The following is a 69,604-nucleotide window of genomic DNA, read 5'->3' as shown; positions in this document are numbered from 1 at the left end:
TGAGCAACAGCTTTCCAGGATAGCCCCTTCTGGCTGCCAGCTATCTGCAGACGTTCGCACTTTCGGAGCAGGGCTGTGATAGGAGCCTGGCTGGGACACCAACTTTCCCAGGCTACGTTTGAAGTTTGAGGTGGCAAGACAAGCAAGGAGCCGCATTCTCTATGCCTCCGTGCGAGCAGTGCCATGGGCAGATGAGGCTGACCAACAGCTTTCCAGGCTAGCACCTTCTGGCTGCCAGCTATCTGCAGACGTTCGCATTTCAAGAGCAGGGCTGCGAAAGGAGCCTGGCTGGGACACCAACTTTCCCAGGCTACGTTTGAAGTTTGAGGTGGCAAGACAAGCAAGCAGCCCCATTCTCTGTGCCTCTGTGCGAGCACTGCCATGGGCAGATCAGGCTGAGCAACAGCTTTCCAGGATAGCCCCTTCTGCCTGCCAGCTATCTGCAGACGTTCGCACTTTCGGAGCAGGGCTGTGATAGGAGCCTGGCAGGGACACCACCATTCCCAGCATGCGTTTGAAGTTTCAAGTGGCAAGATAAGCAAGCAGCCCCATTCTCTGTGCCTCTATGCGAACAGTGCCATGGGCAGATGAGGCTGAGCAACAGCTTTCCAGGCTAGCCCCTTCTGGCTGCCAGCTATCTGCAGACGTTCGCACTTTCGCAGCAGGGCTGTGATAGGAGCCTGGCAGGGACACCACCATTCCCAGCATGCGTTTGAAGTTTGAGGTGGCAAGACAAGCAAGCAGCCCCATTCTCTGTGCCTCTGTGCGAGCACTGCCATGGGCAGATGAGGCTGAGCAACAGCTTTCCAAGCTAGCCCCTTCTGCCTGCCAGCCATCTGCAGACGTTCGCATTTCAAGAGCAGGGCTGTGATAGGAGCCTACATGGGACACCATCTTTCCCAGGCTACGTTTGAAGTTTGAGATGGCAAGATAAGCAAGCAGCCCCATTCTCTGTGCCTCTGTGCGAGCAGTGCCATGGGCAGATGAGGCTGAGCAACAGCTTTCCAGGCTAGCACCTTCTGGCTGCCAGCTATCTGCAGACGTTCGCATTTCAAGAGCAGGGCTGCGAAAGGAGCCTAGCAGGTACACCAAATTTCCAAGGCTACGTTTGAAGTTTGAGGTGGCAAGACAAGCAAGCAGCCCCATTCTCTGTGCCTCTATGCGAACAGTGCCATGGGCAGATGAGGCTGAGCAACAGCTTTCCAGGCTAGCCCCTTCTGCCTGCCAGCTATCTGCAGACGTTCGCACTTTCGGAGCAGGGCTGTGATAGGAGCCTGGCAGGGACACCACCATTCCCAGCATGCGTTTGAAGTTTCAAGTCGCAAGATAAGCAAGCAGCCCCATTCTCTGTGCCTCTGTGCGAGCACTGCCATGGGCAGATGAGGCTGAGCAACAGCTTTCCAGGCTAGCCCCTTCTGGCTGCCAGCTATCTGCAGACGTTCGCACTTTCGGAGCAGGGCTGTGATAGGAGCCTGGCTGGGACACCAACTTTCCCAGGCTACGTTTGAAGTTTGAGGTTGCAAGACAAGCAAGGAGCCGCATTCTCTATGCCTCTGTGCGAGCAGTGCCATGGGCAGATGAGGCTGACCAACAGCTTTCCAGGCTAGCACCTTCTGGCTGCCAGCTATCTGCAGACGTTCGCATTTCAAGAGCAGGGCTGCGAAAGGAGCCTGGCTGGGACACCAACTTTCCCAGGCTACGTTTGAAGTTTGAGGTGGCAAGACAAGCAAGCAGCCCCATTCTCTGTGCCTCTGTGCGAGCACTGCCATGGGCAGATCAGGCTGAGCAACAGCTTTCCAGGCTAGCCCCTTCTGGCTGCCAGCTATCTGCAGACGTTCGCACTTTCGGAGCAGGGCTGCGAAAGGAGCCTGGCAGGGACACCACCATTCCCAGCATGCGTTTGAAGTTTCAAGTGGCAAGATAAGCAAGCAGCCCCATTCTCTGTGCCTCTATGCGAACAGTGCCATGGGCAGATGAGGCTGAGCAACAGCTTTCCAGGCTAGCCCCTTCTGCCTGCCAGCTATCTGCAGACGTTCGCACTTTCGGAGCAGGGCTGTGATAGGAGCCTGGCAGGGACACCACCATTACCAGCATGCGTTTGAAGTTTCAAGTCGCAAGATAAGCAAGCAGCCCCATTCTCTGTGCCTCTGTGCGAGCACTGCCATGGGCAGATGAGGCTGAGCAACAGCTTTCCAGGATAGCCCCTTCTGGCTGCCAGCTATCTGCAGACGTTCGCACTTTCGGAGCAGGGCTGTGATAGGAGCCTGGCTGGGACACCAACTTTCCCAGGCTACGTTTGAAGTTTGAGGTGGCAAGACAAGCAAGGAGCCGCATTCTCTATGCCTCTATGCGAACAGTGCCATGGGCAGATGAGGCTGAGCAACAGCTTTCCAGGCTAGCCCCTTCTGCCTGCCAGCTATCTGCAGACGTTCGCATTTCAAGAGCAGGGCTGCGAAAGGAGCCTGGCTGGGACACCATCTTTCCCAGTCTACGTTTGAAGTTTGAGGTGGCAAGACAAGCAAGCAGCCCCATTCTCTGTGCCTCTGTGCAAGCACTGCCATGGGCAGATCAGGCTGAGCAACAGCTTTCCAGGCTAGCCCCTTCTGCCTGCCAGCTATCTGCAGACGTTCGCACTATCGGAGCAGGGCTGTGATAGGACCCTGGCAGGGACACCACCATTCCCAGCATGCGTTTGAAGTTTGAGGTGGCAAGATAAGCAAGCAGCCCCATTCTCTGTGCCTCTGTGCGAGCACTGCCATGGGCAGATGAGGCTGAGCAACAGCTTTCCAGGCTAGCCCCTTCTGCCTGCCAGCTATCTGCAGACGTTCGCATTTCAAGAACAGGGCTGCGAAAGGAGCCTAGCAGGTACACCAACTTTCCCAGGCTACGTTTGAAGTTTGAGGTGGCAAGACAAGCAAGCAGCCCCATTCTCTGTGCCTCTGTGCGAGCACTGCCATGGGCAGATGAGGCTGAGCAACAGCTTTCCAGGCTAGCCCCTTCTGGCTGCCAGCTATCTGCAGACGTTCGCACTTTCGGAGCAGGGCTGTGATAGGAGCCTGGCTGGGACACCAACTTTCCCAGGCTACGTTTGAAGTTTGAGGTGGCAAGACAAGCAAGGAGCCGCATTCTCTATGCCTCTGTTCGAGCAGTGCCATGGGCAGATGAGGCTGACCAACAGCTTTCCAGGCTAGCACCTTCTGGCTGCCAGCTATCTGCAGACGTTCGCATTTCAAGAGCAGGGCTGCGAAAGGAGCCTGGCTGGGACACCAACTTTCCCAGGCTATGTTTGAAGTTTGAGGTGGCAAGACAAGCAAGCAGCCCCATTCTCTGTGCCTCTGTGCGAGCACTGCCATGGGCAGATGAGGCTGAGCAACAGCTTTCCAGGCTAGCCCCTTCTGCCTGCCAGCTATCTGCAGACGTTCGCACTTTCGGAGCAGGGCTGCGAAAGGAGCCTGGCAGGGACACCACCATTCCCAGCATGCGTTTGAAGTTTGAGGTGGCAAGACAAGCAAGCAGCCCCATTCTCTGTGCCTCTGTGCGAGCACTGCCATGGGCAGATGAGGCTGAGCAACAGCTTTCCAAGCTAGCCCCTTCTGCCTGCCAGCCATCTGCAGACGTTCGCATTTCAAGAGCAGGGCTGTGATAGGAGCCTAGATGGGACACCATCTTTCCCAGGCTACGTTTGAAGTTTGAGATGGCAAGATAAGCAAGCAGCCCCATTCTCTGTGCCTCTGTGCGAGCAGTGCCATGGGCAGATGAGGCTGAGCAACAGCTTTCCAGGCTAGCACCTTCTGGCTGCCAGCTATCTGCAGACGTTCGCATTTCAAGAGCAGGGCTGCGAAAGGAGCCTAGCAGGTACACCAAATTTCCAAGGCTACGTTTGAAGTTTGAGGTGGCAAGACAAGCAAGCAGCCCCATTCTCTGTGCCTCTATGCGAACAGTGCCATGGGCAGATGAGGCTGAGCAACAGCTTTCCAGGCTAGCCCCTTCTGCCTGCCAGCTATCTGCAGACGTTCGCACTTTCGGAGCAGGGCTGTGATAGGAGCCTGGCAGGGACACCACCATTACCAGCATGCGTTTGAAGTTTCAAGTCGCAAGATAAGCAAGCAGCCCCATTCTCTGTGCCTCTGTGCGAGCACTGCCATGGGCAGATGAGGCTGAGCAACAGCTTTCCAGGCTAGCCCCTTCTGGCTGCCAGCTATCTGCAGACGTTCGCACTTTCGGAGCAGGGCTGTGATAGGAGCCTGGCTGGGACACCAACTTTCCCAGGCTACGTTTGAAGTTTGAGGTTGCAAGACAAGCAAGGAGCCGCATTCTCTATGCCTCTGTGCGAGCAGTGCCATGGGCAGATGAGGCTGACCAACAGCTTTCCAGGCTAGCACCTTCTGGCTGCCAGCTATCTGCAGACGTTCGCATTTCAAGAGCAGGGCTGCGAAAGGAGCCTGGCTGGGACACCAACTTTCCCAGGCTACGTTTGAAGTTTGAGGTGGCAAGACAAGCAAGCAGCCCCATTCTCTGTGCCTCTGTGCGAGCACTGCCATGGGCAGATCAGGCTGAGCAACAGCTTTCCAGGCTAGCCCCTTCTGGCTGCCAGCTATCTGCAGACGTTCGCACTTTCGGAACAGGGCTGCGAAAGGAGCCTGGCAGGGACACCACCATTCCCAGCATGCGTTTGAAGTTTCAAGTGGCAAGATAAGCAAGCAGCCCCATTCTCTGTGCCTCTATGCGAACAGTGCCATGGGCAGATGAGGCTGAGCAACAGCTTTCCAGGCTAGCCCCTTCTGCCTGCCAGCTATCTGCAGACGTTCGCACTTTCGGAGCAGGGCTGTGATAGGAGCCTGGCAGGGACACCACCATTACCAGCATGCGTTTGAAGTTTCAAGTCGCAAGATAAGCAAGCAGCCCCATTCTCTGTGCCTCTGTGCGAGCACTGCCATGGGCAGATGAGGCTGAGCAACAGCTTTCCAGGCTAGCCCCTTCTGCCTGCCAGCTATCTGCAGACGTTCGCACTTTCGGAGCAGGGCTGTGATAGGAGCCTGGCTGGGACACCAACTTTCCCAGGCTACGTTTGAAGTTTGAGGTGGCAAGACAAGCAAGGAGCCGCATTCTCTATGCCTCTATGCGAACAGTGCCATGGGCAGATGAGGCTGAGCAACAGCTTTCCAGGCTAGCCCCTTCTGCCTGCCAGCTATCTGCAGACGTTCGCATTTCAAGAGCAGGGCTGCGAAAGGAGCCTGGCTGGGACACCATCTTTCCCAGTCTACGTTTGAAGTTTGAGGTGGCAAGACAAGCAAGCAGCCCCATTCTCTGTGCCTCTGTGCAAGCACTGCCATGGGCAGATCAGGCTGAGCAACAGCTTTCCAGGCTAGCCCCTTCTGCCTGCCAGCTATCTGCAGACGTTCGCACTATAGGAGCAGGGCTGTGATAGGACCCTGGCAGGGACACCACCATTCCCAGGCTACGTTTGAAGTTTGAGGTGGCAAGACAAGCAAGCAGCCCCATTCTCTGTGCCTCTGTGCAAGCACTGCCATGGGCAGATGAGGCTGAGCAACAGCTTTCCAAGCTAGCCCCTTCTGCCTGCCAGCCATCTGCAGACGTTCGCATTTCAAGAGCAGGGCTGTGATAGGAGCCTAGATGGGACACCATCATTCCCAGGCTACGTTTGAAGTTTGAGATGGCAAGATAAGCAAGCAGCCCCATTCTCTGTGCCTCTGTGCGAGCAGTGCCATGGGCAGATGAGGCTGAGCAACAGCTTTCCAGGCTAGCACCTTCTGGCTGCCAGCTATCTGCAGACGTTCGCATTTCAAGAGCAGGGCTGCGAAAGGAGCCTAGCAGGTACACCAAATTTCCAAGGCTACGTTTGAAGTTTGAGGTGGCAAGACAAGCAAGCAGCCCCATTCTCTGTGCCTCTACGCGAACAGTGCCATGGGCAGATGAGGCTGAGCAACAGCTTTCCAGGCTAGCCCCTTCTGCCTGCCAGCTATCTGCAGACGTTCGCACTTTCGGAGCAGGGCTGTGATAGGAGCCTGGCAGGGACACCACCATTCCCAGCATGCGTTTGAAGTTTCAAGTCGCAAGATAAGCAAGCAGCCCCATTCTCTGTGCCTCTGTGCGAGCACTGCCATGGGCAGATGAGGCTGAGCAACAGCTTTCCAGGCTAGCCCCTTCTGGCTGCCAGCTATCTGCAGACGTTCGCACTTTCGGAGCAGGGCTGTGATAGGAGCCTGGCTGGGACACCAACTTTCCCAGGCTACGTTTGAAGTTTGAGGTTGCAAGACAAGCAAGGAGCCGCATTCTCTATGCCTCTGTGCGAGCAGTGCCATGGGCAGATGAGGCTGAGCAACAGCTTTCCAGGCTAGCACCTTCTGGCTGCCAGCTATCTGCAGACGTTCGCATTTCAAGAGCAGGGCTGCGAAAGGAGCCTGGCTGGGACACCAACTTTCCCAGCATGCATTTGAAGTTTGAGGTGGCAAGACAAGCAAGCAGCCCCATTCTCTGTGCCTCTGTGCGAGCACTGCCATGGGCAGATCAGGCTGAGCAACAGCTTTCCAGGCTAGCCCCTTCTGGCTGCCAGCTATCTGCAGACGTTCGCACTTTCGGAGCAGGGCTGCGAAAGGAGCCTGGCAGGGACACCACCATTCCCAGCATGCGTTTGAAGTTTCAAGTGGCAAGATAAGCAAGCAGCCCCATTCTCTGTGCCTCTATGCGAACAGTGCCATGGGCAGATGAGGCTGAGCAACAGCTTTCCAGGATAGCCCCTTCTGCCTGCCAGCTATCTGCAGACGTTCGCACTTTCGGAGCAGGGCTGTGATAGGAGCCTGGCAGGGACACCACCTTTCCCAGCATGCGTTTGAAGTTTCAAGTGGCAAGATAAGCAAGCAGCCCCATTCTCTGTGCCTCTATGCGAGCACTGCCATGGGCAGATGAGGCTGAGCAACAGCTTTCCAGGCTAGCCCCTTCTGCCTGCCAGCTATCTGCAGACGTTCGCATTTCAAGAGAAGGGCTGCGAAAGGAGCCTAGCAGGTACACCAAATTTCCCAGGCTACGTTTGAAGTTTGAGGTGGCAAGACAAGCAAGCAGCCCCATTCTCTGTTCCTCTGTGCAAGCACTGCCATGGGCAGATGAGGCTGAGCAACAGCTTTCCAGGCTAGCCCCTTCTGCCTGCCAGCTATCTGCAGACGTTCGCACTATCGGAGCAGGGCTGTGATAGGACCCTGGCAGGGACACCACCATTCCCAGCATGCGTTTGAAGTTTGAGGTGGCAAGATAAGCAAGCAGCCCCATTCTCTGTGCCTCTGTGCGAGCACTGCCATGGGCAGATGAGGCTGAGCAACAGTTTTCCAGGCTAGCCCCTTCTGCCTGCCAGCTATCTGCAGACGTTCGCATTTCAAGAACAGGGCTGCGAAAGGAGCCTAGCAGGTACACCAACTTTCCCAGGCTACGTTTGAAGTTTGAGGTGGCAAGACAAGCAAGCAGCCCCATTCTCTGTGCCTCTGTGCGAGCACTGCCATGGGCAGATGAGGCTGAGCAACAGCTTTCCAGGATAGCCCCTTCTGGCTGCCAGCTATCTGCAGACGTTCGCACTTCCGGAGCAGGGCTGTGATAGGAGCCTGGCTGGGACACCAACTTTCCCAGGCTACGTTTGAAGTTTGAGGTGGCAAGACAAGCAAGGAGCCGCATTCTCTATGCCTCTGTGCGAGCAGTGCCATGGGCAGATGAGGCTGACCAACAGCTTTCCAGGCTAGCACCTTCTGGCTGCCAGCTATCTGCAGACGTTCGCACTTTCGGAGCAGGGCTGCGAAAGGAGCCTGGCTGGGAAACCACCATTCCCAGGCTACGTTTGAAGTTTCAAGTGGCAAGATAAGCAAGCAGCCCCATTCTCTGTGCCTCTGTGCGAGCACTGCCATGGGCAGATGAGGCTGAGCAACAGCTTTCCAGGCTAGCCCCTTCTGGCTGCCAGCTATCTGCAGACGTTCGCACTTTCGGAGCAGGGCTGTGATAGGAGCCTGGCAGGGACACCACCATTCCCAGCATGCGTTTGAAGTTTCAAGTTTCAACATAAGCAAGCAGCCCCATTCTCTGTGCCTCTGTGCGAGCACTGCCATGGGCAGATCAGGCTGAGCAACAGCTTTCCAGGCTAGCCCCTTCTGGCTGCCAGCTATCTGCAGACGTTCGCACTTTCGGAGCAGGGCTGTGATAGGAGCCTGGCAGGGACACCACCATTCCCAGCATGCGTTTGAAGTTTCAAGTGGCAAGATAAGCAAGCAGCCCCATTCTCTGTGCCTCTGTGCGAGCACTGCCATGGGCAGATGAGGCTGAGCAACGCTTTGCAAGCTAGCCCCTTCTGCCTGCCAGCTATCTGCAGACGTTCGCATTTCAAGAGCAGGGCTGCGAAAGGAGCCTAGCAGGTACACCAAATTTCCCAGGCTACGTTTGAAGTTTGAGGTGGCAAGACAAGCAAGCAGCCCCATTCTCTGTGCCTCTGTGCAAGCACTGCCATGGGCAGATCAGGCTGAGCAACAGCTTTCCAGGCTAGCCCCTTCTGCCTGCCAGCTATCTGCAGACGTTCGCACTTTCGGAGCAGGGCTGTGATAGGAGCCTGGCAGTGACACCACCAATCCCAGCATGCGTTTGAAGTTTGAGGTGGCAAGACAAGCAAGCAGCCCTATTCTCTGTGCCTCTGTGCGAGCACTGCCATGGGCAGATGAGGCTGAGCAACAGCTTTCCAAGCTAGCCCCTTCTGCCTGCCAGCTATCTGCAGACGTTCGCATTTCAAGAACAGGGCTGCGAAAGGAGCCTAGCAGGTACACCATTTTTCCCAGTCTACGTTTGAAGTTTGAGGTGGCAAGATAAGCAAGCAGCCCCATTCTCTGTGCCTCTGTGCGAGCACTGCCATGGGCAGATGAGGCTGAGCAACAGCTTTCCAGGCTAGCCCCTTCTGCCTGCCAACTATCTGCAGACGTTCGCATTTCAAGAACAGGGCTGCGAAAGGAGCCTAGCAGGTACACCAACTTTCCCAGGCTACGTTTGAAGTTTGAGGTGGCAAGACAAGCAAGCAGCCCCATTCTCTGTGCCTCTGTGCGAGCACTGCCATGGGCAGATGAGGCTGAGCAACAGCTTTCCAGGCTAGCCCCTTCTGCCTGCCAGCTATCTGCAGACGTTCGCACTTTCGGAGCAGGGCTGCGAAAGGAGCCTGGCTGGGAAACCACCATTCCCAGGCTACGTTTGAAGTTTCAAGTGGCAAGATAAGCAAGCAGCCCCATTCTCTGTGCCTCTGTGCGAGCACTGCCATGGGCAGATGAGGCTGAGCAACAGCTTTCCAGGCTAGCCCCTTCTGGCTGCCAGCTATCTGCAGACGTTCGCACTTTCGGAGCAGGGCTGTGATAGGAGCCTGGCAGGGACACCACCATTCCCAGCATGCGTTTGAAGTTTCAAGTTTCAACATAAGCAAGCAGCCCCATTCTCTGTGCCTCTGTGCGAGCACTGCCATGGGCAGATCAGGCTGAGCAACAGCTTTCCAGGCTAGCCCCTTCTGGCTGCCAGCTATCTGCAGACGTTCGCACTTTCGGAGCAGGGCTGTGATAGGAGCCTGGCAGGGACACCACCATTCCCAGCATGCGTTTGAAGTTTCAAGTGGCAAGATAAGCAAGCAGCCCCATTCTCTGTGCCTCTGTGCGAGCACTGCCATGGGCAGATGAGGCTGAGCAACGCTTTGCAAGCTAGCCCCTTCTGCCTGCCAGCTATCTGCAGACGTTCGCATTTCAAGAGCAGGGCTGCGAAAGGAGCCTAGCAGGTACACCAAATTTCCCAGGCTACGTTTGAAGTTTGAGGTGGCAAGACAAGCAAGCAGCCCCATTCTCTGTGCCTCTGTGCAAGCACTGCCATGGGCAGATCAGGCTGAGCAACAGCTTTCCAGGCTAGCCCCTTCTGCCTGCCAGCTATCTGCAGACGTTCGCACTTTCGGAGCAGGGCTGTGATAGGAGCCTGGCAGTGACACCACCAATCCCAGCATGCGTTTGAAGTTTGAGGTGGCAAGACAAGCAAGCAGCCCTATTCTCTGTGCCTCTGTGCGAGCACTGCCATGGGCAGATGAGGCTGAGCAACAGCTTTCCAAGCTAGCCCCTTCTGCCTGCCAGCTATCTGCAGACGTTCGCATTTCAAGAACAGGGCTGCGAAAGGAGCCTAGCAGGTACACCATTTTTCCCAGTCTACGTTTGAAGTTTGAGGTGGCAAGATAAGCAAGCAGCCCCATTCTCTGTGCCTCTGTGCGAGCACTGCCATGGGCAGATGAGGCTGAGCAACAGCTTTCCAGGCTAGCCCCTTCTGCCTGCCAGCTATCTGCAGACGTTCGCATTTCAAGAACAGGGCTGCGAAAGGAGCCTAGCAGGTACACCAACTTTCCCAGGCTACGTTTGAAGTTTGAGGTGGCAAGACAAGCAAGCAGCCCCATTCTCTGTGCCTCTGTGCGAGCACTGCCATGGGCAGATGAGGCTGAGCAACAGCTTTCCAGGCTAGCCCCTTCTGCCTGCCAGCTATCTGCAGACGTTCGCATTTCAAGAACAGGGCTGCGAAAGGAGCCTAGCAGGTACACCAACTTTCCCAGGCTACGTTTGAAGTTTGAGGTGGCAAGACAAGCAAGCAGCCCCATTCTCTGTGCCTCTGTGCGAGCACTGCCATGGGCAGATGAGGCTGAGCAACAGCTTTCCAAGCTAGCCCCTTCTGCCTGCCAGCTATCTGCAGACGTTCGCATTTCAAGAGCAGGGCTGCGAAAGGAGCCTAGCAGGTACACCAACTTTCCCAGGCTACGTTTGAAGTTTGAGGTGGCAAGACAAGCAAGCAGCCCCATTCTCTGTGCCTCTGTGCGAGCACTGCCATGGGCAGATCAGGCTGAGCAACAGCTTTCCAGGCTAGCCCCTTCTGCCTGCCAGCTATCTGCAGACGTTCGCACTTTCGGAGCAGGGCTGTGATAGGAGCCTGGCAGGGACACCACCATTCCCAGCATGCGTTTGAAGTTTCAAGTGCCAAGATAAGCAAGCAGCCCCATTCTCTGTGCCTCTATGCGAACAGTGCCATGGGCAGATGAGGCTGAGCAACAGCTTTCCAGGCTAGCCCCTTCTGCCTGCCAGCTATCTGCAGAAGTTCGCACTTTCGGAGCAGGGCTGTGATAGGAGCCTGGCAGGGACACCACCATTCCCAGCATGCGTTTGAAGTTTGAGGTGGCAAGACAAGCAAGCAGCCCCATTCTCTGTGCCTCTGTGCGAGCACTGCCATGGGCAGATGAGGCTGACCAACAGCTTTCCAGGCTAGCCCCTTCTGCCTGCCAGCTATCTGCAGACGTTCGCACTTTCGGAGCAGGGCTGCGAAAGGAGCCTGGTTGGGACACCAACTTTCCCAGGTTACGTTTGAAGTTAGAGGTGGCAAGACAAGCAAGCAGCCCCATTCTCTGTGCCTCTGTGCGAGCAGTGCCATGGGCAGATGAGGCTGAGCAACAGCTTTCCAGACTAGCCCCTTCTGGCTGCCAGCTATCTGCAGACGTTCGCACTTTCGGAGCAGGGCTGTGATAGGAGCCTGGCAGGGACACCACCATTCCCAGCATGCGTTTGAAGTTTCAAGTTTCAACATAAGCAAGCAGCCCCATTCTCTGTGCCTCTATGCGAACAGTGCCATGGGCAGATCAGGCTGAGCAACAGCTTTCCAGGCTAGCCCCTTCTGGCTGCCATCTATCTGCAGACGTTCGCACTTTCGGAGCAGGGCTGTGATAGGAGCCTGGCAGGGACACCACCATTCCCAGCATGCGTTTGAAGTTTCAAGTTTCAACATAAGCAAGCAGCCCCATTCTCTGTGCCTCTATGCGAACAGTGCCATGGGCAGATGAGGCTGAGCAACAGCTTTCCAGGCTAGCCCCTTCTGCCTGCCAGCTATCTGCAGACGTTCTCACTTTCGGAGCAGGGCTGTGATAGGAGCCTGGCAGGGAAACCACCATTCCCAGCATGCGTTTGAAGTTTCAAGTGGCAAGATAAGCAAGCAGCCCCATTCTCTGTGCCTCTGTGCGAGCACTGCCATGGGCAGATGAGGCTGAGCAACAGCTTTCCAAGCTAGCCCCTTCTGCCTGCCAGCTATCTGCAGACGTTCGCATTTCAAGAGCAGGGCTGCGAAAGGAGCCTAGCAGGTACACCATCTTTCCCAGGCTACGTTTGAAGTTTGAGGTGGCAAGATAAGCAAGCAGCCCCATTCTCTGTGCCTCTGTGCGAGCACTGCCATGGGCAGATGAGGCTGAGCAACAGCTTTCCAGGCTAGCCCCTTCTGCCTGCCAGCTATCTGCAGACGTTCGCACTTTCGGAGCAGGGCTGTGATAGGAGCCTGGCAGGGACACCACCATTCCCAGCATGCGTTTGAAGTTTCAAGTGGCAAGATAAGCAAGCAGCCCCATTCTCTGTGCCTCTGTGCGAGCACTGCCATGGGCAGATGAGGCTGAGCAACAGCTTTCCAAGCTAGCCCCTTCTGCCGGCCAGCTATCTGCAGACGTTCGCATTTCAAGAGCAGGGCTGCGAAAGGAGCCTAGCAGGTACACCATCTTTCCCAGGCTACGTTTGAAGTTTGAGGTGGCAAGATAAGCAAGCAGCCCCATTCTCTGTGCCTCTGTGCGAGCACTGCCATGGGCAGATGAGGCTGAGCAACAGCTTTCCAGGCTAGCCCCTTCTGCCTGCCAGCTATCTGCAGACGTTCGCACTTTCGGGGCAAGGCTGTGATAGGAGCCTGGCAGGGACACCACCATTCCCAGCATGCGTTTGAAGTTTCAAGTGGCAAGATAAGCAAGCAGCCCCATTCTCTGTGCCTCTGTGCGAGCACTGCCATGGGCAGATGAGGCTGAGCAACAGCTTTCCAGGCTAGCCCCTTCTGCCTGCCAGCTATCTGCAGACGTTCGCACTTTCGGGGCAAGGCTGTGATAGGAGCCTGGCAGGGACACAACCATTCCCAGCATGCTTTTGAAGTTTCAAGTTTCAACATAAGCAAGCAGCCCCATTCTCTGTGCCTCTATGCGAACAGTGCCATGGGCAGATGAGGCTGAGCAACAGCTTTCCAGGCTAGCCCCTTCTGGCTGCCAGCTATCTGCAGACGTTCGCACTTTCGGAGCAAGGCTGTGATAGGAGCCTGGCAGGGACACCACCATTCCCAGCATGCGTTTGAAGTTTCAAGTGGCAAGATAAGCAAGCAGCCCCATTCTCTGTGCCTCTGTGCGAGCACTGCCATGGGCAGATGAGGCTGAGCAACAGCTTTCCAAGCTAGCCCCTTCTGCCTGCCAGCTATCTGCAGACGTTCGCATTGCAAGAGCAGGGCTGCGAAAGGAGCCTAGCAGGTACACCATCTGTCCCAGGCTACGTTTGAAGTTTGAGGTGGCAAGATAAGCAAGCAGCCCCATTCTCTGTGCCTCTGTGCGAGCACTGCCATGGGCAGATGAGGCTGAGCAACAGCTTTCCAGGCTAGCCCCTTCTGCCTGCCAGCTATCTGCAGACGTTCGCACTTTCGGGGCAAGGCTGTGATAGGAGCCTGGCAGGGACACCACCATTCCCAGCATGCGTTTGAAGTTTCAAGTCGCAAGATAAGCAAGCAGCCCCATTCTCTGTGCCTCTATGCGAACAGTGCCATGGGCAGATGAGGCTGAGCAACAGCTTTCCAGGCTAGCCCCTTCTGGCTGCCAGCTATCTGCAGACGTTCGCACTTTCGGAGCAGGGCTGCGAAAGGAGCCTGGTTGGGACACCAACTTTCCCAGGCTACGTTTGAAGTGTGAGGTGGCAAGACAAGCAAGGAGCCGCATTCTCTGTGCCTCTGTGCGAGCACTGCCATGGGCAGATGAGGCTGAGCAACAGCTTTCCAGGCTAGCCCCTTCTGGCTGCCAGCTATCTGCAGACGTTCGCACTTTTGGATCAGGGCTGCGAAAGGAGCCTGGCTGGGACACCACCTTTCCCAGGCTACGTTTGAAGTTTGAGGTGGCAAGACAAGCAAGCACCCCCATTCTCTGTGCCTCTGTGCGAGCACTGCCATGGGCAGATCAGGCTGAGCAACAGCTTTCCAGGCTAGCCCCTTCTGCCTGCCAGCTATCTGCAGATGTTCGCACTTTCGGAGCAGGGCTGTGATAGGAGCCTGGCAAGGACACCACCATTCCCAGCATGCGTTTGAAGTTTGAGGTGGCAAGACAAGCAAGCAGCCCCATTCTCTGTGCCTCTGTGCGAGCACTGCCATGGGCAGATGAGGCTGAGCAACAGCTTTCCAGGCTAGCCCCTTCTGCCTGCCAGCTATCTGCAGACGTTCGCACTTTCGGAGCAGGGCTGCGAAAGGAGCCTGGTTGGGACACCAACTTTCCCAGGCTACGTTTGAAGTTTGAGGTGGCAAGACAAGCAAGCAGCCCCATTCTCTGTGCCTCTGTGCGAGCACTGCCATGGGCAGATGAGGCTGAGCAACAGCTTTCCAGGATAGCCCCTTCTGGCTGCCAGCTATCTGCAGACGTTCGCACTTTCGGAGCAGGGCTGTGATAGGAGCCTGGCTGGGACACCAACTTTCCCAGTCTACGTTTGAAGTTTGAGGTGGCAAGACAAGCAAGCAGCCCCATTCTCTGTGCCTCTGTGCGAGCACTGCCATGGGCAGATGAGGCTGAGCAACAGCTTTCCAGGCTAGCCCCTTCTGCCTGCCAGCTATCTGCAGACGTTCGCACTTTCGGAGCAGGGCTGTGATAGGAGCCTGGCAGGGACACCACCATTCCCAGCATGCGTTTGAAGTTTCAAGTTTCAACATAAGCAAGCAGCCCCATTCTCTGTGCCTCTATGCGAACAGTGCCATGGGCAGATCAGGCTGAGCAACAGCTTTCCAGGCTAGCCCCTTCTGGCTGCCAGCTATCTGCAGACGTTCGCACTTTCGGAGCAGGGCTGTGATAGGAGCCTGGCAGGGACACCACCGTTCCCAGGCTACGTTTGAAGTTTGAGGTGGCAAGACAAGCAAGCAGCCCCATTCTCTGTGCCTCTGTGCGAGCACTGCCATGGGCAGATGAGGCTGAGCAACAGCTTTCCAGGCTAGCCCCTTCTGCCTGCCAGCTATCTGCAGACGTTCGCATTTCAAGAACAGGGCTGCGAAAGGAGCCTAGCAGGTACACCAACTTTCCCAGGCTACGTTTGAAGTTTGAGGTGGCAAGACAAGCAAGCAGCCCCATTCTCTGTGCCTCTGTGCGAGCACTGCCATGGGCAGATGAGGCTGAGCAACAGCTTTCCAGGCTAGCCCCTTCTGCCTGCCAGCTATCTGCAGACGTTCGCATTTCAAGAACAGGGCTGCGAAAGGAGCCTAGCAGGTACACCAACTTTCCCAGGCTACGTTTGAAGTTTGAGGTGGCAAGACAAGCAAGCAGCCCCATTCTCTGTGCCTCTGTGCGAGCACTGCCATGGGCAGATGAGGCTGAGCAACAGCTTTCCAAGCTAGCCCCTTCTGCCTGCCAGCTATCTGCAGACGTTCGCATTTCAAGAGCAGGGCTGCGAAAGGAGCCTAGCAGGTACACCAACTTTCCCAGGCTACGTTTGAAGTTTGAGGTGGCAAGACAAGCAAGCAGCCCCATTCTCTGTGCCTCTGTGCGAGCACTGCCATGGGCAGATCAGGCTGAGCAACAGCTTTCCAGGCTAGCCCCTTCTGCCTGCCAGCTATCTGCAGACGTTCGCACTTTCGGAGCAGGGCTGTGATAGGAGCCTGGCAGGGACACCACCATTCCCAGCATGCGTTTGAAGTTTCAAGTGCCAAGATAAGCAAGCAGCCCCATTCTCTGTGCCTCTATGCGAACAGTGCCATGGGCAGATGAGGCTGAGCAACAGCTTTCCAGGCTAGCCCCTTCTGCCTGCCAGCTATCTGCAGAAGTTCGCACTTTCGGAGCAGGGCTGTGATAGGAGCCTGGCAGGGACACCACCATTCCCAGCATGCGTTTGAAGTTTGAGGTGGCAAGACAAGCAAGCAGCCCCATTCTCTGTGCCTCTGTGCGAGCACTGCCATGGGCAGATGAGGCTGACCAACAGCTTTCCAGGCTAGCCCCTTCTGCCTGCCAGCTATCTGCAGACGTTCGCACTTTCGGAGCAGGGCTGCGAAAGGAGCCTGGTTGGGACACCAACTTTCCCAGGTTACGTTTGAAGTTAGAGGTGGCAAGACAAGCAAGCAGCCCCATTCTCTGTGCCTCTGTGCGAGCAGTGCCATGGGCAGATGAGGCTGAGCAACAGCTTTCCAGACTAGCCCCTTCTGGCTGCCAGCTATCTGCAGACGTTCGCACTTTCGGAGCAGGGCTGTGATAGGAGCCTGGCAGGGACACCACCATTCCCAGCATGCGTTTGAAGTTTCAAGTTTCAACATAAGCAAGCAGCCCCATTCTCTGTGCCTCTATGCGAACAGTGCCATGGGCAGATCAGGCTGAGCAACAGCTTTCCAGGCTAGCCCCTTCTGGCTGCCAGCTATCTGCAGACGTTCGCACTTTCGGAGCAGGGCTGTGATAGGAGCCTGGCAGGGACACCACCATTCCCAGCATGCGTTTGAAGTTTCAAGTTTCAACATAAGCAAGCAGCCCCATTCTCTGTGCCTCTATGCGAACAGTGCCATGGGCAGATCAGGCTGAGCAACAGCTTTCCAGGCTAGCCCCTTCTGCCTGCCAGCTATCTGCAGACGTTCTCACTTTCGGAGCAGGGCTGTGATAGGAGCCTGGCAGGGAAACCACCATTCCCAGCATGCGTTTGAAGTTTCAAGTGGCAAGATAAGCAAGCAGCCCCATTCTCTGTGCCTCTGTGCGAGCACTGCCATGGGCAGATGAGGCTGAGCAACAGCTTTCCAAGCTAGCCCCTTCTGCCTGCCAGCTATCTGCAGACGTTCGCATTTCAAGAGCAGGGCTGCGAAAGGAGCCTAGCAGGTACACCATCTTTCCCAGGCTACGTTTGAAGTTTGAGGTGGCAAGATAAGCAAGCAGCCCCATTCTCTGTGCCTCTGTGCGAGCACTGCCATGGGCAGATGAGGCTGAGCAACAGCTTTCCAGGCTAGCCCCTTCTGCCTGCCAGCTATCTGCAGACGTTCGCACTTTCGGAGCAGGGCTGTGATAGGAGCCTGGCAGGGACACCACCATTCCCAGCATGCGTTTGAAGTTTCAAGTGGCAAGATAAGCAAGCAGCCCCATTCTCTGTGCCTCTGTGCGAGCACTGCCATGGGCAGATGAGGCTGAGCAACAGCTTTCCAAGCTAGCCCCTTCTGCCGGCCAGCTATCTGCAGACGTTCGCATTTCAAGAGCAGGGCTGCGAAAGGAGCCTAGCAGGTACACCATCTTTCCCAGGCTACGTTTGAAGTTTGAGGTGGCAAGATAAGCAAGCAGCCCCATTCTCTGTGCCTCTGTGCGAGCACTGCCATGGGCAGATGAGGCTGAGCAACAGCTTTCCAGGCTAGCCCCTTCTGCCTGCCAGCTATCTGCAGACGTTCGCACTTTCGGGGCAAGGCTGTGATAGGAGCCTGGCAGGGACACCACCATTCCCAGCATGCGTTTGAAGTTTCAAGTGGCAAGATAAGCAAGCAGCCCCATTCTCTGTGCCTCTGTGCGAGCACTGCCATGGGCAGATGAGGCTGAGCAACAGCTTTCCAGGCTAGCCCCTTCTGCCTGCCAGCTATCTGCAGACGTTCGCACTTTCGGGGCAAGGCTGTGATAGGAGCCTGGCAGGGACACCACCATTCCCAGCATGCGTTTGAAGTTTCAAGTGGCAAGATAAGCAAGCAGCCCCATTCTCTGTGCCTCTGTGCGAGCACTGCCATGGGCAGATGAGGCTGAGCAACAGCTTTCCAAGCTAGCCCCTTCTGCCGGCCAGCTATCTGCAGACGTTCGCATTTCAAGAGCAGGGCTGCGAAAGGAGCCTAGCAGGTACACCATCTTTCCCAGGCTACGTTTGAAGTTTGAGGTGGCAAGATAAGCAAGCAGCCCCATTCTCTGTGCCTCTGTGCGAGCACTGCCATGGGCAGATGAGGCTGAGCAACAGCTTTCCAGGCTAGCCCCTTCTGCCTGCCAGCTATCTGCAGACGTTCGCACTTTCGGGGCAAGGCTGTGATAGGAGCCTGGCAGGGACACCACCATTCCCAGCATGCGTTTGAAGTTTCAAGTGGCAAGATAAGCAAGCAGCCCCATTCTCTGTGCCTCTGTGCGAGCACTGCCATGGGCAGATGAGGCTGAGCAACAGCTTTCCAGGCTAGCCCCTTCTGCCTGCCAGCTATCTGCAGACGTTCGCACTTTCGGGGCAAGGCTGTGATAGGAGCCTGGCAGGGACACAACCATTCCCAGCATGCTTTTGAAGTTTCAAGTTTCAACATAAGCAAGCAGCCCCATTCTCTGTGCCTCTATGCGAACAGTGCCATGGGCAGATGAGGCTGAGCAACAGCTTTCCAGGCTAGCCCCTTCTGGCTGCCAGCTATCTGCAGACGTTCGCACTTTCGGAGCAGGGCTGCGAAAGGAGCCTGGTTGGGACACCAACTTTCCCAGGCTACGTTTGAAGTTTGAGGTGGCAAGACAAGCAAGGAGCCGCATTCTCTGTGCCTCTGTGCGAGCACTGCCATGGGCAGATGAGGCTGAGCAACAGCTTTCCAGGCTAGCCCCTTCTGGCTGCCAGCTATCTGCAGACGTTCGCACTTTTGGATCAGGGCTGCGAAAGGAGCCTGGCTGGGACACCACCTTTCCCAGGCTACGTTTGAAGTTTGAGGTGGCAAGACAAGCAAGCACCCCCATTCTCTGTGCCTCTGTGCGAGCACTGCCATGGGCAGATCAGGCTGAGCAACAGCTTTCCAGGCTAGCCCCTTCTGCCTGCCAGCTATCTGCAGATGTTCGCACTTTCGGAGCAGGGCTGTGATAGGAGCCTGGCAAGGACACCACCATTCCCAGCATGCGTTTGAAGTTTGAGGTGGCAAGACAAGCAAGCAGCCCCATTCTCTGTGCCTCTGTGCGAGCACTGCCATGGGCAGATGAGGCTGAGCAACAGCTTTCCAGGCTAGCCCCTTCTGCCTGCCAGCTATCTGCAGACGTTCGCACTTTCGGAGCAGGGCTGCGAAAGGAGCCTGGTTGGGACACCAACTTTCCCAGGCTACGTTTGAAGTTTGAGGTGGCAAGACAAGCAAGCAGCCCCATTCTCTGTGCCTCTGTGCGAGCACTGCCATGGGCAGATGAGGCTGAGCAACAGCTTTCCAGGATAGCCCCTTCTGGCTGCCAGCTATCTGCAGACGTTCGCACTTTCGGAGCAGGGCTGTGATAGGAGCCTGGCTGGGACACCAACTTTCCCAGTCTACGTTTGAAGTTTGAGGTGGCAAGACAAGCAAGCAGCCCCATTCTCTGTGCCTCTGTGCGAGCACTGCCATGGGCAGATGAGGCTGAGCAACAGCTTTCCAGGCTAGCCCCTTCTGCCTGCCAGCTATCTGCAGACGTTCGCACTTTCGGAGCAGGGCTGTGATAGGAGCCTGGCAGGGACACCACCATTCCCAGCATGCGTTTGAAGTTTCAAGTTTCAACATAAGCAAGCAGCCCCATTCTCTGTGCCTCTATGCGAACAGTGCCATGGGCAGATCAGGCTGAGCAACAGCTTTCCAGGCTAGCCCCTTCTGGCTGCCAGCTATCTGCAGACGTTCGCACTTTCGGAGCAGGGCTGTGATAGGAGCCTGGCAGGGACACCACCGTTCCCCGCATGCGTTTGAAGTTTCAAGTTTCAACATAAGCAAGCAGCCCCATTCTCTGTGCCTCTATGCGAACAGTGCCATGGGCAGATCAGGCTGAGCAACAGCTTTCCAGGCTAGCCCCTTCTGGCTGCCAGCTATCTGCAGACGTTCGCACTTTCGGAGCAGGGCTGTGATAGGAGCCTGGCAGGGACACCACCATTCCCAGCATGCGTTTGAAGTTTCAAGTTTCAACATAAGCAAGCAGCCCCATTCTCTGTGCCTCTGTGCGAGCACTGCCATGGGCAGATGAGGCTGAGCAACAGCTTTCCAAGCTAGCCCCTTCTGCCTGCCAGCTATCTGCAGACGTTCGCATTTCAAGAGCAGGGCTGCGAAAGGAGCCTAGCAGGTGCACCATCTTTCCCAGGCTACGTTTGAAGTTTGAGGTGGCCAAGATAAGCAAGCAGCCCCATTCTCTGTGCCTCTGTGCGAGCACTGCCATGGGCAGATGAGGCTGAGCAACAGCTTTCCAGGCTAGCCCCTTCTGACTGCCAGCTATCTGCAGACGTTCGCACTTTCGGGGCAAGGCTGTGATAGGAGCCTGGCAGGGACACCACCATTCCCAGCATGCGTTTGAAGTGTCAAGTGGCAAGATAAGCAAGCAGCCCCATTCTCTGTGCCTCTATGCGAACAGTGCCATGGGCAGATGAGGCTGAGCAACAGCTTTCCAGGCTAGCCCCTTCTGGCTGCCAGCTATCTGCAGACGTTCGCACTTTCGGAGCAGGGCTGCGAAAGGAGCCTTGTTGGGACACCAACTTTCCCAGGCTACGTTTGAAGTTTCAAGTGGCAAGATAAGCAAGCAGCCCCATTCTCTGTGCCTCTGTGCGAGCACTGCCATGGGCAGATGAGGCTGAGCAACAGCTTTCCAGGCTAGCCCCTTCTGCCTGCCAGCTATCTGCAGACGTTCACACTTTCGGGGCAAGGCTGTGATAGGAGCGTGGCAGGTACACAACCATTCCCAGCATGCGTTTGAAGTTTCAAGTTTCAACATAAGCAAGCAGCCCCATTCTCTGTGCCTCTATGCGAACAGTGCCATGGGCAGATGAGGCTGAGCAACAGCTTTCCAGGCTAGCCCCTTCTGCCTGCCAGCTATCTGCAGACGTTCGCACTTTCGGAGCAGGGCTGTGATAGGAGCCTGGCAGGGACACCACCATTCCCAGCAGGCGTTTGAAGTTTCAAGTGGCAAGATAAGCAAGCAGCCCCATTCTCTGTGCCTCTGTGCGAGCACTGCCATGGGCAGATGAGGCTGAGCAACAGCTTTCCAAGCTAGCCCCTTCTGCCGGCCAGCTATCTGCAGACGTTCGCATTTCAAGAGCAGGGCTGCGAAAGGAGCCTAGCAGGTACACCATCTTTCCCATGCTACGTTTGAAGTTTGAGGTGGCAAGATAAGCAAGCAGCCCCATTCTCTGTTCCTCTGTGCAAGCACTGCCATGGGCAGATGAGGCTGAGCAACAGCTTTCCAGGCTAGCCCCTTCTGCCTGCCAGCTATCTGCAGACGTTCGCACTATCGGAGCAGGGCTGTGATAGGACCCTGGCAGGGACACCACCATTCCCAGCATGCGTTTGAAGTTTGAGGTGGCAAGATAAGCAAGCAGCCCCATTCTCTGTGCCTCTGTGCGAGCACTGCCATGGGCAGATGAGGCTGAGCAACAGCTTTCCAGGCTAGCCCCTTCTGCCTGCCAGCTATCTGCAGACGTTCGCATTTCAAGAACAGGGCTGCGAAAGGAGCCTAGCAGGTACACCAACTTTCCCAGGCTACGTTTGAAGTTTGAGGTGGCAAGACAAGCAAGCAGCCCCATTCTCTGTGCCTCTGTGCGAGCACTGCCATGGGCAGATGAGGCTGAGCAACAGCTTTCCAGGATAGCCCCTTCTGGCTGCCAGCTATCTGCAGACGTTCGCACTTCCGGAGCAGGGCTGTGATAGGAGCCTGGCTGGGACACCAACTTTCCCAGGCTACGTTTGAAGTTTGAGGTGGCAAGACAAGCAAGGAGCCGCATTCTCTATGCCTCTGTGCGAGCAGTGCCATGGGCAGATGAGGCTGACCAACAGCTTTCCAGGCTAGCACCTTCTGGCTGCCAGCTATCTGCAGACATTCGCACTTTCGGAGCAGGGCTGCGAAAGGAGCCTGGCTGGGAAACCACCATTCCCAGGCTACGTTTGAAGTTTCAAGTGGCAAGATAAGCAAGCAGCCCCATTCTCTGTGCCTCTGTGCGAGCACTGCCATGGGCAGATGAGGCTGAGCAACAGCTTTCCAGGCTAGCCCCTTCTGCCTGCCAGCTATCTGCAGACGTTCGCACTTTCGGAGCAGGGCTGTGATAGGAGCCTGGCAGGGACACCACCATTCCCAGCATGCGTTTGAAGTTTCAAGTTTCAACATAAGCAAGCAGCCCCATTCTCTGTGCCTCTGTGCGAGCACTGCCATGGGCAGATCAGGCTGAGCAACAGCTTTCCAGGCTAGCCCCTTCTGGCTGCCAGCTATCTGCAGACGTTCGCACTTTCGGAGCAGGGCTGTGATAGGAGCCTGGCAGGGACACCACCATTCCCAGCATGCGTTTGAAGTTTCAAGTGGCAAGATAAGCAAGTAGCCCCATTCTCTGTGCCTCTGTGCGAGCACTGCCATGGGCAGATGAGGCTGAGCAACGCTTTGCAAGCTAGCCCCTTCTGCCTGCCAGCTATCTGCAGACGTTCGCATTTCAAGAGCAGGGCTGCGAAAGGAGCCTAGCAGGTACACCAAATTTCCCAGGCTACGTTTGAAGTTTGAGGTGGCAAGACAAGCAAGCACCCCCATTCTCTGTGCCTCTGTGCGAGCACTGCCATGGGCAGATGAGGCTGAGCAACAGCTTTCCAGGCTAGCCCCTTCTGCCTGCCAGCTATCTGCAGACGTTCGCACTTTCGGAGCAGGGCTGTGATAGGAGCCTGGCAGTGACACCACCAATCCCAGCATGCGTTTGAAGTTTGAGGTGGCAAGACAAGCAAGCAGCCCCATTCTCTGTGCCTCTGTGCGAGCACTGCCATGGGCAGATGAGGCTGAGCAACAGCTTTCCAAGCTAGCCCCTTCTGCCTGCCAGCTATCTGCAGACGTTCGCATTTCAAGAACAGGGCTGCGAAAGGAGCCTAGCAGGTACACCATTTTTCCCAGTCTACGTTTGAAGTTTGAGGTGGCAAGATAAGCAAGCAGCCCCATTCTCTGTGCCTCTGTGCGAGCACTGCCATGGGCAGATGAGGCTGACCAACAGCTTTCCAGGCTAGCACCTTCTGCCTGCCAGCTATCTGCAGACGTTCGCATTTCAAGAACAGGGCTGCGAAAGGAGCCTAGCAGGTACACCAACTTTCCCAGGCTACGTTTGAAGTTTGAGGTGGCAAGACAAGCAAGCAGCCCCATTCTCTGTGCCTCTGTGCGAGCACTGCCATGGGCAGATGAGGCTGAGCAACAGCTTTCCAGGCTAGCCCCTTCTGCCTGCCAGCTATCTGCAGACGTTCGCATTTCAAGAACAGGGCTGCGAAAGGAGCCTAGCAGGTACACCAACTTTCCCAGGCTACGTTTGAAGTTTGAGGTGGCAAGACAAGCAAGCAGCCCCATTCTCTGTGCCTCTGTGCGAGCACTGCCATGGGCAGATGAGGCTGAGCAACAGCTTTCCAGGCTAGCCCCTTCTGCCTGCCAGCTATCTGCAGACGTTCGCACTTTCGGAGCAGGGCTGTGATAGGAGCCTGGCAGTGACACCACCAATCCCAGCATGCGTTTGAAGTTTGAGGTGGCAAGACAAGCAAGCAGCCCCATTCTCTGTGCCTCTGTGCGAGCACTGCCATGGGCAGATGAGGCTGAGCAACAGCTTTCCAAGCTAGCCCCTTCTGCCTGCCAGCTATCTGCAGACGTTCGCATTTCAAGAACAGGGCTGCGAAAGGAGCCTAGCAGGTACACCATTTTTCCCAGTCTACGTTTGAAGTTTGAGGTGGCAAGATAAGCAAGCAGCCCCATTCTCTGTGCCTCTGTGCGAGCACTGCCATGGGCAGATGAGGCTGACCAACAGCTTTCCAGGCTAGCACCTTCTGCCTGCCAGCTATCTGCAGACGTTCGCATTTCAAGAACAGGGCTGCGAAAGGAGCCTAGCAGGTACACCAACTTTCCCAGGCTACGTTTGAAGTTTGAGGTGGCAAGACAAGCAAGCAGCCCCATTCTCTGTGCCTCTGTGCGAGCACTGCCATGGGCAGATGAGGCTGAGCAACAGCTTTCCAAGCTAGCCCCTTCTGCCTGCCAGCTATCTGCAGACGTTCGCATTTCAAGAGCAGGGCTGCGAAAGGAGCCTAGCAGGTACACCAACTTTCCCAGGCTACGTTTGAAGTTTGAGGTGGCAAGACAAGCAAGCAGCCCCATTCTCTGTGCCTCTGTGCGAGCAGTGCCATGGGCAGATGAGGCTGAGCAACAGCTTTCCAGGCTAGCCCCTTCTGCCTGCCAGCTATCTGCAGACGTTCGCACTTTCGGAGCAGGGCTGTGATAGGAGCCTGGCAGGGACACCACCATTCCCAGCATGCGTTTGAAGTTTCAAGTGCCAAGATAAGCAAGCAGCCCCATTCTCTGTGCCTCTATGCGAACAGTGCCATGGGCAGATGAGGCTGAGCAACAGCTTTCCAGGCTAGCCCCTTCTGCCTGCCAGCTATCTGCAGAAGTTCGCACTTTCGGAGCAGGGCTGTGATAGGAGCCTGGCAGAGACACCACCATTCCCAGCATGCGTTTGAAGTTTGAGGTGGCAAGACAAGCAAGCAGCCCCATTCTCTGTGCCTCTGTGCGAGCACTGCCATGGGCAGATGAGGCTGACCAACAGCTTTCCAGGCTAGCCCCTTCTGCCTGCCAGCTATCTGCAGACGTTCGCACTTTCGGAGCAGGGCTGCGAAAGGAGCCTGGCTGGGACACCAACTTTCCCAGGCTACGTTTGAAGTTTGAGGTGGCAAGACAAGCAAGCAGCCCCATTCTCTGTGCCTCTGTGCGAGCAGTGCCATGGGCAGATGAGGCTGAGCAACAGCTTTCCAGACTAGCCCCTTCTGGCTGCCAGCTATCTGCAGACGTTCGCACTTTCGGAGCAGGGCTGTGATAGGAGCCTGGCAGGGACACCACCATTCCCAGCATGCGTTTGAAGTTTCAAGTTTCAACATAAGCAAGCAGCCCCATTCTCTGTGCCTCTATGCGAACAGTGCCATGGGCAGATCAGGCTGAGCAACAGCTTTCCAGGCTAGCCCCTTCTGGCTGCCAGCTATCTGCAGACGTTCGCACTTTCGGAGCAGGGCTGTGATAGGAGCCTGGCAGGGACACCACCATTCCCAGCATGCGTTTGAAGTTTCAAGTTTCAACATAAGCAAGCAGCCCCATTCTCTGTGCCTCTATGCGAACAGTGCCATGGGCAGATCAGGCTGAGCAACAGCTTTCCAGGCTAGCCCCTTCTGCCTGCCAGCTATCTGCAGACGTTCTCACTTTCGGAGCAGGGCTGTGATAGGAGCCTGGCAGGGAAACCACCATTCCCAGCATGCGTTTGAAGTTTCAAGTGGCAAGATAAGCAAGCAGCCCCATTCTCTGTGCCTCTGTGCGAGCACTGCCATGGGCAGATGAGGCTGAGCAACAGCTTTCCAAGCTAGCCCCTTCTGCCTGCCAGCTATCTGCAGACGTTCGCATTTCAAGAGCAGGGCTGCGAAAGGAGCCTAGCAGGTACACCATCTTTCCCAGGCTACGTTTGAAGTTTGAGGTGGCAAGATAAGCAAGCAGCCCCATTCTCTGTGCCTCTGTGCGAGCACTGCCATGGGCAGATGAGGCTGAGCAACAGCTTTCCAGGCTAGCCCCTTCTGCCTGCCAGCTATCTGCAGACGTTCGCACTTTCGGAGCAGGGCTGTGATAGGAGCCTGGCAGGGACACCACCATTCCCAGCATGCGTTTGAAGTTTCAAGTGGCAAGATAAGCAAGCAGCCCCATTCTCTGTGCCTCTGTGCGAGCACTGCCATGGGCAGATGAGGCTGAGCAACAGCTTTCCAGGCTAGCCCCTTCTGCCTGCCAGCTATCTGCAGACGTTCGCACTTTCGGGGCAAGGCTGTGATAGGAGCCTGGCAAGGACACAACCATTCCCAGCATGCGTTTGAAGTTTCAAGTTTCAACATAAGCAAGCAGCCCCATTCTCTGTGCCTCTATGCGAACAGTGCCATGGGCAGATCAGGCTGAGCAACAGCTTTCCAGGCTAGCCCCTTCTGCCTGCCAGCTATCTGCAGACGTTCGCACTTTCGGAGCAGGGCTGTGATAGGAGCCTGGCAGGGACACCACCATTCCCAGCATGCGTTTGAAGTTTCAAGTGGCAAGATAAGCAAGCAGCCCCATTCTCTGTGCCTCTGTGCGAGCACTGCCATGGGCAGATGAGGCTGAGCAACAGCTTTCCAAGCTAGCCCCTTCTGCCTGCCAGCTATCTGCAGACGTTCGCATTGCAAGAGCAGGGCTGCGAAAGGAGCCTAGCAGGTACACCATCTGTCCCAGGCTACGTTTGAAGTTTGAGGTGGCAAGATAAGCAAGCAGCCCCATTCTCTGTGCCTCTGTGCGAGCACTGCCATGGGCAGATGAGGCTGAGCAACAGCTTTCCAGGCTAGCCCCTTCTGCCTGCCAGCTATCTGCAGACGTTCGCACTTTCGGGGCAAGGCTGTGATAGGAGCCTGGCAGGGACACCACCATTCCCAGCATGCGTTTGAAGTTTCAAGTCGCAAGATAAGCAAGCAGCCCCATTCTCTGTGCCTCTATGCGAACAGTGCCATGGGCAGATGAGGCTGAGCAACAGCTTTCCAGGCTAGCCCCTTCTGGCTGCCAGCTATCTGCAGACGTTCGCACTTTCGGAGCAGGGCTGCGAAAGGAGCCTGGCTGGGACACCAACTTTCCCAGGCTACGTTTGAAGTTTGAGGTGGCAAGACAAGCAAGCACCCCCATTCTCTGTGCCTCTGTGCGAGCACTGCCATGGGCAGATCAGGCTGAGCAACAGCTTTCCAGGCTAGCCCCTTCTGCCTGCCAGCTATCTGCAGATGTTCGCACTTTCGGAGCAGGGCTGTGATAGGAGCCTGGCAAGGACACCACCATTCCCAGCATGCGTTTGAAGTTTGAGGTGGCAAGACAAGCAAGCAGCCCCATTCTCTGTGCCTCTGTGCGAGCACTGCCATGGGCAGATGAGGCTGAGCAACAGCTTTCCAGGCTAGCCCCTTCTGCCTGCCAGCTATCTGCAGACGTTCGCACTTTCGGAGCAGGGCTGCGAAAGGAGCCTGGTTGGGACACCAACTTTCCCAGGCTACGTTTGAAGTTTGTGGTGGCAAGACAAGCAAGCAGCCCCATTCTCTGTGCCTCTGTGCGAGCACTGCCATGGGCAGATGAGGCTGAGCAACAGCTTTCCAGACTAGCCCCTTCTGGCTGCCAGCTATCTGCAGACGTTCGCACTTTCGGAGCAGGGCTGCGAAAGGAGCCTGGCTGGGACACCATCTTTCCCAGTCTACGTTTGAAGTTTGAGGTGGCAAGACAAGCAAGCAGCCCCATTCTCTGTGCCTCTGTGCGAGCACTGCCATGGGCAGATGAGGCTGAGCAACAGCTTTCCAGGCTAGCCCCTTCTGCCTGCCAGCTATCTGCAGACGTTCGCACTTTCGGAGCAGGGCTGTGATAGGAGCCTGGCAGGGACACCACCATTCCCAGCATGCGTTTGAAGTTTCAAGTTTCAACATAAGCAAGCAGCCCCATTCTCTGTGCCTCTATGCGAACAGTGCCATGGGCAGATCAGGCTGAGCAACAGCTTTCCAGGCTAGCCCCTTCTGGCTGCCAGCTATCTGCAGACGTTCGCACTTTCGGAGCAGGGCTGTGATAGGAGCCTGGCAGGGACACCACCGTTCCCCGCATGCGTTTGAAGTTTCAAGTTTCAACATAAGCAAGCAGCCCCATTCTCTGTGCCTCTATGCGAACAGTGCCATGGGCAGATGAGGCTGAGCAACAGCTTTCCAGGCTAGCCCCTTCTGCCTGCCAGCTATCTGCAGACGTTCGCACTTTCGGAGCAGGGCTGTGATAGGAGCCTGGCAGGGACACCACCATTCCCAGCATGCGTTTGAAGTTTCAAGTTTCAACATAAGCAAGCAGCCCCATTCTCTGTGCCTCTATGCGAACAGTGCCATGGGCAGATCAGGCTGAGCAACAGCTTTCCAGGCTAGCCCCTTCTGCCTGCCAGCTATCTGCAGACGTTCGCACTTTCGGAGCAGGGCTGTGATAGGAGCCTGGCAGGGACACCACCATTCCCAGCATGCGTTTGAAGTTTCAAGTTTCAACATAAGCAAGCAGCCCCATTCTCTGTGCCTCTGTGCGAGCACTGCCATGGGCAGATGAGGCTGAGCAACAGCTTTCCAAGCTAGCCCCTTCTGCCTGCCAGCTATCTGCAGACGTTCGCATTTCAAGAGCAGGGCTGCGAAAGGAGCCTAGCAGGTGCACCATCTTTCCCAGGCTACGTTTGAAGTTTGAGGTGGCCAAGATAAGCAAGCAGCCCCATTATCTGTGCCTCTGTGCGAGCACTGCCATGGGCAGATGAGGCTGAGCAACAGCTTTCCAGGCTAGCCCCTTCTGACTGCCAGCTATCTGCAGACGTTCGCACTTTCGGGGCAAGGCTGTGATAGGAGCCTGGCAGGGACACCACCATTCCCAGCATGCGTTTGAAGTGTCAAGTGGCAAGATAAGCAAGCAGCCCCATTCTCTGTGCCTCTATGCGAACAGTGCCATGGGCAGATGAGGCTGAGCAACAGCTTTCCAGGCTAGCCCCTTCTGGCTGCCAGCTATCTGCAGACGTTCGCACTTTCGGAGCAGGGCTGCGAAAGGAGCCTTGTTGGGACACCAACTTTCCCAGGCTACGTTTGAAGTTTCAAGTGGCAAGATAAGCAAGCAGCCCCATTCTCTGTGCCTCTGTGCGAGCACTGCCATGGGCAGATGAGGCTGAGCAACAGCTTTCCAGGCTAGCCCCTTCTGCCTGCCAGCTATCTGCAGACGTTCACACTTTCGGGGCAAGGCTGTGATAGGAGCGTGGCAGGTACACAACCACTCCCAGCATGCGTTTGAAGTTTCAAGTTTCAACATAAGCAAGCAGCCCCATTCTCTGTGCCTCTATGCGAACAGTGCCATGGGCAGATGAGGCTGAGCAACAGCTTTCCAGGCTAGCCCCTTCTGGCTGTCAGCTATCTGCAGACGTTCGCACTTTCGGAGCAGGGCTGTGATAGGAGCCTGGCAGGGACACCACCATTCCCAGCAGGCGTTTGAAGTTTCAAGTGGCAAGATAAGCAAGCAGCCCCATTCTCTGTGCCTCTGTGCGAGCACTGCCATGGGCAGATGAGGCTGAGCAACAGCTTTCCAAGCTAGCCCCTTCTGCCGGCCAGCTATCTACAGACGTTCGCATTTCAAGAGCAGGGCTGCGAAAGGAGCCTAGCAGGTACACCATCTTTCCCATGCTACGTTTGAAGTTTGAGGTGGCAAGATAAGCAAGCAGCCCCATTCTCTGTGCCTCTGTGCGAGCACTGCCATGGGCAGATGAGGCTGAGCAACAGCTTTCCAGGCTAGCCCCTTCTGCCTGCCAGCTATCTGCAGACGTTCGCACTTTCGGGGCAAGGCTGTGATAGGAGCCTGGCAGGGACACCACCATTCCCAGCATGCGTTTGAAGTTTCAAGTCGCAAGATAAGCAAGCAGCCCCATTCTCTGTGCCTCTGTGCGAGCACTGCCATGGGCAGATGAGGCTGAGCAACAGCTTTCCAGGCTAGCCCCTTCTGCCTGCCAGCTATCTGCAGACGTTCGCACTTTCGGGGCAAGGCTGTGATAGGAGCCTGGCAGGGACACAACCATTCCCAGCATGCGTTTGAAGTTTCAAGTTTCAACATAAGCAAGCAGCCCCATTCTCTGTGCCTCTATGCGAACAGTGCCATGGGCAGATGAGGCTGAGCAACAGCTTTCCAGGCTAGCCCCTTCTGGCTGCCAGCTATCTGCAGACGTTCGCACTTTCGGAGCAGGGCTGTGATAGGAGCCTGGCAGGGACACCACCATTCCCAGCATGCGTTTGAAGTTTCAAGTGGCAAGATAAGCAAGCAGCCCCATTCTCTGTGCCTCTGTGCGAGCACTGCCATGGGCAGATGAGGCTGAGCAACAGCTTTCCAAGCTAGCCCCTTCTGCCTGCCAGCTATCTGCAGACGTTCGCATTGCAAGAGCAGGGCTGCGAAAGGATCCTAGCAGGTACACCATCTGTCCCAGGCTACGTTTGAAGTTTGAGGTGGCAAGATAAGCAAGCAGCCCCATTCTCTGTGCCTCTGTGCGAGCACTGCCATGGGCAGATGAGGCTGAGCAACAGCTTTCCAGGCTAGCCCCTTCTGCCTGCCAGCTATCTGCAGACGTTCGCACTTTCGGGGCAAGGCTGTGATAGGAGCCTGGCAGGGACACCACCATTCCCAGCATGCGTTTGAAGTTTCAAGTCGCAAGATAAGCAAGCAGCCCCATTCTCTGTGCCTCTATGCGAACAGTGCCATGGGCAGATGAGGCTGAGCAACAGCTTTCCAGGCTAGCCCCTTCTGGCTGCCAGCTATCTGCAGACGTTCGCACTTTCGGAGCAGGGCTGCGAAAGGAGCCTGGTTGGGACACCAACTTTCCCAGGCTACGTTTGAAGTTTGAGGTGGCAAGACAAGCAAGGAGCCGCATTCTCTGTGCCTCTGTGCGAGCACTGCCATGGGCAGATGAGGCTGAGCAACAGCTTTCCAGGCTAGCCCCTTCTGGCTGCCAGCTATCTGCAGACGTTCGCACTTTTGGAGCAGGGCTGCGAAAGGAGCCTGGCTGGGACACCACCATTCCCAGCATGCGTTTGAAGTTTCAAGTGGCAAGATAAGCAAGCAGCCCCATTCTCTGTGCCTCTGTGCGAGCACTGCCATGGGCAGATGAGGCTGAGCAACAGCTTTCCAAGCTAGCCCCTTCTGCCTGCCAGCTATCTGCAGACGTTCGCATTTCAAGAGCAGGGCTGTGATAGGAGCCTAGCAGGTACACCAAATTTCCCAGGCTACGTTTGAAGTTTGAGGTGGCAAGACAAGCAAGCAGCCCCATTCTCTGTGCCTCTATGCGAACAGTGCCATGGGCAGATGAGGCTGAGCAACAGCTTTCCAGGCTAGCACCTTCTGGCTGCCAGCTATCTGCAGACGTTCGCATTTCAAGAGAAGGGCTGCGAAAGGAGCCTAGCAGGTACACCAAATTTCCCAGGCTACGTTTGAAGTTTGAGGTGGCAAGACAAGCAAGCAGCCCCATTCTCTGTTCCTCTGTGTAAGCACTGCCATGGGCATATGAGGCTGAGCAACAGCTTTCCAGGCTAGCCCCTTCTGCCTGCCAGCTATCTGCAGACGTTCGCACTATCGGAGCAGGGCTGTGATAGGACCCTGGCAGGGACACCACCATTCCCAGCATGCGTTTGAAGTTTGAGGTGGCAAGATAAGCAAGCAGCCCCATTCTCTGTGCCTCTGTGCGAGCACTGCCATGGGCAGATGAGGCTGAGCAACAGCTTTCCAGGCTAGCCCCTTCTGCCTGCCAGCTATCTGCAGACGTTCGCATTTCAAGAACAGGGCTGCGAAAGGAGCCTAGCAGGTACACCAACTTTCCCAGGCTACGTTTGAAGTTTGAGGTGGCAAGACAAGCAAGCAGCCCCATTCTCTGTGCCTCTGTGCGAGCACTGCCATGGGCAGATGAGGCTGAGCAACAGCTTTCCAAGCTAGCCCCTTCTGGCTGCCAGCTATCTGCAGACGTTCGCACTTCCGGAGCAGGGCTGTGATAGGAGCCTGGCTGGGACACCAACTTTCCCAGGCTACGTTTGAAGTTTGAGGTGGCAAGACAAGCAAGGAGCCGCATTCTCTATGCCTCTGTGCGAGCAGTGCCATGGGCAGATGAGGCTGACCAACAGCTTTCCAGGCTAGCACCTTCTGGCTGCCAGCTATCTGCAGACGTTCGCATTTCAAGAGCAGGGCTGCGAAAGGAGCCTGGCTGGGACACCAACTTTCCCAGGATACGTTTGAAGTTTGAGGTGGCAAGACAAGCAAGCAGCCCCATTCTCTATGCCTCTGTGCGAGCACTGCCATGGGCAGATGAGGCTGAGCAACAGCTTTCCAGGCTAGCCCCTTCTGCCTGCCAGCTATCTGCAGACGTTCGCACTTTCGGAGCAGGGCTGTGATAGGAGCCTGGCAGGGACACCACCATTCCTAGCATGCGTTTGAAGTTTCAAGTGGCAAGATAAGCAAGGAGCCGCATTCTCTGTGCCTCTGTGCGAGCACTGCCATGGGCAGATGAGGCTGAGCAACAGCTTTCCAGGCTAGCCCCTTCTGCCTGCCAGCTATCTGCAGACGTTCGCACTTTCGGAGCAGGGCTGTGATAGGAGCCTGGCTGGGACACCAACTTTCCCAGGCTACGTTTGAAGTTTGAGGTGGCAAGACAAGCAAGGAGCCGCATTCTCTATGCCTCTGTGCGAGCAGTGCCATGGGCAGATGAGGCTGAGCAACAGCTTTCCAGGCTAGCCCCTTCTGGCTGCCAGCTATCTGCAGACGTTCGCACTTTCGGAGCAGGGCTGCGAAAGGAGCCTGGCTGGGAAACCACCATTCCCAGGCTACGTTTGAAGTTTCAAGTGGCAAGATAAGCAAGCAGCCCCATTCTCTGTGCCTCTGTGCGAGCACTGCCATGGGCAGATGAGGCTGAGCAACAGCTTTCCAGGCTAGCCCCTTCTGGCTGCCAGCTATCTGCAGACGTTCGCACTTTCGGAGCAGGGCTGTGATAGGAGCCTGGCAGGGACACCACCATTCCCAGCATGCGTTTGAAGTTTCAAGTTTCAACATAAGCAAGCAGCCCCATTCTCTGTGCCTCTGTGCGAGCACTGCCATGGGCAGATCAGGCTGAGCAACAGCTTTCCAGGCTAGCCCCTTCTGGCTGCCAGCTATCTGCAGACGTTCGCACTTTCGGAGCAGGGCTGTGATAGGAGCCTGGCAGGGACACCACCATTCCCAGCATGCGTTTGAAGTTTCAAGTGGCAAGATAAGCAAGCAGCCCCATTCTCTGTGCCTCTGTGCGAGCACTGCCATGGGCAGATGAGGCTGAGCAACGCTTTGCAAGCTAGCCCCTTCTGCCTGCCAGCTATCTGCAGACGTTCGCATTTCAAGAGCAGGGCTGCGAAAGGAGCCTAGCAGGTACACCAAATTTCCCAGGCTACGTTTGAAGTTTGAGGTGGCAAGACAAGCAAGCAGCCCCATTCTCTGTGCCTCTGTGCGAGCACTGCCATGGGCAGATGAGGCTGAGCAACAGCTTTCCAGGCTAGCCCCTTCTGCCTGCCAGCTATCTGCAGACGTTCGCACTTTCGGAGCAGGGCTGTGATAGGAGCCTGGCAGTGACACCACCAATCCCAGCATGCGTTTGAAGTTTGAGGTGGCAAGATAAGCAAGCAGCCCCATTCTCTGTGCCTCTGTGCGAGCACTGCCATGGGCAGATGAGGCTGAGCAACAGCTTTCCAGGCTAGCCCCTTCTGCCTGCCAGCTATCTGCAGACGTTCGCATTTCAAGAACAGGGCTGCGAAAGGAGCCTAGCAGGTACACCAACTTTCCCAGGCTACGTTTGAAGTTTGAGGTGGCAAGACAAGCAAGCAGCCCCATTCTCTGTGCCTCTGTGCGAGCACTGCCATGGGCAGATGAGGCTGAGCAACAGCTTTCCAGGCTAGCCCCTTCTGCCTGCCAGCTATCTGCAGACGTTCGCATTTCAAGAACAGGGCTGCGAAAGGAGCCTAGCAGGTACACCATCTTTCCCAGGCTACGTTTGAAGTTTGAGGTGGCAAGATAAGCAAGCAGCCCCATTCTCTGTGCCTCTGTGCGAGCACTGCCATGGGCAGATGAGGCTGAGCAACAGCTTTCCAGGCTAGCCCCTTCTGCCTGCCAGCTATCTGCAGACGTTCGCACTTTTGGAGCAGGGCTGCGAAAGGAGCCTGGCTGGGACACCAACTTTCCCAGGCTACGTTTGAAGTTTGAGGTGGCAAGACAAGCAAGCACCCCCATTCTCTGTGCCTCTGTGCGAGCACTGCCATGGGCAGATCAGGCTGAGCAACAGCTTTCCAGGCTAGCCCCTTCTGCCTGCCAGCTATCTGCAGATGTTCGCACTTTCGGAGCAGGGCTGTGATAGGAGCCTGGCAAGGACACCACCATTCCCAGCATGCGTTTGAAGTTTGAGGTGGCAAGACAAGCAAGCAGCCCCATTCTCTGTGCCTCTGTGCGAGCACTGCCATGGGCAGATGAGGCTGAGCAACAGCTTTCCAGGCTAGCCCCTTCTGCCTGCCAGCTATCTGCAGACGTTCGCACTTTCGGAGCAGGGCTGCGAAAGGAGCCTGGTTGGGACACCAACTGTCCCAGGCTACGTTTGAAGTTTGAGGTGGCAAGACAAGCAAGCAGCCCCATTCTCTGTGCCTCTGTGCGAGCACTGCCATGGGCAGATGAGGCTGAGCAACAGCTTTCCAGACTAGCCCCTTCTGGCTGCCAGCTATCTGCAGACGTTCGCACTTTCGGAGCAGGGCTGCGAAAGGAGCCTGGCTGGGACACCATCTTTCCCAGTCTACGTTTGAAGTTTGAGGTGGCAAGACAAGCAAGCAGCCCCATTCTCTGTGCCTCTGTGCGAGCACTGCCATGGGCAGATGAGGCTGAGCAACAGCTTTCCAGGCTAGCCCCTTCTGCCTGCCAGCTATCTGCAGACGTTCGCACTTTCGGAGCAGGGCTGTGATAGGAGCCTGGCAGGGACACCACCATTCCCAGCATGCGTTTGAAGTTTCAAGTTTCAACATAAGCAAGCAGCCCCATTCTCTGTGCCTCTATGCGAACAGTGCCATGGGCAGATCAGGCTGAGCAACAGCTTTCCAGGCTAGCCCCTTCTGCCTGCCAGCTATCTGCAGACGTTCGCACTTCCGGAGCAGGGCTGTGATAGGAGCCTGGCTGGGACACCAACTTTCCCAGGCTACGTTTGAAGTTTGAGGTGGCAAGACAAGCAAGGAGCCGCATTCTCTATGCCTCTGTGCGAGCAGTGCCATGGGCAGATGAGGCTGACCAACAGCTTTCCAGGCTAGCACCTTCTGGCTGCCAGCTATCTGCAGACGTTCGCATTTCAAGAGCAGGGCTGCGAAAGGAGCCTGGCTGGGACACCAACTTTCCCAGGATACGTTTGAAGTTTGAGGTGGCAAGACAAGCAAGCAGCCCCATTCTCTATGCCTCTGTGCGAGCACTGCCATGGGCAGATGAGGCTGAGCAACAGCTTTCCAGGCTAGCCCCTTCTGCCTGCCAGCTATCTGCAGACGTTCGCACTTTCGGAGCAGGGCTGTGATAGGAGCCTGGCAGGGACACCACCATTCCTAGCATGCGTTTGAAGTTTCAAGTGGCAAGATAAGCAAGGAGCCGCATTCTCTGTGCCTCTGTGCGAGCACTGCCATGGGCAGATGAGGCTGAGCAACAGCTTTCCAGGCTAGCCCCTTCTGCCTGCCAGCTATCTGCAGACGTTCGCACTTTCGGAGCAGGGCTGTGATAGGAGCCTGGCTGGGACACCAACTTTCCCAGGCTACGTTTGAAGTTTGAGGTGGCAAGACAAGCAAGGAGCCGCATTCTCTATGCCTCTGTGCGAGCAGTGCCATGGGCAGATGAGGCTGAGCAACAGCTTTCCAGGCTAGCACCTTCTGGCTGCCAGCTATCTGCAGACGTTCGCACTTTCGGAGCAGGGCTGCGAAAGGAGCCTGGCTGGGAAACCACCATTTCCAGGCTACGTTTGAAGTTTCAAGTGGCAAGATAAGCAAGCAGCCCCATTCTCTGTGCCTCTGTGCGAGCACTGCCATGGGCAGATGAGGCTGAGCAACAGCTTTCCAGGCTAGCCCCTTCTGGCTGCCAGCTATCTGCAGACGTTCGCACTTTCGGAGCAGGGCTGTGATAGGAGCCTGGCAGGGACACCACCATTCCCAGCATGCGTTTGAAGTTTCAAGTTTCAACATAAGCAAGCAGCCCCATTCTCTGTGCCTCTGTGCGAGCACTGCCATGGGCAGATCAGGCTGAGCAACAGCTTTCCAGGCTAGCCCCTTCTGGCTGCCAGCTATCTGCAGACGTTCGCACTTTCGGAGCAGGGCTGTGATAGGAGCCTGGCAGGGACACCACCATTCCCAGCATGCGTTTGAAGTTTCAAGTGGCAAGATAAGCAAGCAGCCCCATTCTCTGTGCCTCTGTGCGAGCACTGCCATGGGCAGATGAGGCTGAGCAACGCTTTGCAAGCTAGCCCCTTCTGCCTGCCAGCTATCTGCAGACGTTCGCATTTCAAGAGCAGGGCTGCGAAAGGAGCCTAGCAGGTACACCAAATTTCCCAGGCTACGTTTGAAGTTTGAGGTGGCAAGACAAGCAAGCAGCCCCATTCTCTGTGCCTCTGTGCGAGCACTGCCATGGGCAGATGAGGCTGAGCAACAGCTTTCCAGGCTAGCCCCTTCTGCCTGCCAGCTATCTGCAGACGTTCGCACTTTCGGAGCAGGGCTGTGATAGGAGCCTGGCAGTGACACCACCAATCCCAGCATGCGTTTGAAGTTTGAGGTGGCAAGATAAGCAAGCAGCCCCATTCTCTGTGCCTCTGTGCGAGCACTGCCATGGGCAGATGAGGCTGAGCAACAGCTTTCCAGGCTAGCCCCTTCTGCCTGCCAGCTATCTGCAGACGTTCGCACTTTCGGAGCAGGGCTGTGATAGGAGCCTGGCAGGGACACCACCATTCCTAGCATGCGTTTGAAGTTTCAAGTGGCAAGATAAGCAAGGAGCCGCATTCTCTGTGCCTCTGTGCGAGCACTGCCATGGGCAGATGAGGCTGAGCAACAGCTTTCCAGGCTAGCCCCTTCTGCCTGCCAGCTATCTGCAGACGTTCGCACTTTCGGAGCAGGGCTGTGATAGGAGCCTGGCTGGGACACCAACTTTCCCAGGCTACGTTTGAAGTTTGAGGTGGCAAGACAAGCAAGGAGCCGCATTCTCTATGCCTCTGTGCGAGCAGTGCCATGGGCAGATGAGGCTGACCAACAGCTTTCCAGGCTAGCACCTTCTGGCTGCCAGCTATCTGCAGACGTTCGCACTTTCGGAGCAGGGCTGCGAAAGGAGCCTGGCTGGGAAACCACCATTTCCAGGCTACGTTTGAAGTTTCAAGTGGCAAGATAAGCAAGCAGCCCCATTCTCTGTGCCTCTGTGCGAGCACTGCCATGGGCAGATGAGGCTGAGCAACAGCTTTCCAGGCTAGCCCCTTCTGCCTGCCAGCTATCTGCAGACGTTCGCACTTTCGGAGCAGGGCTGTGATAGGAGCCTGGCAGGGACACCACCATTCCCAGCATGCGTTTGAAGTTTCAAGTTTCAACATAAGCAAGCAGCCCCATTCTCTGTGCCTCTGTGCGAGCACTGCCATGGGCAGATCAGGCTGAGCAACAGCTTTCCAGGCTAGCCCCTTCTGGCTGCCAGCTATCTGCAGACGTTCGCACTTTCGGAGCAGGGCTGTGATAGGAGCCTGGCAGGGACACCACCATTCCCAGCATGCGTTTGAAGTTTCAAGTGGCAAGATAAGCAAGCAGCCCCATTCTCTGTGCCTCTGTGCGAGCACTGCCATGGGCAGATGAGGCTGAGCAACGCTTTGCAAGCTAGCCCCTTCTCCCTGCCAGCTATCTGCAGACGTTCGCATTTCAAGAGCAGGGCTGCGAAAGGAGCCTAGCAGGTACACCAAATTTCCCAGGCTACGTTTGAAGTTTGAGGTGGCAAGACAAGCAAGCAGCCCCATTCTCTGTGCCTCTGTGCGAGCACTGCCATGGGCAGATGAGGCTGAGCAACAGCTTTCCAGGCTAGCCCCTTCTGCCTGCCAGCTATCTGCAGACGTTCGCACTTTCGGAGCAGGGCTGTGATAGGAGCCTGGCAGTGACACCACCAATCCCAGCATGCGTTTGAAGTTTGAGGTGGCAAGATAAGCAAGCAGCCCCATTCTCTGTGCCTCTGTGCGAGCACTGCCATGGGCAGATGAGGCTGAGCAACAGCTTTCCAGGCTAGCCCCTTCTGCCTGCCAGCTATCTGCAGACGTTCGCATTTCAAGAACAGGGCTGCGAAAGGAGCCTAGCAGGTACACCAACTTTCCCAGGCTACGTTTGAAGTTTGAGGTGGCAAGACAAGCAAGCAGCCCCATTCTCTGTGCCTCTGTGCGAGCACTGCCATGGGCAGATGAGGCTGAGCAACAGCTTTCCAGGCTAGCCCCTTCTGCCTGCCAGCTATCTGCAGACGTTCGCATTTCAAGAACAGGGCTGCGAAAGGAGCCTAGCAGGTACACCATCTTTCCCAGGCTACGTTTGAAGTTTGAGGTGGCAAGATAAGCAAGCAGCCCCATTCTCTGTGCCTCTGTGCGAGCACTGCCATGGGCAGATGAGGCTGAGCAACAGCTTTCCAGGCTAGCCCCTTCTGCCTGCCAGCTATCTGCAGACGTTCGCACTTTCGGAGCAGGGCTGTGATAGGAGCCTGGCAGGGACACCACCATTCCCAGCATGCGTTTGAAGTTTCAAGTGGCAAGATAAGCAAGCAGCCCCATTCTCTGTGCCTCTGTGCGAGCACTGCCATGGGCAGATGAGGCTGAGCAACAGCTTTCCAAGCTAGCCCCTTCTGCCGGCCAGCTATCTGCAGACGTTCGCATTTCAAGAGCAGGGCTGCGAAAGGAGCCTAGCAGGTACACCATCTTTCCCAGGCTACGTTTGAAGTTTGAGGTGGCAAGATAAGCAAGCAGCCTCATTCTCTGTGCCTCTGTGCGAGCACTGCCATGGGCAGATGAGGCTGAGCAACAGCTTTCCAGGCTAGCCCCTTCTGCCTGCCAGCTATCTGCAGACGTTCGCACTTTCGGGGCAAGGCTGTGATAGGAGCCTGGCAGGGACACCACCATTCCCAGCATGCGTTTGAAGTTTCAAGTGGCAAGATAAGCAAGCAGCCCCATTCTCTGTGCCTCTGTGCGAGCACTGCCATGGGCAGATGAGGCTGAGCAACAGCTTTCCAGGCTAGCCCCTTCTGCCTGCCAGCTATCTGCAGACGTTCGCACTTTCGGGGCAAGGCTGTGATAGGAGCCTGGCAAGGACACAACCATTCCCAGCATGCGTTTGAAGTTTCAAGTTTCAACATAAGCAAGCAGCCCCATTCTCTGTGCCTCTATGCGAACAGTGCCATGGGCAGATGAGGCTGAGCAACAGCTTTCCAGGCTAGCCCCTTCTGCCTGCCAGCTATCTGCAGACGTTCGCACTTTCGGAGCAGGGCTGTGATAGGACCCTGGCAGGGACACCACCATTCCCAGCATGCGTTTGAAGTTTGTGGTGGCAAGACAAGCAAGCAGCCCCATTCTCTGTGCCTCTGTGCGAGCACTGCCATGGCCAGATGAGGCTGAGCAACAGCTTTCCAAGCTAGCCCCTTCTGCCTGCCAGCTATCTGCAGACGTTCGCATTGCAAGAGCAGGGCTGCGAAAGGAGCCTAGCAGGTACACCATCTGTCCCAGGCTACGTTTGAAGTTTGAGGTGGCAAGATAAGCAAGCAGCCCCATTCTCTGTGCCTCTGTGCGAGCACTGCCATGGGCAGATGAGGCTGAGCAACAGCTTTCCAGGCTAGCCCCTTCTGCCTGCCAGCTATCTGCAGACGTTCGCACTTTCGGGGCAAGGCTGTGATAGGAGCCTGGCAGGGACACCAACTTTCCCAGCATGCGTTTGAAGTTTCAAGTCGCAAGATAAGCAAGCAGCCCCATTCTCTGTGCCTCTATGCGAACAGTGCCATGGGCAGATGAGGCTGAGCAACAGCTTTCCAGGCTAGCCCCTTCTGGCTGCCAGCTATCTGCAGACGTTCGCACTTTCGGAGCAGGGCTGCGAAAGGAGCCTGGTTGGGACACCAACTTTCCCAGGCTACGTTTGAAGTTTGAGGTGGCAAGACAAGCAAGGAGCCGCATTCTCTGTGCCTCTGTGCGAGCACCGCCATGGGCAGATGAGGCTGAGCAACAGCTTTCCAGGCTAGCCCCTTCTGGCTGCCAGCTATCTGCAGACGTTCGCACTTTTGGAGCAGGGCTGCGAAAGGAGCCTGGCTGGGACACCAACTTTCCCAGGCTACGTTTGAAGTTTGAGGTGGCAAGACAAGCAAGCACCCCCATTCTCTGTGCCTCTGTGCGAGCACTGCCATGGGCAGATCAGGCTGAGCAACAGCTTTCCAGGCTAGCCCCTTCTGCCTGCCAGCTATCTGCAGATGTTCGCACTTTCGGAGCAGGGCTGTGATAGGAGCCTGGCAAGGACACCACCATTCCCAGCATGCGTTTGAAGTTTGAGGTGGCAAGACAAGCAAGCAGCCCCATTCTCTGTGCCTCTGTGCGAGCACTGCCATGGGCAGATGAGGCTGAGCAACAGCTTTCCAGGCTAGCCCCTTCTGCCTGCCAGCTATCTGCAGACGTTCGCACTTTCAGAGCAGGGCTGCGAAAGGAGCCTGGTTGGGACACCAACTGTCCCAGGCTACGTTTGAAGTTTGAGGTGGCAAGACAAGCAAGCAGCCCCATTCTCTGTGCCTCTGTGCGAGCACTGCCATGGGCAGATGAGGCTGAGCAACAGCTTTCCAGACTAGCCCCTTCTGGCTGCCAGCTATCTGCAGACGTTCGCACTTTCGGAGCAGGGCTGCGAAAGGAGCCTGGCTGGGACACCATCTTTCCCAGTCTACGTTTGAAGTTTGAGGTGGCAAGACAAGCAAGCAGCCCCATTCTCTGTGCCTCTGTGCGAGCACTGCCATGGGCAGATGAGGCTGAGCAACAGCTTTCCAGGCTAGCCCCTTCTGCCTGCCAGCTATCTGCAGACGTTCGCACTTTCGGAGCAGGGCTGTGATAGGAGCCTGGCAGGGACACCACCATTCCCAGCATGCGTTTGAAGTTTCAAGTTTCAACATAAGCAAGCAGCCCCATTCTCTGTGCCTCTATGCGAACAGTGCCATGGGCAGATCAGGCTGAGCAACAGCTTTCCAGGCTAGCCCCTTCTGGCTGCCAGCTATCTGCAGACGTTCGCACTTTCGGAGCAGGGCTGTGATAGGAGCCTGGCAGGGACACCACCGTTCCCCGCATGCGTTTGAAGTTTCAAGTTTCAACATAAGCAAGCAGCCCCATTCTCTGTGCCTCTATGCGAACAGTGCCATGGGCAGATGAGGCTGAGCAACAGCTTTCCAGGCTAGCCCCTTCTGCCTGCCAGCTATCTGCAGACGTTCGCACTTTCGGAGCAGGGCTGTGATAGGAGCCTGGCAGGGACACCACCATTCCCAGCATGAGTTTGAAGTTTCAAGTTTCAACATAAGCAAGCAGCCCCATTCTCTGTGCCTCTATGCGAACAGTGCCATGGGCAGATCAGGCTGAGCAACAGCTTTCCAGGCTAGCCCCTTCTGGCTGCCAGCTATCTGCAGACGTTCGCACTTTCGGAGCAGGGCTGTGATAGGAGCCTGGCAGGGACACCACCATTCCCAGCATGCGTTTGAAGTTTCAAGTTTCAACATAAGCAAGCAGCCCCATTCTCTGTGCCTCTGTGCGAGCACTGCCATGGGCAGATGAGGCTGAGCAACAGCTTTCCAGGCTAGCCCCTTCTGACTGCCAGCTATCTGCAGACGTTCGCACTTTCGGGGCAAGGCTGTGATAGGAGCCTGGCAGGGACACCACCATTCCCAGCATGCGTTTGAAGTGTCAAGTGGCAAGATAAGCAAGCAGCCCCATTCTCTGTGCCTCTATGCGAACAGTGCCATGGGCAGATGAGGCTGAGCAACAGCTTTCCAGGCTAGCCCCTTCTGGCTGCCAGCTATCTGCAGACGTTCGCACTTTCGGAGCAGGGCTGCGAAAGGAGCCTTGTTGGGACACCAACTTTCCCAGGCTACGTTTGAAGTTTCAAGTGGCAAGATAAGCAAGCAGCCCCATTCTCTGTGCCTCTGTGCGAGCACTGCCATGGGCAGATGAGGCTGAGCAACAGCTTTCCAGGCTAGCCCCTTCTGCCTGCCAGCTATCTGCAGACGTTCACACTTTCGGGGCAAGGCTGTGATAGGAGCGTGGCAGGTACACAACCATTCCCAGCATGCGTTTGAAGTTTCAAGTTTCAACATAAGCAAGCAGCCCCATTCTCTGTGCCTCTATGCGAACAGTGCCATGGGCAGATGAGGCTGAGCAACAGCTTTCCAGGCTAGCCCCTTCTGGCTGCCAGCTATCTGCAGACGTTCGCACTTTCGGAGCAGGGCTGTGATAGGAGCCTGGCAGGGACACCACCATTCCCAGCAGGCGTTTGAAGTTTCAAGTGGCAAGATAAGCAAGCAGCCCCATTCTCTGTGCCTCTGTGCGAGCACTGCCATGGGCAGATGAGGCTGAGCAACAGCTTTCCAAGCTAGCCCCTTCTGCCGGCCAGCTATCTGCAGACGTTCGCATTTCAAGAGCAGGGCTGCGAAAGGATCCTAGCAGGTACACCATCTTTCCCATGCTACGTTTGAAGTTTGAGGTGGCAAGATAAGCAAGCAGCCCCATTCTCTGTGCCTCTGTGCGAGCACTGCCATGGGCAGATGAGGCTGAGCAACAGCTTTCCAGGCTAGCCCCTTCTGCCTGCCAGCTATCTGCAGACGTTCGCACTTTCGGGGCAAGGCTGTGATAGGAGCCTGGCAGGGACACCACCATTCCCAGCATGCGTTTGAAGTTTCAAGTGGCAAGATAAGCAAGCAGCCCCATTCTCTGTGCCTCTGTGCGAGCACTGCCATGGGCAGATGAGGCTGAGCAACAGCTTTCCAGGCTAGCCCCTTCTGCCTGCCAGCTATCTGCAGACGTTCGCACTTTCGGGGCAAGGCTGTGATAGGAGCCTGGCAGGGACACAACCATTCCCTGCATGCGTTTGAAGTTTCAAGTTTCAACATAAGCAAGCAGCCCCATTCTCTGTGCCTCTATGCGAACAGTGCCATGGGCAGATGAGGCTGAGCAACAGCTTTCCAGGCTAGCCCCTTCTGGCTGCCAGCTATCTGCAGACGTTCGCACTTTCGGAGCAGGGCTGTGATAGGAGCCTGGCAGGGACACCACCATTCCCAGCATGCGTTTGAAGTTTCAAGTGGCAAGATAAGCAAGCAGCCCCATTCTCTGTGCCTCTGTGCGAGCACTGCCATGGGCAGATGAGGCTGAGCAACAGCTTTCCAAGCTAGCCCCTTCTGCCTGCCAGTTATCTGCAGACGTTCGCATTGCAAGAGCAGGGCTGCGAAAGGATCCTAGCAGGTACACCATCTGTCCCAGGCTACGTTTGAAGTTTGAGGTGGCAAGATAAGCAAGCAGCCCCATTCTCTGTGCCTCTGTGCGAGCACTGCCATGGGCAGATGAGGCTGAGCAACAGCTTTCCAGGCTAGCCCCTTCTGCCTGCCAGCTATCTGCAGACGTTCGCACTTTCGGGGCAAGGCTGTGATAGGAGCCTGGCAGGGACACCACCATTCCCAGCATGCGTTTGAAGTTTCAAGTCGCAAGATAAGCAAGCAGCCCCATTCTCTGTGCCTCTATGCGAACAGTGCCATGGGCAGATGAGGCTGAGCAACAGCTTTCCAGGCTAGCCCCTTCTGGCTGCCAGCTATCTGCAGACGTTCGCACTTTCGGAGCAGGGCTGCGAAAGGAGCCTGGTTGGGACACCAACTTTCCCAGGCTACGTTTGAAGTTTGAGGTGGCAAGACAAGCAAGGAGCCGCATTCTCTGTGCCTCTGTGCGAGCACTGCCATGGGCAGATGAGGCTGAGCAACAGCTTTCCAGGCTAGCCCCTTCTGGCTGCCAGCTATCTGCAGACGTTCGCACTTTTGGAGCAGGGCTGCGAAAGGAGCCTGGCTGGGACACCACCATTCCCAGCATGCGTTTGAAGTTTCAAGTGGCAAGATAAGCAAGCAGCCCCATTCTCTGTGCCTCTGTGCGAGCACTGCCATGGGCAGATCAGGCTGAGCAACAGCTTTCCAAGCTAGCCCCTTCTGCCTGCCAGCTATCTGCAGACGTTCGCATTTCAAGAGCAGGGCTGCGAAAGGAGCCTAGCAGGTACACCATCTTTCCCAGGCTACGTTTGAAGTTTGAGGTGGCAAGACAAGCAAGCAGCCCCATTCTCTGTGCCTCTGTGCGAGCAGTGCCATGGGCAGATGAGGCTGAGCAACAGCTTTCCAGGCTAGCCCCTTCTGGCTGCCAGCTATCTGCAGACGTTCGCACTTTCGGAGCAGGGCTGTGATAGGAGCCTAGCAGGTACACCAAATTTCCCAGGCTACGTTTGAAGTTTGAGGTGGCAAGACAAGCAAGCAGCCCCATTCTCTGTGCCTCTGTGCGAACAGTGCCATGGGCAGATGAGGCTGAGCAACAGCTTTCCAGGCTAGCCCCTTCTGCCTGCCAGCTATCTGCAGACGTTCGCATTTCAAGAGAAGGGCTGCGAAAGGAGCCTAGCAGGTACACCAAATTTCCCAGGCTACGTTTGAAGTTTGAGGTGGCAAGACAAGCAAGCAGCCCCATTCTCTGTTCCTCTGTGTAAGCACTGCCATGGGCAGATGAGGCTGAGCAACAGCTTTCCAGGCTAGCCCCTTCTGCCTGCCAGCTATCTGCAGACGTTCGCACTATCGGAGCAGGGCTGTGATAGGACCCTGGCAGGGACACCACCATTCCCAGCATGCGTTTGAAGTTTCAAGTGGCAAGATAAGCAAGGAGCCGCATTCTCTGTGCCTCTGTGCGAGCACTGCCATGGGCAGATGAGGCTGAGCAACAGCTTTCCAGGCTAGCCCCTTCTGCCTGCCAGCTATCTGCAGACGTTCGCACTTTTGGAGCAGGGCTGCGAAAGGAGCCTGGCTGGGACAACAACTTTCCCAGGCTACGTTTGAAGTTTGAGGTGGCAAGACAAGCAAGCACCCCCATTCTCTGTGCCTCTGTGCGAGCACTGCCATGGGCAGATCAGGCTGAGCAACAGCTTTCCAGGCTAGCCCCTTCTGCCTGCCAGCTATCTGCAGATGTTCGCACTTTCGGAGCAGGGCTGTGATAGGAGCCTGGCAAGGACACCACCATTCCCAGCATGCGTTTGAAGTTTGAGGTGGCAAGACAAGCAAGCAGCCCCATTCTCTGTGCCTCTGTGCGAGCACTGCCATGGGCAGATGAGGCTGAGCAACAGCTTTCCAGGCTAGCCCCTTCTGCCTGCCAGCTATCTGCAGACGTTCGCACTTTCGGAGCAGGGCTGCGAAAGGAGCCTGGTTGGGACACCAACTTTCCCAGGCTACGTTTGAAGTTTGAGGTGGCAAGACAAGCAAGCAGCCCCATTCTCTGTGCCTCTGTGCGAGCACTGCCATGGGCAGATGAGGCTGAGCAACAGCTTTCCAGACTAGCCCCTTCTGGCTGCCAGCTATCTGCAGACGTTCGCACTTTCGGAGCAGGGCTGCGAAAGGAGCCTGGCTGGGACACCATCTTTCCCAGTCTACGTTTGAAGTTTGAGGTGGCAAGACAAGCAAGCAGCCCCATTCTCTGTGCCTCTGTGCGAGCACTGCCATGAGCAGATGAGGCTGAGCAACAGCTTTCCAGGCTAGCCCCTTCTGCCTGCCAGCTATCTGCAGACGTTCGCACTTTCGGAGCAGGGCTGTGATAGGAGCCTGGCAGGGACACCACCATTCCCAGCATGCGTTTGAAGTTTCAAGTTTCAACATAAGCAAGCAGCCCCATTCTCTGTGCCTCTATGCGAACAGTGCCATGGGCAGATCAGGCTGAGCAACAGCTTTCCAGGCTAGCCCCTTCTGCCTGCCAGCTATCTGCAGACGTTCGCACTTTCGGAGCAGGGCTGTGATAGGAGCCTGGCAGGGACACCACCGTTCCCCGCATGCGTTTGAAGTTTCACGTTTCAACATAAGCAAGCAGCCCCATTCTCTGTGCCTCTATGCGAACAGTGCCATGGGTAGATCAGGCTGAGCAACAGCTTTCCAGGCTAGCCCCTTCTGCCTGCCAGCTATCTGCAGACGTTCGCACTTTCGGAGCAGGGCTGTGATAGGAGCCTGGCAGGGACACCACCATTCCCAGCATGCGTTTGAAGTTTCAAGTTTCAACATAAGCAAGCAGCCCCATTCTCTGTGCCTCTGTGCGAGCACTGCCATGGGCAGATGAGGCTGAGCAACAGCTTTCCAGGCTAGCCCCTTCTGACTGCCAGCTATCTGCAGACGTTCGCACTTTCGGGGCAAGGCTGTGATAGGAGCCTGGCAGGGACACCACCATTCCCAGCATGCGTTTGAAGTGTCAAGTGGCAAGATAAGCAAGCAGCCCCATTCTCTGTGCCTCTATGCGAACAGTGCCATGGGCAGATGAGGCTGAGCAACAGCTTTCCAGGCTAGCCCCTTCTGGCTGCCAGCTATCTGCAGACGTTCGCATTGCAAGAGCAGGGCTGCGAAAGGATCCTAGCAGGTACACCATCTGTCCCAGGCTACGTTTGAAGTTTGAGGTGGCAAGATAAGCAAGCAGCCCCATTCTCTGTGCCTCTGTGCGAGCACTGCCATGGGCAGATGAGGCTGAGCAACAGCTTTCCAGGCTAGCCCCTTCTGCCTGCCAGCTATCTGCAGACGTTCACACTTTCGGGGCAAGGCTGTGATAGGAGCGTGGCAGGTACACAACCATTCCCAGCATGCGTTTGAAGTTTCAAGTTTCAACATAAGCAAGCAGCCCCATTCTCTGTGCCTCTATGCGAACAGTGCCATGGGCAGATGAGGCTGAGCAACAGCTTTCCAGGCTAGCCCCTTCTGGCTGCCAGCTATCTGCAGACGTTCGCACTTTCGGAGCAGGGCTGTGATAGGAGCCTGGCAGGGACACCACCATTCCCAGCAGGCGTTTGAAGTTTCAAGTGGCAAGATAAGCAAGCAGCCCCATTCTCTGTGCCTCTGTGCGAGCACTGCCATGGGCAGATGAGGCTGAGCAACAGCTTTCCAAGCTAGCCCCTTCTGCCGGCCAGCTATCTGCAGACGTTCGCATTTCAAGAGCAGGGCTGCGAAAGGAGCCTAGCAGGTACACCATCTTTCCCATGCTACGTTTGAAGTTTGAGGTGGCAAGATAAGCAAGCAGCCCCATTCTCTGTGCCTCTGTGCGAGCACTGCCATGGGCAGATGAGGCTGAGCAACAGCTTTCCAGGCTAGCCCCTTCTGCCTGCCAGCTATCTGCAGACGTTCGCACTTTCGGGGCAAGGCTGTGATAGGAGCCTGGCAGGGACACCACCATTCCCAGCATGCGTTTGAAGTTTCAAGTGGCAAGATAAGCAAGCAGCCCCATTCTCTGTGCCTCTGTGCGAGCACTGCCATGGGCAGATGAGGCTGAGCAACAGCTTTCCAGGCTAGCCCCTTCTGCCTGCCAGCTATCTGCAGACGTTCGCACTTTCGGGGCAAGGCTGTGATAGGAGCCTGGCAGGGACACAACCATTCCCAGCATGCGTTTGAAGTTTCAAGTTTCAACATAAGCAAGCAGCCCCATTCTCTGTGCCTCTATGCGAACAGTGCCATGGGCAGATGAGGCTGAGCAACAGCTTTCCAGGCTAGCCCCTTCTGGCTGCCAGCTATCTGCAGACGTTCGCACTTTCGGAGCAGGGCTGTGATAGGAGCCTGGCAGGGACACCACCATTCCCAGCATGCGTTTGAAGTTTCAAGTGGCAAGATAAGCAAGCAGCCCCATTCTCTGTGCCTCTGTGCGAGCACTGCCATGGGCAGATGAGGCTGAGCAACAGCTTTCCAAGCTAGCCCCTTCTGCCTGCCAGCTATCTGCAGACGTTCGCATTGCAAGAGCAGGGCTGCGAAAGGATCCTAGCAGGTACACCATCTGTCCCAGGCTACGTTTGAAGTTTGAGGTGGCAAGATAAGCAAGCAGCCCCATTCTCTGTGCCTCTGTGCGAGCACTGCCATGGGCAGATGAGGCTGAGCAACAGCTTTCCAGGCTAGCCCCTTCTGCCTGCCAGCTATCTGCAGACGTTCGCACTTTCGGGGCAAGGCTGTGATAGGAGCCTGGCAGGGACACCACCATTCCCAGCATGCGTTTGAAGTTTCAAGTCGCAAGATAAGCAAGCAGCCCCATTCTCTGTGCCTCTATGCGAACAGTGCCATGGGCAGATGAGGCTGAGCAACAGCTTTCCAGGCTAGCCCCTTCTGGCTGCCAGCTATCTGCAGACGTTCGCACTTTCGGAGCAGGGCTGCGAAAGGAGCCTGGTTGGGACACCAACTTTCCCAGGCTACGTTTGAAGTTTGAGGTGGCAAGACAAGCAAGGAGCCGCATTCTCTGTGCCTCTGTGCGAGCACTGCCATGGGCAGATGAGGCTGAGCAACAGCTTTCCAGGCTAGCCCCTTCTGGCTGCCAGCTATCTGCAGACGTTCGCACTTTTGGAGCAGGGCTGCGAAAGGAGCCTGGCTGGGACACCACCATTCCCAGCATGCGTTTGAAGTTTCAAGTGGCAAGATAAGCAAGCAGCCCCATTCTCTGTGCCTCTGTGCGAGCACTGCCATGGGCAGATCAGGCTGAGCAACAGCTTTCCAAGCTAGCCCCTTCTGCCTGCCAGCTATCTGCAGACGTTCGCATTTCAAGAGCAGGGCTGCGAAAGGAGCCTAGCAGGTACACCATCTTTCCCAGGCTACGTTTGAAGTTTGAGGTGGCAAGACAAGCAAGCAGCCCCATTCTCTGTGCCTCTGTGCGAGCAGTGCCATGGGCAGATGAGGCTGAGCAACAGCTTTCCAGGCTAGCCCCTTCTGGCTGCCAGCTATCTGCAGACGTTCGCAATTTCGGAGCAGGGCTGTGATAGGAGCCTAGCAGGTACACCAAATTTCCCAGGCTACGTTTGAAGATTGAGGTGGCAAGACAAGCAAGCAGCCCCATTCTCTGTGCCTCTATGCGAACAGTGCCATGGGCAGATGAGGCTGAGCAACAGCTTTCCAGGCTAGCCCCTTCTGCCTGCCAGCTATCTGCAGACGTTCGCATTTCAAGAGAAGGGCTGCGAAAGGAGCCTAGCAGGTACACCAAATTTCCCAGGCTACGTTTGAAGTTTGAGGTGGCAAGACAAGCAAGCAGCCCCATTCTCTGTTCCTCTGTGTAAGCACTGCCATGGGCAGATGAGGCTGAGCAACAGCTTTCCAGGCTAGCCCCTTCTGCCTGCCAGCTATCTGCAGACGTTCGCACTATCGGAGCAGGGCTGTGATAGGACCCTGGCAGGGACACCACCATTCCCAGCATGCGTTTGAAGTTTGAGGTGGCAAGATAAGCAAGCAGCCCCATTCTCTGTGCCTCTGTGCGAGCACTGCCATGGGCAGATGAGGCTGAGCAACAGCTTTCCAGGCTAGCCCCTTCTGCCTGCCAGCTATCTGCAGACGTTCGCATTTCAAGAACAGGGCTGCGAAAGGAGCCTAGCAGGTACACCAACTTTCCCAGGCTACGTTTGAAGTTTGAGGTGGCAAGACAAGCAAGCAGCCCCATTCTCTGTGCCTCTGTGCGAGCACTGCCATGGGCAGATGAGGCTGAGCAACAGCTTTCCAAGCTAGCCCCTTCTGGCTGCCAGCTATCTGCAGACGTTCGCACTTCCGGAGCAGGGCTGTGATAGGAGCCTGGCTGGGACACCAACTTTCCCAGGCTACGTTTGAAGTTTGAGGTGGCAAGACAAGCAAGGAGCCGCATTCTCTATGCCTCTGTGCGAGCAGTGCCATGGGCAGATGAGGCTGACCAACAGCTTTCCAGGCTAGCACCTTCTGGCTGCCAGCTATCTGCAGACGTTCGCATTTCAAGAGCAGGGCTGCGAAAGGAGCCTAGCAGGTACACCAAATTTCCCAGGCTACGTTTGAAGTTTGAGGTGGCAAGACAAGCAAGCAGCCCCATTCTCTGTGCCTCTGTGCGAGCACTGCCATGGGCAGATGAGGCTGAGCAACAGCTTTCCAGGCTAGCCCCTTCTGCCTGCCAGCTATCTGCAGACGTTCGCACTTTCGGGGCAAGGCTGTGATAGGAGCCTGGCAGGGACACCACCATTCCCAGCATGCGTTTGAAGTTTCAAGTCGCAAGATAAGCAAGCAGCCCCATTCTCTGTGCCTCTATGCGAACAGTGCCATGGGCAGATGAGGCTGAGCAACAGCTTTCCAGGCTAGCCCCTTCTGGCTGCCAGCTATCTGCAGACGTTCGCACTTTCGGAGCAGGGCTGCGAAAGGAGCCTGGTTGGGACACCAACTTTCCCAGGCTACGTTTGAAGTTTGAGGTGGCAAGACAAGCAAGGAGCCGCATTCTCTGTGCCTCTGTGCGAGCACTGCCATGGGCAGATGAGGCTGAGCAACAGCTTTCCAGGCTAGCCCCTTCTGGCTGCCAGCTATCTGCAGACGTTCGCACTTTTGGAGCAGGGCTGCGAAAGGAGCCTGGCTGGGACACCACCATTCCCAGCATGCGTTTGAAGTTTCAAGTGGCAAGATAAGCAAGCAGCCCCATTCTCTGTGCCTCTGTGCGAGCACTGCCATGGGCAGATCAGGCTGAGCAACAGCTTTCCAAGCTAGCCCCTTCTGCCTGCCAGCTATCTGCAGACGTTCGCATTTCAAGAGCAGGGCTGCGAAAGGAGCCTAGCAGGTACACCATCTTTCCCAGGCTACGTTTGAAGTTTGAGGTGGCAAGACAAGCAAGCAGCCCCATTCTCTGTGCCTCTGTGCGAGCAGTGCCATGGGCAGATGAGGCTGAGCAACAGCTTTCCAGGCTAGCCCCTTCTGGCTGCCAGCTATCTGCAGACGTTCGCACTTTCGGAGCAGGGCTGTGATAGGAGCCTAGCAGGTACACCAAATTTCCCAGGCTACGTTTGAAGTTTGAGGTGGCAAGACAAGCAAGCAGCCCCATTCTCTGTGCCTCTATGCGAACAGTGCCATGGGCAGATGAGGCTGAGCAACAGCTTTCCAGGCTAGCCCCTTCTGCCTGCCAGCTATCTGCAGACGTTCGCATTTCAAGAGAAGGGCTGCGAAAGGAGCCTAGCAGGGACACCAAATTTCCCAGGCTACGTTTGAAGTTTGAGGTGGCAAGACAAGCAAGCAGCCCCATTCTCTGTTCCTCTGTGTAAGCACTGCCATGGGCAGATGAGGCTGAGCAACAGCTTTCCAGGCTAGCCCCTTCTGCCTGCCAGCTATCTGCAGACGTTCGCATTTCAAGAACAGGGCTGCGAAAGGAGCCTAGCAGGTACACCAACTTTCCCAGGCTACGTTTGAAGTTTGAGGTGGCAAGACAAGCAAGCAGCCCCATTCTCTGTGCCTCTGTGCGAGCACTGCCATGGGCAGATGAGGCTGAGCAACAGCTTTCCAAGCTAGCCCCTTCTGGCTGCCAGCTATCTGCAGACGTTCGCACTTCCGGAGCAGGGCTGTGATAGGAGCCTGGCTGGGACACCAACTTTCCCAGGCTACGTTTGAAGTTTGAGGTGGCAAGACAAGCAAGGAGCCGCATTCTCTATGCCTCTGTGCGAGCAGTGCCATGGGCAGATGAGGCTGACCAACAGCTTTCCAGGCTAGCACCTTCTGGCTGCCAGCTATCTGCAGACGTTCGCATTTCAAGAGCAGGGCTGCGAAAGGAGCCTGGCTGGGACACCAACTTTCCCAGGATACGTCTGAAGTTTGAGGTGGCAAGACAAGCAAGCAGCCCCATTCTCTATGCCTCTGTGCGAGCACTGCCATGGGCAGATGAGGCTGAGCAACAGCTTTCCAGGCTAGCCCCTTCTGCCTGCCAGCTATCTGCAGACGTTCGCACTTTCGGAGCAGGGCTGTGATAGGAGCCTGGCAGGGACACCACCATTCCTAGCATGCGTTTGAAGTTTCAAGTGGCAAGATAAGCAAGGAGCCGCATTCTCTGTGCCTCTGTGCGAGCACTGCCATGGGCAGATGAGGCTGAGCAACAGCTTTCCAGGCTAGCCCCTTCTGCCTGCCAGCTATCTGCAGACGTTCGCACTTTCGGAGCAGGGCTGTGATAGGAGCCTGGCAGGGACACCTCCATTCCCAGCATGCGTTTGAAGTTTGAGCTGGCAAGACAAGCAAGCAGCCCCATTCTCTGTGCCTCTGTGCGAGCAGTGCCATGGGCAGATGAGGCTGAGCAACAGCTTTCCAGGCTAGCCCCTTCTGCCTGCCAGCTATCTGCAGACGTTCGCACTTTCGGAGCAGGGCTGTGATAGGAGCCTGGCAGGGACACCACCTTTCCCAGCATGCGTTTGAAGTTTCAAGTGGCAAGATAAGCAAGCAGCCCCATTCTCTGTGCCTCTGTGCGAACAGTGCCATGGGCAGATGAGGCTGAGCAACAGCTTTCCAGGATAGCCCCTTCTGCCTGCCAGCTATCTGCAGACATTCGCACTTTCAGAGCAGGGCTGCGAAAGGAGCCTGGCTGGGACACCAACTTTCCCAGGCTACGTTTGAAGTTTGAGATGGCAAGACAAGCAAGCAGCCCCATTCTCTGTGCCTCTGTGCGAGCAGTGCCATGGGCAGATGAGGCTGAGCAACAGCTTTCCAGGCTAGCACCTTCTGGCTGCCAGCTATCTGCAGACATTCGCACTTTCGGAGCAGGGCTGCGAAAGAAGCCTGGCTGGGACACCAACTTTCCCAGGCTACGTTTGAAGTTTGAGGTGGCAAGACAAGCAAGCAGCCCCATTCTCTGTGCCTCTGTGCGAGCACTGCCATGGGCAGATGAGGCTGAGCAACAGCTTTCCAGGCTAGCCCCTTCTGCCTGCCAGCTATCTGCAGACGTTCGCACTTCAAGAGCAGGGCTGTGATAGGAGCCTGGCAGGGACACCACCTTTCCCAGCATGCGTTTGAAGTTTGAGGTGGCAAGACAAGCAAGCAGCCCCATTCTCTGTGCCTCTATGCGAACAGTGCCATGGGCAGATGAGGCTGACCAACAGCTTTCCAGGCTAGCACCTTCTGGCTGCCAGCTATCTGCAGACGTTCGCATTTCAAGAGCAGGGCTGCGAAAGGAGCCTGGCAGGGACACCACCAGTCCCCACATGCTTTTGAAGTTTCAAGTGGCAAGATAAGCAAGCAGCCCCATTCTCTGTGCCTCTGTGCGAGCACTGCCATGGGCAGATGAGGCTGAGCAACAGCTTTCCAAGCTAGCCCCTTCTGCCTGCCAGCCATCTGCAGACGTTCGCATTTCAAGAGCAGGGCTGTGATAGGAGCCTAGATGGGACACCATCTTCCCCAGGCTACGTTTGAAGTTTGAGGTGGCAAGATAAGCAAGCAGCCCCATTCTCTGTGCCTCTGTGCGAGCACTGCCATGGGCAGATGAGGCTGAGCAACAGCTTTCCAGGCTAGCCCCTTCTGGCTGTCAGCTATCTGCAGACGTTCGCACTTTCGGAGCAGGGCTGTGATAGGAGCCTGGCAGGGACACCACCATTCCCAGCATGCGTTTGAAGTTTCAAGTGGCAAGATAAGCAAGCAGCCCCATTCTCTGTGCCTCTATGCGAACAGTGCCATGGGCAGATGAGGCTGAGCAACAGCTTTCCAGGATAGCCCCTTCTGCCTGCCAGCTATCTGCAGACGTTCGCACTTTCGGAGCAGGGCTGTGATAGGAGCCTGGCAGGGACACCACCTTTCCCAGCATGCGTTTGAAGTTTCAAGTGGCAAGATAAGCAAGCAGCCCCATTCTCTGTGCCTCTATGCGAGCACTGCCATGGGCAGATGAGGCTGAGCAACAGCTTTCCAGGCTAGCACCTTCTGGCTGCCAGCTATCTGCAGACGTTCGCACTTTCGGAGCAGGGCTGTGATAGGAGCCTGGCAGGGACACCACCATTACCAGCATGCGTTTGAAGTTTCAAGTCGCAAGATAAGCAAGCAGCCCCATTCTCTGTGCCTCTGTGCGAGCACTGCCATGGGCAGATGAGGCTGAGCAACAGCTTTCCAGGATAGCCCCTTCTGGCTGCCAGCTATCTGCAGACGTTCGCACTTTCGGAGCAGGGCTGTGATAGGAGCCTGGCTGGGACACCAACTTTCCCAGGCTACGTTTGAAGTTTGAGGTGGCAAGACAAGCAAGGAGCCGCATTCTCTATGCCTCTATGCGAACAGTGCCATGGGCAGATGAGGCTGAGCAACAGCTTTCCAGGCTAGCCCCTTCTGCCTGCCAGCTATCTGCAGACGTTCGCATTTCAAGAGCAGGGCTGCGAAAGGAGCCTAGCAGGTACACCAAATTTCCCAGGCTACGTTTGAAGTTTGAGGTGGCAAGACAAGCAAGCAGCCCCATTCTCTGTGCCTCTGTGCGAGCACTGCCATGGGCAGATCAGGCTGAGCAACAGCTTTCCAGGCTAGCCCCTTCTGCCTGCCAGCTATCTGCAGACGTTCGCACTATCGGAGCAGGGCTGTGATAGGACCCTGGCAGGGACACCACCATTCCCAGCATGCGTTTGAAGTTTGAGGTGGCAAGATAAGCAAGCAGCCCCATTCTCTCTGCATCTGTGCGAGCACTGCCATGGGCAGATGAGGCTGAGCAACAGCTTTCCAGGCTAGCCCCTTCTGGCTGCCAGCTATCTGCAGACGTTCGCATTTCAAGAACAGGGCTGCGAAAGGAGCCTAGCAGGTACACCAACTTTCCCAGGCTGCGTTTGAAGTTTGAGGTGGCAAGACAAGCAAGCAGCCCCATTCTCTGTGCCTCTGTGCGAGCACTGCCATGGGCAGATGAGGCTGAGCAACAGCTTTCCAGGATAGCCCCTTCTGGCTGCCAGCTATCTGCAGACGTTCGCACTTTCGGAGCAGGGCTGTGATAGGAGCCTGGCTGGGACACCAACTTTCCCAGGTTACGTTTGAAGTTTGAGGTGGCAAGACAAGCAAGGAGCCGCATTCTCTATGCCTCCGTGCGAGCAGTGCCATGGGCAGATGAGGCTGAGCAACAGCTTTCCAGGCTAGCACCTTCTGGCTGCCAGCTATCTGCAGACGTTCGCATTTCAAGAGCAGGGCTGCGAAAGGAGCCTGGCTGGGACACCAACTTTCCCAGGCTACGTTTGAAGTTTGAGGTGGCAAGACAAGCAAGCAGCCCCATTCTCTGTGCCTCTGTGCGAGCACTGCCATGGGCAGATCAGGCTGAGCAACAGCTTTCCAGGCTAGCCCCTTCTGCCTGCCAGCTATCTGCAGACGTTCGCACTTTCGGAGCAGGGCTGCGAAAGGAGCCTGGCAGGGACACCACCATTCCCAGCATGCGTTTGAAGTTTCAAGTGCCAAGATAAGCAAGCAGCCCCATTCTCTGTGCCTCTATGCGAACAGTGCCATGGGCAGATGAGGCTGAGCAACAGCTTTCCAGGCTAGCCCCTTCTGCCTGCCAGCTATCTGCAGACGTTCGCATTTCAAGAACAGGGCTGCGAAAGGAGCCTAGCAGGTACACCAACTTTCCCAGGCTACGTTTGAAGTTTGAGGTGGCAAGACAAGCAAGCAGCCCCATTCTCTGTGCCTCTGTGCGAGCACTGCCATGGGCAGATGAGGCTGAGCAACAGCTTTCCAGGATAGCCCCTTCTGGCTGCCAGCTATCTGCAGACGTTCGCACTTTCGGAGCAGGGCTGCGAAAGGAGCCTGGCTGGGACACCAACTTTCCCAGGCTACGTTTGAAGTTTGAGGTGGCAAGACAAGCAAGGAGCCGCATTCTCTATGCCTCCGTGCGAGCAGTGCCATGGGCAGATGAGGCTGACCAACAGCTTTCCAGGCTAGCACCTTCTGCCTGCCAGCTATCTGCAGACGTTCGCACTTTCGGAGCAGGGCTGCGAAAGGAGCCTGGCAGGGACACCACCATTCCCAGCATGCGTTTGAAGTTTCAAGTGGCAAGATAAGCAAGCAGCCCCATTCTCTGTGCCTCTATGCGAACAGTGCCATGGGCAGATGAGGCTGAGCAACAGCTTTCCAGGCTAGCCCCTTCTGCCTGCCAGCTATCTGCAGACGTTCGCATTTCAAGAGCAGGGCTGCGAAAGGAGCCTAGCAGGTACACCAAATTTCCCAGGCTACGTTTGAAGTTTGAGGTGGCAAGACAAGCAAGCAGCCCCATTCTCTGTGCCTCTGTGCGAGCACTGCCATGGGCAGATGAGGCTGAGCAACAGCTTTCCAGGCTAGCCCCTTCTGGCTGCCAGCTATCTGCAGACGTTCGCACTTTCGGAGCAGGGCTGCGAAAGGAGCCTGGCTGGGACACCAACTTTCCCAGGCTACGTTTGAAGTTTGAGGTGGCAAGACAAGCAAGCAGCCCCATTCTCTGTGCCTCTGTGCGAGCACTGCCATGGGCAGATCAGGCTGAGCAACAGCTTTCCAGGCTAGCCCCTTCTGGCTGCCAGCTATCTGCAGACGTTCGCACTTTCGGAGCAGGGCTGCGAAAGGAGCCTGGCTGGGACACCAACTTTCCCAGGCTACGTTTGAAGTTTGAGGTGGCAAGACAAGCAAGCAGCCCCATTCTAGGTGCCTCTGTGCGAGCACTGCCATGGGCAGATCAGGCTGAGCAACAGCTTTCCAGGCTAGCCCCTTCTGCCTGCCAGCTATCTGCAGACGTTCGCACTTTCGGAGCAGGGCTGTGATAGGAGCCTGGCAGGGACACCACCATTCCCAGCATGCGTTTGAAGTTTGAGGTGGCAAGACAAGCAAGCAGCCCCATTCTCAGTGCCTCTGTACGAGCACTGCCATGGGCAGATGAGGCTGAGCAACAGCTTTCCAAGCTAGCCCCTTCTGCCTGCCAGCCATCTGCAGACGTTCGCATTTCAAGAGCAGGGCTGTGATAGGAGCCTAGATGGGACACCATCTTTCCCAGGCTACGTTTGAAGTTTGAGGTGGCAAGATAAGCAAGCAGCCCCATTCTCTGTGCCTCTGTGCGAGCACTGCCATGGGCAGATGAGGCTGAGCAACAGCTTTCCAGGCTAGCCCCTTCTGGCTGTCAGCTATCTGCAGATGTTCGCACTTTCGGAGCAGGGCTGTGATAGGAGCCTGGCAGGGACACCACCATTCCCAGCATGCGTTTGAAGTTTCAAGTGGCAAGATAAGCAAGCAGCCCCATTCTCTGTGCCTCTATGCGAACAGTGCCATGGGCAGATGAGGCTGAGCAACAGCTTTCCAGGATAGCCCCTTCTGCCTGCCAGCTATCTGCAGACGTTCGCACTTTCGGAGCAGGGCTGTGATAGGAGCCTGGCAGGGACACCACCTTTCCCAGCATGCGTTTGAAGTTTCAAGTGGCAAGATAAGCAAGCAGCCCCATTCTCTATGCCTCTGTGCGAGCACTGCCATGGGCAGATGAGGCTGAGCAACAGCTTTCCAGGCTAGCCCCTTCTGCCTGCCAGCTATCTGCAGACGTTCGCATTTCAAGAGCAGGGCTGCGAAAGGAGCCTAGCAGGTACACCAAATTTCCCAGGCTACGTTTGAAGTTTGAGGTGGCAAGACAAGCAAGCAGCCCCATTCTCTGTGCCTCTGTGCAAGCACTGCCATGGGCAGATCAGGCTGAGCAACAGCTTTCCAGGCTAGCCCCTTCTGCCTGCCAGCTATCTGCAGACGTTCGCACTTTCGGAGCAGGGCTGTGATAGGACCCTGGCAGGGACACCACCATTCCCAGCATGCGTTTGAAGTTTGAGGTGGCAAGATAAGCAAGCAGCCCCATTCTCTGTGCATCTGTGCGAGCACTGCCATGGGCAGATGAGGCTGAGCAACAGCTTTCCAGGATAGCCCCTTCTGCCTGCCAGCTATCTGCAGACGTTCGCATTTCAAGAACAGGGCTGCGAAAGGAGCCTAGCAGGTACACCAACTTTCCCAGGCTACGTTTGAAGTTTGAGGTGGCAAGACAAGCAAGCAGCCCCATTCTCTGTGCCTCTGTGCGAGCACTGCCATGGGCAGATGAGGCTGAGCAACAGCTTTCCAGGATAGCCCCTTCTGGCTGCCAGCTATCTGCAGACGTTCGCACTTTCGGAGCAGGGCTGTGATAGGAGCCTGGCTGGGACACCAACTTTCCCAGGCTACGTTTGAAGTTTGAGGTGGCAAGACAAGCAAGGAGCCGCATTCTCTATGCCTCCGTGCGAGCAGTGCCATGGGCAGATGAGGCTGACCAACAGCTTTCCAGGCTAGCACCTTCTGGCTGCCAGCTATCTGCAGACGTTCGCATTTCAAGAGCAGGGCTGCGAAAGGAGCCTGGCTGGGACACCAACTTTCCCAGGCTACGTTTGAAGTTTGAGGTGGCAAGACAAGCAAGCAGCCCCATTCTCTGTGCCTCTGTGCGAGCACTGCCATGGGCAGATCAGGCTGAGCAACAGCTTTCCAGGATAGCCCCTTCTGCCTGCCAGCTATCTGCAGACGTTCGCACTTTCGGAGCAGGGCTGCGAAAGGAGCCTGGCAGGGACACCACCATTCCCAGCATGCGTTTGAAGTTTCAAGTGGCAAGATAAGCAAGCAGCCCCATTCTCTGTGCCTCTATGCGAACAGTGCCATGGGCAGATGAGGCTGAGCAACAGCTTTCCAGGCTAGCCCCTTCTGCCTGCCAGCTATCTGCAGACGTTCGCATTTCAAGAGCAGGGCTGCGAAAGGAGCCTAGCAGGTACACCAAATTTCCCAGGCTACGTTTGAAGTTTGAGGTGGCAAGACAAGCAAGCAGCCCCATTCTCTGTGCCTCTGTGCGAGCACTGCCATGGGCAGATGAGGCTGAGCAACAGCTTTCCAGGATAGCCCCTTCTGGCTGCCAGCTATCTGCAGACGTTCGCACTTTCGGAGCAGGGCTGTGATAGGAGCCTGGCTGGGACACCAACTTTCCCAGGCTACGTTTGAAGTTTGAGGTGGCAAGACAAGCAAGGAGCCGCATTCTCTATGCCTCCGTGCGAGCAGTGCCATGGGCAGATGAGGCTGACCAACAGCTTTCCAGGCTAGCACCTTCTGGCTGCCAGCTATCTGCAGACGTTCGCATTTCAAGAGCAGGGCTGCGAAAGGAGCCTGGCTGGGACACCAACTTTCCCAGGCTACGTTTGAAGTTTGAGGTGGCAAGACAAGCAAGCAGCCCCATTCTCTGTGCCTCTGTGCGAGCACTGCCATGGGCAGATCAGGCTGAGCAACAGCTTTCCAGGCTAGCCCCTTCTGCCTGCCAGCTATCTGCAGACGTTCGCACTTTCGGAGCAGGGCTGCGAAAGGAGCCTGGCAGGGACACCACCATTCCCAGCATGCGTTTGAAGTTTCAAGTGCCAAGATAAGCAAGCAGCCCCATTCTCTGTGCCTCTATGCGAACAGTGCCATGGGCAGATGAGGCTGAGCAACAGCTTTCCAGGCTAGCCCCTTCTGCCTGCCAGCTATCTGCAGACGTTCGCATTTCAAGAACAGGGCTGCGAAAGGAGCCTAGCAGGTACACCAACTTTCCCAGGCTACGTTTGAAGTTTGAGGTGGCAAGACAAGCAAGCAGCCCCATTCTCTGTGCCTCTGTGCGAGCACTGCCATGGGCAGATGAGGCTGAGCAACAGCTTTCCAGGCTAGCCCCTTCTGCCTGCCAGCTATCTGCAGACGTTCGCACTTTCGGAGCAGGGCTGTGATAGGAGCCTGGCTGGGACACCAACTTTCCCAGGCTACGTTTGAAGTTTGAGGTGGCAAGACAAGCAAGGAGCCGCATTCTCTATGCCTCCGTGCGAGCAGTGCCATGGGCAGATGAGGCTGACCAACAGCTTTCCAGGCTAGCACCTTCTGCCTGCCAGCTATCTGCAGACGTTCGCACTTTCGGAGCAGGGCTGCGAAAGGAGCCTGGCAGGGACACCACCATTCCCAGCATGCGTTTGAAGTTTCAAGTGGCAAGATAAGCAAGCAGCCCCATTCTCTGTGCCTCTATGCGAACAGTGCCATGGGCAGATGAGGCTGAGCAACAGCTTTCCAGGCTAGCCCCTTCTGCCTGCCAGCTATCTGCAGACGTTCGCATTTCAAGAGCAGGGCTGCGAAAGGAGCCTAGCAGGTACACCAAATTTCCCAGGCTACGTTTGAAGTTTGAGGTGGCAAGACAAGCAAGCAGCCCCATTCTCTGTGCCTCTGTGCGAGCACTGCCATGGGCAGATGAGGCTGAGCAACAGCTTTCCAGGCTAGCCCCTTCTGCCTGCCAGCTATCTGCAGACGTTCGCACTTTCGGAGCAGGGCTGCGAAAGGAGCCTGGCTGGGACACCAACTTTCCCAGGCTACGTTTGAAGTTTGAGGTGGCAAGACAAGCAAGCAGCCCCATTCTCTGTGCCTCTGTGCGAGCACTGCCATGGGCAGATCAGGCTGAGCAACAGCTTTCCAGGCTAGCCCCTTCTGGCTGCCAGCTATCTGCAGACGTTCGCACTTTCGGAGCAGGGCTGCGAAAGGAGCCTGGCTGGGACACCAACTTTCCCAGGCTACGTTTGAAGTTTGAGGTGGCAAGACAAGCAAGCAGCCCCATTCTCTGTGCCTCTGTGCGAGCACTGCCATGGGCAGATCAGGCTGAGCAACAGCTTTCCAGGCTAGCCCCTTCTGCCTGCCAGCTATCTGCAGACGTTCGCACTTTCGGAGCAGGGCTGTGATAGGAGCCTGGCAGGGACACCACCATTCCCAGCATGCGTTTGAAGTTTGAGGTGGCAAGACAAGCAAGCAGCCCCATTCTCTGTGCCTCTGTGCGAGCACTGCCATGGGCAGATGAGGCTGAGCAACAGCTTTCCAAGCTAGCCCCTTCTGCCTGCCAGCCATCTGCAGACGTTCGCATTTCAAGAGCAGGGCTGTGATAGGAGCCTAGCAGGTACACCAAATTTCCCAGGCTACGTTTGAAGTTTGAGGTGGCAAGATAAGCAAGCAGCCCCATTCTCTGTGCCTCTGTGCGAGCACTGCCATGGGCAGATGAGGCTGAGCAACAGCTTTCCAGGCTAGCCCCTTCTGGCTGTCAGCTATCTGCAGATGTTCGCACTTTCGGAGCAGGGCTGTGATAGGAGCCTGGCAGGGACACCACCATTCCCAGCATGCGTTTGAAGTTTCAAGTGGCAAGATAAGCAAGCAGCCCCATTCTCTGTGCCTCTATGCGAACAGTGCCATGGGCAGATGAGGCTGAGCAACAGCTTTCCAGGATAGCCCCTTCTGCCTGCCAGCTATCTGCAGACGTTCGCACTTTCGGAGCAGGGCTGTGATAGGAGCCTGGCAGGGACACCACCTTTCCCAGCATGCGTTTGAAGTTTCAAGTGGCAAGATAAGCAAGCAGCCCCATTCTCTATGCCTCTGTGCGAGCACTGCCATGGGCAGATGAGGCTGAGCAACAGCTTTCCAGGCTAGCCCCTTCTGCCTGCCAGCTATCTGCAGACGTTCGCATTTCAAGAGCAGGGCTGCGAAAGGAGCCTAGCAGGTACACCAAATTTCCCAGGCTACGTTTGAAGTTTGAGGTGGCAAGACAAGCAAGCAGCCCCATTCTCTGTGCCTCTGTGCAAGCACTGCCATGGGCAGATCAGGCTGAGCAACAGCTTTCCAGGCTAGCCCCTTCTGCCTGCCAGCTATCTGCAGACGTTCGCACTTTCGGAGCAGGGCTGTGATAGGACCCTGGCAGGGACACCACCATTCCCAGCATGCGTTTGAAGTTTGAGGTGGCAAGATAAGCAAGCAGCCCCATTCTCTGTGCATCTGTGCGAGCACTGCCATGGGCAGATGAGGCTGAGCAACAGCTTTCCAGGCTAGCCCCTTCTGCCTGCCAGCTATCTGCAGACGTTCGCATTTCAAGAACAGGGCTGCGAAAGGAGCCTAGCAGGTACACCAACTTTCCCAGGCTACGTTTGAAGTTTGAGGTGGCAAGACAAGCAAGCAGCCCCATTCTCTGTGCCTCTGTGCGAGCACTGCCATGGGCAGATGAGGCTGAGCAACAGCTTTCCAGGATAGCCCCTTCTGGCTGCCAGCTATCTGCAGACGTTCGCACTTTCGGAGCAGGGCTGTGATAGGAGCCTGGCTGGGACACCAACTTTCCCAGGCTACGTTTGAAGTTTGAGGTGGCAAGACAAGCAAGGAGCCGCATTCTCTATGCCTCCGTGCGAGCAGTGCCATGGGCAGATGAGGCTGACCAACAGCTTTCCAGGCTAGCACCTTCTGGCTGCCAGCTATCTGCAGACGTTCGCATTTCAAGAGCAGGGCTGCGAAAGGAGCCTGGCTGGGACACCAACTTTCCCAGGCTACGTTTGAAGTTTGAGGTGGCAAGACAAGCAAGCAGCCCCATTCTCTGTGCCTCTGTGCGAGCACTGCCATGGGCAGATCAGGCTGAGCAACAGCTTTCCAGGCTAGCCCCTTCTGCCTGCCAGCTATCTGCAGACGTTCGCACTTTCGGAGCAGGGCTGCGAAAGGAGCCTGGCAGGGACACCACCATTCCCAGCATGCGTTTGAAGTTTCAAGTGGCAAGATAAGCAAGCAGCCCCATTCTCTGTGCCTCTATGCGAACAGTGCCATGGGCAGATGAGGCTGAGCAACAGCTTTCCAGGCTAGCCCCTTCTGCCTGCCAGCTATCTGCAGACGTTCGCATTTCAAGAGCAGGGCTGCGAAAGGAGCCTAGCAGGTACACCAAATTTCCCAGGCTACGTTTGAAGTTTGAGGTGGCAAGACAAGCAAGCAGCCCCATTCTCTGTGCCTCTGTGCGAGCACTGCCATGGGCAGATGAGGCTGAGCAACAGCTTTCCAGGCTAGCCCCTTCTGGCTGCCAGCTATCTGCAGACGTTCGCACTTTCGGAGCAGGGCTGCGAAAGGAGCCTGGCTGGGACACCAACTTTCCCAGGCTACGTTTGAAGTTTGAGGTGGCAAGACAAGCAAGCAGCCCCATTCTCTGTGCCTCTGTGCGAGCACTGCCATGGGCAGATCAGGCTGAGCAACAGCTTTCCAGGCTAGCCCCTTCTGCCTGCCAGCTATCTGCAGACGTTCGCACTTTCGGAGCAGGGCTGTGATAGGAGCCTGGCAGGGACACCACCTTTCCCAGCATGCGTTTGAAGTTTCAGGTCGCAAGATAAGCAAGCAGCCCCATTCTCTGTGCCTCTATGCGAACAGTGCCATGGGCAGATGAGGCTGAGCAACAGCTTTCCAGGCTAGCCCCTTCTGGCTGCCAGCTATCTGCAGACGTTCGCACTTTCGGAGCAGGGCTGTGATAGGAGCCTGGCAGGGACACCACCATTCCCAGCATGCATTTGAAGTTTCAAGTGGCAAGATAAGCAAGCAGCCCCATTCTCTGTGCGTCTATGCGAGCACTGCCATGGGCAGATGAGGCTGAGCAACAGCTTTCCAGGCTAGGACCTTCTGGCTGCCAGCTATCTGCAGACGTTCGCATTTCAAGAGCAGGGCTGCGAAAGGAGCCTAGCAGGTACACCAAATTTCCCAGGCTACGTTTGAAGTTTGAGGTGGCAAGACAAGCAAGCAGCCCCATTCTCTGTGCCTCTATGCGAACAGTGCCATGGGCAGATGAGGCTGAGCAACAGCTTTCCAGGCTAGCCCCTTCTGCCTGCCAGCTATCTGCAGACGTTCGCATTTCAAGAGCAGGGCTGCGAAAGGAGCCTAGCAGGTACACCAAATTTCCCAGGCTACGTTTGAAGTTTGAGGTGGCAAGACAAGCAAGCAGCCCCATTCTCTGTGCCTCTGTGCGAGCACTGCCATGGGCAGATGAGGCTGAGCAACAGCTTTCCAGGCTAGCCCCTTCTGCCTGCCAGCTATCTGCAGACGTTCGCACTTTCGGAGCAGGGCTGTGATAGGACCCTGGCAGTGACACCACCATTCCCAGCATGCGTTTGAAGTTTGTGGTGGCAAGACAAGCAAGCAGCCCCATTCTCTGTGCCTCTGTGCGAGCACTGCCATGGCCAGATGAGGCTGAGCAACAGCTTTCCAAGCTAGCCCCTTCTGCCTGCCAGCTATCTGCAGACGTTCGCATTTCAGGAACAGGGCTGCGAAAGGAGCATAGCAGGTACACCATTTTTCGCAGTCTACGTTTGAAGTTTGAGGTGGCAAGACAAGCAAGCAGCCCCATTCTCTATGCCTCTGTGCGAGCACTGCCATGGGCAGATGACGCTGAGCAACAGCTTTCCAGGCTAGCCCCTTCTGCCTGCCAGCTATCTGCAGACGTTCGCAGTTTCGGAGCAGGGCTGTGATAGGAGCCTGGCAGGGACACCACCATTCCCAGCATTCGTTTGAAGTTTCAAGTGGCAAGATAAGCAAGGAGCCGCATTCTCTGTGCCTCTGTGCGAGCACTGCCATGGGCAGATGAGGCTGAGCAACAGCTTTCCAGGATAGCCCCTTCTGCCTGCCAGCTATCTGCAGACGTTCGCACTTTCAGACCAGGGCTGCGAAAGGAGCCTGGCTGGGACACCAACTTTCCCAGGCTACGTTTGAAATTTGAGGTGGCAAGATAAGCAAGCAGCCCCAATCTCTGTGCCTCTGTGCGAGCAGTGCCATGGGCAGATGAGGCTGAGCAACAGCTTTCCAGGCTAGCCCCTTCTGCCTGCCAGCTATCTGCAGACGTTCGCACTTTCGGAGCAGGGCTGCGAAAGGAGCCTGGCTGGGACACCAACTTTCCCAGGATACGTTTGAAGTTTGAGGTGGCAAGACAAGCAAGCAGCCCCATTCTCTGTGCCTCTGTGCGAGCACTGCCATGGGCAGATGAGGCTGAGCAACCGCTTTCCAGGCTAGCCCCTTCTGGCTGCCAGCTATCTGCAGACGTTCGCACTTTCGGAGCAGGGCTGCGAAAGGAGCCTGGCTGGGACACCAACTTTCCCAGGCTACGTTTGAAGTTTGAGGTGGCAAGACAAGCAAGCAGCCCCATTCTCTGTGCCTCTGTGCGAGCACTGCCATGGGCAGATCAGGCTGAGCAACAGCTTTCCAGGCTAGCCCCTTCTGCCTGCCAGCTATCTGCAGACGTTCGCACTTTCGGAGCAGGGCTGTGATAGGAGCCTGTCAGGGACACCACCTTTCCCAGCATGCGTTTGAAGTTTCAAGTCGCAAGATAAGCAAGCAGCCCCATTCTCTGTGCCTCTATGCGAACAGTGCCATGGGCAGATGAGGCTGAGCAACAGCTTTCCAGGCTAGCCCCTTCTGCCTGCCAGCTATCTGCAGACGTTCGCACTTTCGGAGCAGGGCTGTGATAGGAGCCTGGCAGGGACACCACCATTCCCAGCATGCATTTGAAGTTTCAAGTGGCAAGATAAGCAAGCAGCCCCATTCTCTGTGCGTCTATGCGAGCACTGCCATGGGCAGATGAGGCTGAGCAACAGCTTTCCAGGCTAGGACCTTCTGGCTGCCAGCTATCTGCAGACGTTCGCATTTCAAGAGCAGGGCTGCGAAAGGAGCCTAGCAGGTACACCAAATTTCCCAGGCTACGTTTGAAGTTTGAGGTGGCAAGACAAGCAAGCAGCCCCATTCTCTGTGCCTCTATGCGAACAGTGCCATGGGCAGATGAGGCTGAGCAACAGCTTTCCAGGCTAGCCCCTTCTGCCTGCCAGCTATCTGCAGACGTTCGCATTTCAAGAGCAGGGCTGCGAAAGGAGCCTAGCAGGTACACCAAATTTCCCAGGCTACGTTTGAAGTTTGAGGTGGCAAGACAAGCAAGCAGCCCCATTCTCTGTGCCTCTGTGCGAGCACTGCCATGGGCAGATGAGGCTGAGCAACAGCTTTCCAGGCTAGCCCCTTCTGCCTGCCAGCTATCTGCAGACGTTCGCACTTTCGGAGCAGGGCTGTGATAGGACCCTGGCAGGGACACCACCATTCCCAGCATGCGTTTGAAGTTTGTGGTGGCAAGACAAGCAAGCAGCCCCATTCTCTGTGCCTCTGTGCGAGCACTGCCATGGCCAGATGAGGCTGAGCAACAGCTTTCCAAGCTAGCCCCTTCTGCCTGCCAGCTATCTGCAGACGTTCGCATTTCAAGAACAGGGCTGCGAAAGGAGCCTAGCAGGTACACCATTTTTCCCAGTCTACGTTTGAAGTTTGAGGTGGCAAGACAAGCAAGCAGCCCCATTCTCTATGCCTCTGTGCGAGCACTGCCATGGGCAGATGACGCTGAGCAACAGCTTTCCAGGCTAGCCCCTTCTGCCTGCCAGCTATCTGCAGACGTTCGCAGTTTCGGAGCAGGGCTGTGATAGGAGCCTGGCAGGGACACCACCATTCCCAGCATGCGTTTGAAGTTTCAAGTGGCAAGATAAGCAAGGAGCCGCATTCTCTGTGCCTCTGTGCGAGCACTGCCATGGGCAGATGAGGCTGAGCAACAGCTTTCCAGGATAGCCCCTTCTGCCTGCCAGCTATCTGCAGACGTTCGCACTTTCAGACCAGGGCTGCGAAAGGAGCCTGGCTGGGACACCAACTTTCCCAGGCTACGTTTGAAATTTGAGGTGGCAAGATAAGCAAGCAGCCCCATTCTCTGTGCCTCTGTGCGAGCAGTGCCATGGGCAGATGAGGCTGAGCAACAGCTTTCCAGGCTAGCCCCTTCTGCCTGCCAGCTATCTGCAGACGTTCGCACTTTCGGAGCAGGGCTGCGAAAGGAGCCTGGCTGGGACACCAACTTTCCCAGGCTACGTTTGAAGTTTGAGGTGGCAAGACAAGCAAGCAGCCCCATTCTCTGTGCCTCTGTGCGAGCACTGCCATGGGCAGATGAGGCTGAGCAACAGCTTTCCAGGCTAGCCCCTTCTGCCTGCCAGCTATCTGCAGACGTTCGCACTTTCGGAGCAGGGCTGTGATAGGAGCCTGGCAGGGACACCACCATTACCAGCATGCGTTTGAAGTTTCAAGTCGCAAGATAAGCAAGCAGCCCCATTCTCTGTGCCTCTGTGCGAGCACTGCCATGGGCAGATGAGGCTGAGCAACAGCTTTCCAGGATAGCCCCTTCTGGCTGCCAGCTATCTGCAGACGTTCGCACTTTCGGAGCAGGGCTGTGATAGGAGCCTGGCTGGGACACCAACTTTCCCAGGCTACGTTTGAAGTTTGAGGTGGCAAGACAAGCAAGCAGCCCCATTCTCTGTGCCTCTGTGCGAGCACTGCCATGGGCAGATCAGGCTGAGCAACAGCTTTCCAGGCTAGCCCCTTCTGCCTGCCAGCTATCTGCAGACGTTCGCATTTCAAGAGCAGGGCTGCGAAAGGAGCCTAGCAGGTACACCAAATTTCCCAGGCTACGTTTGAAGTTTGAGGTGGCAAGACAAGCAAGCAGCCCCATTCTCTGTGCCTCTGTGCGAGCACTGCCATGGGCAGATGAGGCTGAGCAACAGCTTTCCAGGCTAGCCCCTTCTGGCTGCCAGCTATCTGCAGACGTTCGCACTTTCGGAGCAGGGCTGTGATAGGAGCCTGGCTGGAACACCACCTTTCCCAGCATGCGTTTGAAGTTTCAAGTGGCAAGATAAGCAAGCAGCCCCATTCTCTATGCCTCTGTGCGAGCACTGCCATGGGCAGATGAGGCTGAGCAACAGCTTTCCAGGCTAGCCCCTTCTGCCTGCCAGCTATCTGCAGACGTTCGCATTTCAAGAGCAGGGCTGCGAAAGGAGCCTAGCAGGTACACCAAATTTCCCAGGCTACGTTTGAAGTTTGAGGTGGCAAGACAAGCAAGCAGCCCCATTCTCTGTGCCTCTGTGCAAGCACTGCCATGGGCAGATCAGGCTGAGCAACAGCTTTCCAGGCTAGCCCCTTCTGCCTGCCAGCTATCTGCAGACGTTCGCACTTTCGGAGCAGGGCTGTGATAGGACCCTGGCAGGGACACCACCATTCCCAGCATGCGTTTGAAGTTTGAGGTGGCAAGATAAGCAAGCAGCCCCATTCTCTGTGCATCTGTGCGAGCACTGCCATGGGCAGATGAGGCTGAGCAACAGCTTTCCAGGCTAGCCCCTTCTGCCTGCCAGCTATCTGCAGACGTTCGCATTTCAAGAACAGGGCTGCGAAAGGAGCCTAGCAGGTACACCAACTTTCCCAGGCTACGTTTGAAGTTTGAGGTGGCAAGACAAGCAAGCAGCCCCATTCTCTGTGCCTCTGTGCGAGCACTGCCATGGGCAGATGAGGCTGAGCAACAGCTTTCCAGGATAGCCCCTTCTGGCTGCCAGCTATCTGCAGACGTTCGCACTTTCGGAGCAGGGCTGTGATAGGAGCCTGGCTGGGACACCAACTTTCCCAGGCTACGTTTGAAGTTTGAGGTGGCAAGACAAGCAAGGAGCCGCATTCTCTATGCCTCCGTGCGAGCAGTGCCATGGGCAGATGAGGCTGACCAACAGCTTTCCAGGCTAGCACCTTCTGGCTGCCAGCTATCTGCAGACGTTCGCATTTCAAGAGCAGGGCTGCGAAAGGAGCCTGGCTGGGACACCAACTTTCCGAGGCTACGTTTGAAGTTTGAGGTGGCAAGACAAGCAAGCAGCCCCATTCTCTGTGCCTCTGTGCGAGCACTGCCATGGGCAGATCAGGCTGAGCAACAGCTTTCCAGGCTAGCCCCTTCTGCCTGCCAGCTATCTGCAGACGTTCGCACTTTCGGAGCAGGGCTGCGAAAGGAGCCTGGCAGGGACACCACCATTCCCAGCATGCGTTTGAAGTTTCAAGTGGCAAGATAAGCAAGCAGCCCCATTCTCTGTGCCTCTATGCGAACAGTGCCATGGGCAGATGAGGCTGAGCAACAGCTTTCCAGGCTAGCCCCTTCTGCCTGCCAGCTATCTGCAGACGTTCGCATTTCAAGAGCAGGGCTGCGAAAGGAGCCTAGCAGGTACACCAAATTTCCCAGGCTACGTTTGAAGTTTGAGGTGGCAAGACAAGCAAGCAGCCCCATTCTCTGTGCCTCTGTGCGAGCACTGCCATGGGCAGATGAGGCTGAGCAACAGCTTTCCAGGCTAGCCCCTTCTGGCTGCCAGCTATCTGCAGACGTTCGCACTTTCGGAGCAGGGCTGCGAAAGGAGCCTGGCTGGGACACCAACTTTCCCAGGCTACGTTTGAAGTTTGAGGTGGCAAGACAAGCAAGCAGCCCCATTCTCTGTGCCTCTGTGCGAGCACTGCCATGGGCAGATCAGGCTGAGCAACAGCTTTCCAGGCTAGCCCCTTCTGCCTGCCAGCTATCTGCAGACGTTCGCACTTTCGGAGCAGGGCTGTGATAGGAGCCTGGCAGGGACACCACCTTTCCCAGCATGCGTTTGAAGTTTCAAGTCGCAAGATAAGCAAGCAGCCCCATTCTCTGTGCCTCTATGCGAACAGTGCCATGGGCAGATGAGGCTGAGCAACAGCTTTCCAGGCTAGCCCCTTCTGGCTGCCAGCTATCTGCAGACGTTCGCACTTTCGGAGCAGGGCTGTGATAGGAGCCTGGCAGGGACACCACCATTCCCAGCATGCATTTGAAGTTTCAAGTGGCAAGATAAGCAAGCAGCCCCATTCTCTGTGCGTCTATGCGAGCACTGCCATGGGCAGATGAGGCTGAGCAACAGCTTTCCAGGCTAGGACCTTCTGGCTGCCAGCTATCTGCAGACGTTCGCATTTCAAGAGCAGGGCTGCGAAAGGAGCCTAGCAGGTACACCAAATTTCCCAGGCTACGTTTGAAGTTTGAGGTGGCAAGACAAGCAAGCAGCCCCATTCTCTGTGCCTCTATGCGAACAGTGCCATGGGCAGATGAGGCTGAGCAACAGCTTTCCAGGCTAGCCCCTTCTGCCTGCCAGCTATCTGCAGACGTTCGCATTTCAAGAGCAGGGCTGCGAAAGGAGCCTAGCAGGTACACCAAATTTCCCAGGCTACGTTTGAAGTTTGAGGTGGCAAGACAAGCAAGCAGCCCCATTCTCTGTGCCTCTGTGCGAGCACTGCCATGGGCAGATGAGGCTGAGCAACAGCTTTCCAGGCTAGCCCCTTCTGCCTGCCAGCTATCTGCAGACGTTCGCACTTTCGGAGCAGGGCTGTGATAGGACCCTGGCAGTGACACCACCATTCCCA

This window comes from Opisthocomus hoazin, chromosome 29, assembly GCF_030867145.1.
Source record: "Opisthocomus hoazin isolate bOpiHoa1 chromosome 29, bOpiHoa1.hap1, whole genome shotgun sequence".
NCBI classification, from domain to species: Eukaryota; Metazoa; Chordata; class Aves; order Opisthocomiformes; family Opisthocomidae; genus Opisthocomus; species Opisthocomus hoazin.
This window is presented reverse-complemented; position numbering follows the sequence as displayed.